Raw genomic sequence first — 72,089 nt, 5'->3', positions numbered from 1 at the left:
ATCAAACTACACACCTGATATCAAGATTGTACAACAGGCTCTCTGAGGACAATACCACTCTAGCACAAAAAGATATGACCAAATGGGAGGAGGATGTGCAGGAGACAATTGAAAGCGAAAAGTGGCAGATAATCTGGGAGAAGGCCAGTAAGACATCAGTCTGTACTATAATACTGGAGAAGGCCTATAAACTGATATTTAGATGGTACTATACCCCCCTCAAAACTGGCCCACCTCTCGAGAAACTCCCTCTCCCCACAATGCTTTGGAGGATGTGGAGAGCGGCGTACATTCTACCACATGTGGTGGACCTGTGAGATAGTTAAAGCTTTCTGGAGAATGGTAGCCTGTACCTTGTTAGCTATTTTCAAACACCACATTGAGCCAGAGCCCTTGTCATTTCTACTGGGTCTGAAAACCTCTGCATCAAATAAACTAGCGACATATGTAATTGCAGCAGCAAAAACATTAAGGGCTGCCAAGTGGAAGAGTACCTCTCTACCAAACCAGCAAGCTCTCCTCACTAAAGTAAAATGGATAAGAAATATGGAAACTATTAGAGCATACTTACAGGGCAAAGACTACCAAAACGGTCTATTATGGCTCCCCTGGGCAGAATTTGAGACATCCCAGTCGGAAATGAACTGATTCACGGACCTGGCTCCTCTGCATTCACCCTCTGACCCCCCCCCCCATTTACCTTTTTCCTCTCTTTTCTTCCCCCCTTTGGGAACTATAGAAAAGCACCGTTAACGGCTTAGGTAACACCGATTTACGTAACTCCGGTCAAATAAAGTAGATAACAACATGCTTACTTAATAAATATGAAGGTTTATTTGTTGCATAGAGTTATATATTCAGAATGCCTACAATTTTGACATGTCTATCTGTGATAATGTAACCGGATTCTCAACTTACATGATCATATGTATTCTTATGATATGCTTATAAAAGTTTTACAGAAAATAAAAATCTTTAAATAAAAAAAAAAAAAAATTGTGTGGGGGGTTAGTTTTTTAGCGCTAATGTCTATGTGGGCTTTTTACTGTGATGTGGGCTTGGCAGAATCTGGGGTGGGCCTTGGGCACTGGGCCCAGGTTCTATAACCATATAAAGGCACAAGGCTGCAGGTTGAGTTATACAGGGATCTCTCTGTACAGGCTTTGAGCAAACTTACGGACTGTTCCAGCTAAACTGTACAGGGGAATACATATGCTGCCATAGTTTTATGGGATCTCTCTGTATAGGCTATGGGCAAAATAGCAAACAGGGACAGTTCTTGCTGAATTGTGCTTAGTACAGGGGAATACCTATGCTGCCATTGCTGAAGCATTGTTCCTGGCGTGGTGTTCTCTTCTTCCCGCGAAAGGGAATGTGCCGCTATATTGTGGAGCAGTCCGGGCATAGTGTTTCAGTCTGGCGGCTGCATCTGAGCATGCTCTCTGGGTCTTGTTGCCACCCATAGTGTGTAGTGGTGTCGGAGTATTTGGGATTTGGCCAAATCCCAGAATCCTTCATTAAAGATTCGGTTGAATACCATATTGAATCGGAATCTTAATTTGCATATGAACAGTGACGGGAATGTAAAAAGTGGAAAAAACATTTTTACTTCCTTGTTTTGTGACAAATAGTTACGTGATTTCCCTTCCCACCCCTAATTTGAATATGCAAATCCTAGATTCAGTTCATAAAGCTTAGTACAAAGGAATACCTATGATTTTTAAAAATGACTGCCTTTTTCTCTAATAATAAAACAGTGTCTTGTACTTGATGGTAATTAAGTTAAAGTTTATATGTTTTTATCAGAATTAAGAGATGGAGATCAAAATCCCTTCTAGGGCTGGACAAGATTATACAGAAAATTGAATTTATGAAAATCTCTCTCAAAATGTTTTCCCTGCTGGTAATAAAAAGTTCCTTAAGTTCCCCGAAGTTGCATTTTGGGAACAAAGTGCAGAGTATGTTTTCCGACTGGCGATTTACTTTATTGCCGGTGGCAGAACAACCCGGATGCACCCAAAGAAGGAGAGAGCAATGGAGGGGAGGAGAATGCAACGAAAGGGCGGGAAGAGAAAGCAACGGATGGGAGGGTGACGAGGGAGGGGAGAGCAAAGGGAGTAAGGGGTGCGAACCCGGCTAGGGGAAGGCAGAAGACATTTTTAAAGGTAGCTTCCAGCGCCCCCCTTTCATTGCGTCGTAGGACCTGCCTCTTCTGCCTGCTCCTAGTTCTGGCCCTGGCCAGTGGAAAAACATTTCAGGGATATGTTTCACCCATGGTAGCACAAATTGAAACGTGGGGATCATATCTCCCAGTGTGCCATTAGTCTTTAAAGGCATTCACAAGGTATTGCAGTGTAATTACCAACTTCTGCTCCTAGATGGCAGTGTAGAGTTGGGTTGGATTTATGTTACCTGTATATATAGTGTTTGGCCACTAGGGGGAGTAGTGAAACACATAGAAAGGGGTGGAGTTTAGAAGAGAATTGGAGACAAAAAACACAGGGACAGATGTGCATCACAGGATGAACATCTACTGAAGAAGCCACCTTGCAGGAGAACCACAACCAGGACCCAAGTGAGTAGGAAGTGTGAGGCTCAGTTAGCATAGGTTTAGTTTTCTTATAGTGCACTGTAGCAGTGTTATGAGTCAGGTCAGGACAGTGAACCAGAGGTTTTTGTGTGGGCTAAAGGGTTATGGGCTCATATTGGTGGTTGTGTGCATTTTGCAAAAAAAGTCTATGGTTCTGTGGGGTGAACCTACAGTTAGTGGGAGTTTTGGACTTGGAACCTAAAGTATGTTGGTTTCTAAAGTGACCTTCAATTTGATCTTTTTCCCCTTCATTTTTTTAGTCTATATCTTGTTACAGAAATGGAATTGTACAAAAATTACGCCAGATTTGAAAAGTTTATGTTGTCCAAAAAAACCCATAATATAGGTTTTTAATGGATTTTATTTACATACATTTGTCTTTATCAGAATATGCAAGTGAGAAGCTGAAGAAAAGAGAAGGATATAGCAGAAGGGATAGAAGAGAGATCAGAAGACAGAGGAAGACGTTTGCCTGGGACACTCTCATGGTAAGTATTATGGCTTTGGTCGGTACAGAACATGTTTGTATTTAGTCCAGCATTGCTGTGGGAGATATTGGGGGTTGATATTGTGGGTTATTCTTTGCATAGAGCCCATTTTTTAGTTTTTAGTGTGATGTGGTTGGTGTAAAATTCTACAGAACGTTGTTTTCATGTTATATACAGTATATATTGTGGTAGTTCTAGGATCACTTGCTTAAATTTTGCTTTACAGGTATGGGATCTGTTATCTGGAAACCTGTAATCCAGAAAGCTCTGAATGTCAAGAAGGCTTTCTCCCATAGACTCCATTTTATTCCAAATTATCCAAAATTTTAAAAGCAGTTTTCTTTTTCTCTGTAATAATTAACAGTACCTTGTACTTGATCCAAACTAAGTGATAATGAATCCCTTATTTGAACCAAAATCAGCCTATTGGGTTTATTTTATTGTTTTAAATGAATTTCTAGTAGACTAAAGGTATGAAGATCCAAATTATGGAAAGAGACCTCATTTTGTGTGATTATTTGCAGAGGGTTGTGAGTATTATCTTTTGAGCGGCTGGGAGGATTATGTTCAAATCGGCTTGGTGGATTATCTTCAGAACGGCTGGGAGGATTATTTTAAGAGTGCCTGGATTATTTTTGGAGCCCTTTGAGGATTATCTTCAGAGCACCTGGGAGGATTATTTTCAGAGCATCTGGGAGGATTATCTTCAGAGTGGCTGTAGAGGTAGGCAATTTTGGTGCTTTTTTTTTAAAATTGGCACTTCCGAAGGGCCCAGCGCACAACCCAGCCTCCCTTTAAAGAGGTGGTTCACCTTCAAACAACTAGTTGTTTTCCGATAGATCACCAGAAATAATGACATTTTCCAATGACTTTCTATTTTCTATGTGTCACAGTTTTTCTAATATTGAAGTGTAAAGTGTCATTTTTCACATTCTGAAGCAGCCCTGGGGGTCGCCGACCCTGTAAACTGTTCTAAATGGATACATTAGTTGATACATTTCTTATCTTTGTCCCTGCTGAGCAGAATCTCTGGGTTTCATTACAGGCAGCTGTTAGAATTTATACAATAGTTGCTAATACTCCAGAGTGCTGCTGAGAAATGTATCAACTTAATGTTCCAAAACTGTAACAGTTCAGAGTCTGCACCTGATTTACTGAGCTGCTAGAATCAAACACCAGAGACAGGAACATTCAACTTTCAACATTCAACAGTAAAAAATAAATAATGGAAAGTAATTGAAAAAAGTCTTCATTTCCGGGGAACAATCTAAAAACAACTGAATTGAAAAAAGTGTTTGGAAGGTGAACAACCCCTTTACAGAGGGTCCAGTATATCCATTTAGCTGTAAATTTAGTGACATATTCAGGGGCTGTAGCTGAGATTTCCTCAGAATGGTATAATTCACTCATTTTGTTTATCCAGTCCTGGATTATTGGGGGCTGCAGCGATTTCTATCATGTGGGGATCAGCAGTTTTGACACATTGAATAGATGAGGTGCTATAGTAGAGAGGGACGGTGAAACATTTCTGGGACCATATAAAGGAACAAGGAAACAGGCTGAGTTATACAGGGAACAATGAGTATATTTTGTGTATTATAATGCATAATGTACCCCTACTGTAAATTATAAGGATTTGAGAATCCATATAAAGGCACACGGCTGCTGGTGAGTTATACAGGGAACTATCGTTTAACTCATGTGTTATGTATTATAACAGAGACTGTGCACCCTATACTGTCTGTCATTCATAAGGATATTAGAAGTGATTGAGGGGTTCTGTGACAATATAAATGCACAAGACTGCAGGTTGAGTTACACTGGGAACTGTTACAAATGTATTATAGGGCATAATAAACCCCCATTGTAAATTATAAGGCTATAGACATCACATATAAATGCACAAGGCTACAGGCTGAGTTATACAGGGAACTCTGAGTATTGTGTATTATAAGGGATATTGTACCCCCACTGTAGATGATAAGGATATTTGTAGTAGGGCCCCTTGCCACAATTGTTTTTTGCTCTTTATGCCCCAGGTCACCAATGTTTTTACTTTTTAGGGCCCCTTTGTCACCATTGTTTTTAACTCTTGGGGCCGCTTTGTCACCAATGTTTTTAATTTTTAGGGCCCCTTGCCGCCAATGTTTTTAACTCTCAGGGCCCCAGGCGACCAATGTCTTCAACTCTTATGGTCCCAGGCTATCAAAGTTTTTAACTCTTAGGGCCCCTTGCGACCAATGTTTTTAATCTTACGGCCCCTTGTCACCAATGTTTTTAACTCTTAGGGCCCCAGGTGACCAATGTTTTCAACTCTTAATGCCCTTAGGCCACCAATGTCTTCAACTCTTATGGTCCCAAGCTATCAAAGTTTTTACCCTTAGGGCCCCAGGCCACCAATGTTTTAACTCTTATGACCCCGGGTCACCAATGTTTATAACTCTTAGGGCGCTAGGCCACCAATGTTTTTTAGCTCTTAGGGCCACATGCCACCAATGTTTTAACTCTTAGGGCCCCGGGCCACCAATGTTTTTAACTCTTAAGGCCTAGGCCACCAATGTTTTTTTTAACATTTAAGATTTAAAGGAGGGGAAAGTATTTTCATGAGAATTGTCACCTGATCGTAAGCACAGATTTTCCATAGGCAACACATTTCCTCGTTTACCATTGCCTTTATTCGGACCGTCGAGTGTTTGACCAAAGTATTTAACCCACTGCCTCATATTTACACATCAGAAATGCGGAAAAGTTCTACTAATAAATTTGATTTAGGTTGAGTTAGGTAACTGTTTAAAGAGTCTACCTCGACCAAAAGTTACTGTTCCAGGTTCATGTCCATGTGAACTTTGGTACTTGAGTGGGGGGGGGGGGGTTTCGTGGATCCAGGGGCAGGGTTGGCCCAACTTGCCCCAATCCTTCCTTATTACCTCATCAAAGGGCTTCCTCGCCTAGCAAACAATGGAGTGTGTCATTGTGGGGGCAGGAGAAATATTAATACTCCTCCATCGCTTTAGGCAGGAATCCCCCACCCCAAAAAGATGCTCATAACCTGGAGAGAGTGGTAACCAAAAAAACAAATCCAGCAACAGGCATCCCCAAATCGAAGCACCTTCATATACTAAAATGTTCTGGTAAAGTATAAATAGGCTGGTGGGAAGTGGATGGAATTCCAATATTAAGAGGAGCAATGGACTGAATGGAAATGCCTTACTTGTGGCCTATGGAGTAAGAAACTTTTGTAGTTCTTGCAATTCATTTGAGATCAACATGTTGTCCCTATGTTTTCATCCCCATCAATGTACATATGAAGCAAATAACCCTGCATGAGATATTAACCCATTCCCTTCATCAAATAAACCACTGTTATCAGCACCAACAACCAGTTTTACCCTTAACTGGCCAATTTTGAGCAGCTCCCAGCAATAATTAAAATTGCCCCGTCACACAACCGGTTCAGTCATCTTACAAGAATGAGGCACAGGAGGCCCTTCCCTCAATATTCACCATAGGGATAAAGAAAAAACACAGAGACTTTTTTAATGGGAACCCTGTGGAGAGCACAGGATTTATTAAAATGAACAAGCTAATTTATATTTGGGCCATCCCTAACGACCAATGATCCAGAGGAAGTCGAAAAAAACCCTAAGTATCTATGGGTACCAAATCTGACTGTAGGTAAAAATTCCTTCCCTGACTCCAGAAACGGCAAGTGGTTTTAACACCCTGGATCATTTAAGGATTCAAAGGCCATGGTGTTGGGTCGGCGGCGGCAGCAGCAGCAGCAGCAGGTGAGTCTTTGGGTGGAATGCTGAAAAAGAAAAGGATATAGAAAGGTGTTTGACAAAAGAATAAAACATAACTTGTGTTCCTTATGATAATAAAGGCTAATAGGTCTTGATTTAATGAACGCACTAATTCGTTGGCCTGTGGGGGGACTGTTTGGGTCTCTCTACACATGGAAATGCTTGGCCTAATTATGAATCTCCAGTCTGAGCCTGTGCTCATTTATTCTTTTATACGCTTTGATCACCTGGCGCCCAAAGTCCATTATCCAGTAGCAACCCCATTTCCAAAGGTGGATATCTAAGCAGATGTCCAGCAGCCCTATAAGCGTTACCTACCTCCCCTGTATTGGCCTATTCTATAGAATGCTACACTTTATCTCAAGACCTTTTATCTCTGTCATGCAACCTCTTACAAACCAAAAGACAACCAACATTGGTCTATGGGGGTGCCCCTCAAAGTAATCAGCCTGGCGGCCTCAACAGCAGTGTATGATTTTTACCTTTTATTGTTCTGATGAAAAATGCTCCAGAACGCAAGGAGTAAAGTGGAGCTTGCATTGGACAACCGAGGCATCTCACTAGATAATGGGGTAATTGTCAGTAAATTGATACATTACCCAAACTCTCCGGAGCATCTTCCATGATGGCGCTTCGAACTGTTTTCGAGGGTCGGCCCTTCCAGTAGGGTCTTTGATGATTTCTTCCACCTCAGGAGCTTCTTCTCTCCATCAACTCCCTCCTTTTTCTCCTCCCACTGCAGAGATTGCTCTGTCCGTTGTCTTCTCCTCCACTCTAGGGGTTTTGATTTTCCATACTGCAGAACCTCCTTACTTCTTGCTCCTCTTCCTTTCTCCTCCTCTTCAGGATTGCTGTTTGTTTCAGCGGGAGGAGCTGTTTCTTCATTTGTTGGAGCACCTCCTCTTCTTTATCTCAGCTCCTTCTTCTTTCCTCCTGAGAGGTGCAAGAGCTTCCTCTTCTGCTGCTCACCAGGAGCTGCTTCTTCCTCGCTAATGCTCCTCCATCAATCTTCTCCTTCCACTGCAGGGTCTTCATGCGGGAGCTCCTTTCGCTTTCCTCTTCCTTGGTCCTCTGTATAAAGGGCTTTCCGTCATCCTCTTTTGCTGCATGGGGCTCCATCCTCCTCTCTTCCAGCTGCAGGACTGTGTGCCTTGTTTGCTTCCTTACTAGGTTTAAAGGGAAGAAAATGAAAAAAATGGGTCATTATTGTAATTTGTTTCCAAAGTTTTGCAACTACATTCTGATGACTGGAAGATTTAAAATAAGCCTTGTACCTAAGAAATATCATTATACCCTGCTAGCATACCTGTTCCCTACGTAACACATTGGGGCAGTTACTGAGCTGAGAAGTTCCATGCTAGACTCACCCAGTGATACATGCTGTGAGATACATGCTTATGGTTGTAGGGACCTAAAAAGTTCAACAAGTTTCTCTGTGCTATTTACTATTAGTATGGCCAAAGCAACCGCAGAGGTACGAGAAAACATCTAATTTTTTTTTTTTAATATGTTATGTGCCAGTAAGTGTAATTGAAAGTGGTTATTGCAGAATACATACCCCAGCCGCTTTCTTTAGTTCAAGCTCCCTCAGGAACTCATGGTGAAGCTGGGTCAGATGTTTTTGGTTGATAGTTCGTGAAGCGCAGGGGAGGCACAAGATTTAGGAGCAAAGGGGCAAAGAAAGGAGACATTAGGATTATGCTGTATATGTGCTGCTAATAGTACCTTTATATGCTTGAGGGCAGTGAGGGTGTGGGATTCCTGCCGGCAGCTTGATGTTGTGAATATAATATGAGCATCAAGCCTTTCTCATCATAGGGAGAAAAACGCAAAATTAACCCCTTGTGCCGGGTGTCGCTCCCCGATGCAATAGATCAAAAGTTCATTAATCTAGGCGGTTAACACCTCGCAAGAAAGCAATCAGGGACAAGTGATCCCAGGTGAACTACATTCCCGCCGCAGAATACTTCAAGCTGCTTCCTGCGGTTTTGCATCGAAGTTGGATGATCCTGTGGAAAGAAGAGAGTAATGTTAAGCGTTCTTTGTACCAATGCATTATTGTGGCCAATGTGAACGCTTGTGATAAAACCATTTTTGTTTCTGGTAAAAATGGCACTTGATGGGAGACTTTAGATGCCCCAGGGGGAGCAGGAGATACAAATTGAATTGATAATGTTCTAGATTAATTATAGAGACCGTCTCAGTGAATAATAACCTCTCCTATAAATAATAATTATACAGTGAACACTTAACAGAGGCAGCTCGGCAGATTTCCTGAGGGCGGCATATTCCCTTTAACACTCCTGTAACATAGAAAAAAGAAAGAAGCAAAGTGTGAGAATAAGAGCTGGCAATCCTAATATCATTTGTTCCCTAATTCATTCTAAAATCCTACTGTATTCCGCATTACATACCAGTGGAGTTTGAGCATTTTCCAGAAATGCATGATGTTTCTCTTGTTGGCCCCATCCCGGTCCAACATCACATGTTAGAAGGAAGTGCTTTCTGAAAAAAGAAAGATCACTGAATGTTAATAAAACATTTTCCAAGCTGTATGCCCTTGCAGTTATCCCCCCCTGGGGCATAGCAAATGATTCCCAACATGTAACAAGTCCATTTTATGTTTTACTTACAGGACGATGTTCTCTGCCGATTCGACCCGGTAAGTGATGTTTCTGCGGGAAAAACACATTCAGTAAATTACTGAGCTAAAGGGGAAAGGAATTCACAATATAAAACAATGGCAACAGACTTAGGAACTGATAAAATAATAGAGGATTTTTACCATAAATAAGAAGCGAGGGCCTCAAAGTCCGTGGTGTTCCCCCTGGAAGTCCTCAGGAGCGGAGTACACGTCTGTAAGTAAAAAGAAAAGCATTAGGGACAGAAAATACTAAGTGGCTCTGGCTCTGAGGAGAAAGAGAGCAGAAAGGGGTTTTGGGGTTTTTAATGGGGCAGACATGCCAGGAATAAGGGGCATTTAATTCTGAAAATTTAATAGTAGAGATTGGATTCCTGGATCAGTTCTAGCCTGCACAGAGAAAAATTGTTTGGCAGCTCCAACCATATCTATATCTATATCTATATATATATATAATATCATATTATATATTATCTATATATATATATATATCTACTATCTATCTATCTATCTATCTATTATCTATCTATCTATATATATATATATTATAATATATATAAATATAGAGTTGCTTTTGGGTGTCCACACTCGATCTCCAATAAGAGAGAGGTGACGATAATGTTCATAATATGCGTAGATAATGGATTCAGCACACTCATTTTTAAGAAAGGATAAAGTGTCTTTAAATGTACACAGATTGTTATCCGACCGTTTCGGTCCCACGCTGGGACCTTGAGAAAGTCCCCAGGTGGACCGAAACGTCGGAATAACAATGCTGTGTTACCATAATAAAGGAAAAAAACCCCCAAACTTTTTAAAAATTCCCCACTTCCCTAAAATGAGTTGTGCTGATCCATTAACTACTATATATATATATATATATTATATATTAATATATATATATATATATAATATATAATATAATTATATAGTAATATATATAATATGAACAAACAAAGCCGCACTCCTCAGGACTATTCATTTTGAAAAATAAAGGTGAAGTTTTTCAATTTCAACGTTTTGGCTCCTTATCTGGGGCCGTCTTCAAGGAGAATCTCCTGAAGACGGGCCCCACTTTAAGGCCAGCCGAAGTTGTTGAAGAATAAAACTTCACCTTTATTTTCAAAATGAAGAACCTTGGAGTGTGGCTTGTTTGTTCAATGCATACTATGTGTTGAACCAGCACCCAGGCAGCGGTGGATTGTTAGCGTGCAATAATATAATATATATATATATATATAATATATATATAATATAATATAATATATATATATATTATAATATATAACAAAATGAACTGGCAGTATTTGGAAGAGTTTATGTTTATGTCAAAAAAAGAAACCGCATAACTATAGGTTTTTTTAAGATATTTTTTAGCATACAGTTGTGTCTGTTATCAGGAATATGCAAATAAGAAGGCCGAAGAAAAGAGAAGGATATTATGCAGAAGGGATGAAGAGAGATCAGAAGATCAAGAGAAGACGTCGTGCCTGGTGACACTTTCTCGAATTGGTAGTAGGTTAGTGGCTTTGTCGTACTGAAACATTGATTGGTATTTATGGTCCAGCATTGCTTGTGGGGAGTATGGGGGGTATGATATTGTGGGTTATTTTTAGCATAGAGCCAATTTTTAGGTTTTTTAGTGTGATGTGGTTGGTGTACAAATCGTACAGAAGGTATTTTTTCATGTGTATATAGTTGTGGTAGGTTGCTAAGGAATCATGTCTTAATGTTGTTTTACCAGGGTATGGGATCGGTTATCATGGAAACCTGTATCAGAAAGCTCTGAAGTCAAGAAGGCTTTCTCCATAGAACGCCATGTTATTCAAAATTATCCAAAATTAGTTAAAAACAGTTTCCTTTTTCTCTCTGTTAATGGAATCAAACAGGTCCATTGTACTTGATCCAAAGTAGCTAATGGGTTTTATTTATTGTTTAAATGAATTTCTAGTTTAGACTAAAGTAGTGAGGGATCCAAATTTAACGGAAAGGTTTACCAGAAAACCCTGAGCATTCTGGATAACAGGTACCATAGGCTGTATGGAATTTTTACCAAGTTGGGAGCTAGGAGTGTTGCCTGGATCTAATCTGGATAAATATGTAATGAGTTTTTTGTTCTTTTTAGAAAGGGCAATTTGGAATTTGGCCTAATAAAGGCAATTAGAACTTTTGAGACCTCATTTTCGGATTATTGCAGAGGTTTGGGAGTATTAGATCTTTGAGGGCTGGGAGATTATCTTCAGATCGGCTTGGTGGATTATGTTCAGAACAGGCTGGAGGATTATCTTTCAGAGCAGCTGATTATCTTCAGAGCGGGGCTGTGAGGATTGTTTTGCAGAGTGGCTTGATATCTTCTGAGAGGTTGGATTTATGCTTCAGGTCGGATGGGGTAGGATATATTCAGGTCGGATGGGAGGGATTTTCCTTCATGGGACTGAGAGGAATACTTCATAATGGACTGAGTGATATCGCAGTGCAGATGGATCTTCAGAGCGATTGAGAGAAACTGAGAGGATTAACTTCAAAGCTTCTGGGAGATTATCTTCAGGTTGGATGGGATGATTTTCTTTGTTGTGATTGAGCGGATGATCTTCATATGGATTGAGTGAATTATCCGCAGTGCAGATGGGAGGATTATTTCTAGACGGTTGTGCGGATTATCTTCATAGCGGCTGGGAGGATTATCTGCAAAGTGTCTAGAAGGATTAATTTAGGAGCGGCTGGAGGATTATCTTCAGAGTGGCTGTAGAGGTAGGCAATTTGGGTGCTTTTTTTAAATTGGCACTTCCGAGGGGCCCAGCGCACAACCCAGCCTCCCTTTAAAGGGGTGGTTCACCTTCAAACAACTAGTTGTTTTCCGATAGATCACCAGAGATAATGACTTTTTCCAATGGACTTTCTATTTTCTATGTGTCACAGTTTTTCTAATATTGAAGTGTAAAGTGTCATTTTTCACCTTCTGAAGCAGCCCTGGGGGTCGCTGACCCTGTAAACTGTTCTAAATGGATACATTTAGTTGATACATTTCTTATCTTTGTCCCTGCTGAGCAGAATCTCTGGGTTTCATTACAGGCAGCTGTTAGAATTGATACAATAGTTGCTAATACTCCAGAGATGCGGCTGAGAAATGTATCAACTTAATGTTGCAAAATTGTAACAGTTCAGAGTCTGCACCTGATTTACTGAGCTGCTAGAATCAAACACCAGAGACAGGAACATTCAACTTTCAACATTCAACAGTAAGAAATAAATAATGGAAAGTAATTGAAAAAAGTTTTCAATCTGAAAACAACTGAATTGAAAAAAGTGTTTGGAAGGTGAACAACCCCTTTACAGAGGGTCCAGTATATCCATTTAGCTGTAAATTTAGTGACATATTCAGGGGCTGTAGCTGAGATTTCCTCAGAATGGTATAATTCACTCATTTTGTTTATCCAGTCCTGGATTATTGGGGGCTGCAGCGATTTCTATCATGTGGGGATCAGCAGTTTTGCCACATTGAATAGATGAGGTGCTATAGTAGAGAGGGACGGTGAAACATTTCTGGGACCATATAAAGGAACAAGGATACAGGCTGAGTTATACAGGGAACAATGAGTATATTTTGTGTATTATAATGCATAATGTACCCCTACTGTAAATTATAAGGATTTTAGAATCCATATAAAGGCACACGGCTGCGGTGAGTTATACAGGGAACTATCACTGTATAACTCATGTATTATGTATTATAACAGAGACTGTGCACCCTATACTGTCATTCATAAGGATATTAGAAGTCACTTAGGGGTTATTTGACAATTTAAAGGCACAAGGCTGCAGGCTGAGTTATACAGGGAACTATCCCTTATGTATTATAACAGATTCAGAAAGTATAATATCCCAAAAACGCTCTGCCCGCTTGGTTCAGGAAAAGGGTCCTCGATCAGGTCACCGGTATCCTGATATCTGTAACTCGATTCGTAAAGAAATGAGGAGAGCACTCTGCAAGCAATTAATGCTGTGGTTATCTTTTTATTACTTGACTACTTGTACAAGTAGTCAAGTAATAAAAAGATAACCACAGCATTAATTGCTTGCAGAGTGCTCTCCTCATTTCTTTACGAATCGTATTATAACAGATTCTGTGCCCTATACTGTAATTGATATGGACATTAGAAGTCACTGAGGGGTTCTTTGACCATATAAAGGCACAAGGTTGCAAGCTGACTTATACAGGGAACTCGGAGCATTAGTCATGTATTATAAGGGATAATGTACCCCCTACATTAAATAATAAGCAGATTTGAAGTCATTGAGGGGTTCTGTGACAATATAAATGCACAAGACTGCAGGTTGAGTTACACTGGGGACTGTTACAGAAGTATTATAGGGGATAATAAACTCCCATTGTAAATTATAAGGCTATAGACATCACATATAAATGCACACGGCTACAGGCTGAGTTATACAGGGAACTCTGAGTATTGTGTATTATAAGGGATATTGTACCCCCACTGTAGATGATAAGGATATTTGTAGTAGGGCCCCTTGCCACAATTGTTTTTAGCTCTTTATGCCCCAGGTCACCAATGTTTTTAATTTTTAGGGCCCCTTTGTCACCATTGTTTTTAACTCTTGGGGCCCCTTGCCGCCAATGTTTTGAACTCTTAGGGCCCCTTGCCACCAATGTTTTTAACTCTTGGGGCCCCATTGCCACCAATGTTTTTACCTCTTAGGGCCCCAGGCGACCAATGTCTTCAACTCTTATGGTCCCAAGCTATCAAAGTTTTTACCTCTTAGGGCCCCTTGCAACCAATGTTTTAACTCTTATGACCCCGGGTCACCAATGTTTTAACTCTTATGACCCCGGGTCACCAATGTTTTAACTCTTAGGGCGCTAGGCCACCAATGTTTTCAGCTCTTAGGGCCACATGCCACCAATGTTTTTAACTCTTAGGGCCCCGGGCCACCAATATTTTAACTCTTATGACCCCAGGTCACCAATGTTTTTAACTCTTAGGGCGCTAGGCCACCAATGTTTTCAGCTCTTAGGGCCACATGCCACCAATGTTTTTAACTCTTAGGGCCCCGGGCCACCAATGTTTTTAACTCTTAAGGCCCTAGGCCACCAATGTTTTTTTAAGATTTAAATGAGGGGAAGGTATTTTCATGAGAATTGTCACCTGACAGTAGCACAGATTTTCCATAGGCAATACATTTCCTCGTTTACCATTGCCTTTATTAGGACCGGCGAGTGTTTGACCAAAGTATTTAACCTACTGCCTCATATTTACCGAAATCAGAAATGCAGGGAAGTTCTACTAATAAATTTGATTTAGGTTGAGTTAGGTAACTGTTTAAAGAGTCTACCTTGACTAAAAGTTACTGTGCAGGATTGGCCCAACTTGCCCCTACCTTCCTTATTACCCCTCAAAGGGCTTCCTCGCCTAGCAAACAATGGAGTTTTTTTTTTGTAGTTCCTTGCAATCATTTGAGATCAATATGTGTCCCTATGTCTTTCATCCCCATCAATGTACATATTAAGCAAATAACCCTGCAGAGATATTAACCCATTCCCTTCTTCAAATAAACCTCTGTATCAGCACCACAACCCAGTTTTACCCTTACGCTGCCATTTTGAGCAGCTCCCAGCAGTATTAATTGCCTTGTCACCCAACCGGTAGAATGAGGCACAGGAGCCCCTTCCCTCAATATTCACCATAGGGATTAAAGAAAAACAGAGACTTTTTTATGGGGAAACCTGTCGGAGAGCACAGGATTTATTAAAATTAACAGCTAATTTATATTTGGGCATCCCTAACGACCAATGATCCAGAGGAAGGCGAAAAACCCTAGAGTACTATGGGAACCAATCTGCACTGTAGGTAAAAATTCCTTCCTGACTCCTAGAAACGGCAGTCGGTTTTACACCCTGGATCATTTAGGATTTAGGCCATGGTGTTGGGTCGGCGGCAGCAGCAGCAGCAGAAGGCGGCGAGTCTTTGGGTGGAATGCTGAAAAGAAAAGATATAGAAAGTGTTGACATAAGAATAAAGACATACTTGTTTCCTTATGATATTAAAGGCTATAGGTCTTGCTTTAAGAACGCACTATTCGTTGGGCCTGTGGGGACTGTTTGGGTCTCTCTACACATGGAATGCCTTGGCTTATTATGAATCTCAGTCTGAGCCTGTGCCATTTATTCTTTTATACGCTTTGATCACCTGGCGCCAGTCCATTACCCAGTAGCAACCCATTTCCATAGGTGGATATCTAAGCCAGATGTCCAGCAGCCCTATAAGCGTTACCTACCTCCCCTGTTATTGGCCTACTATAGAATCGACACTTTATCTGCAGACTTATCTCTGTCAGCACCCTCTTACAACCTAAAGGCAGCCAAACATTGGTCTATGGGGTGCCCTCAAAGTAATCAGCCTGCGGCATCAACAGACAGTGTATGATTTCCTTTTATTGTTCTGATTGAAAATGCTCAGAACAGCAGGAAGTAAAGTGGAGCTGCATTGGACAACGGCATCTCTAGATAATGGGTAATTGTCAGTAAATTGATACATTACCCAAACTCTCCGGAGCCTCTTCATGATGGCCTTCCTAAACTGTTTTCGGAGGGTCGGCCTCTCCTCCACCAGAGGATCTTTGATGATCTCTTCTTCACCATCAGCTCCCTCCTCTTTCTCCTCCACTGCAGGAGATTGCTCCTCCGTCGTCTTCTCCTCCATTCCAGGGACTTGATGTTCTTCTGCAGAACCTCCTACTTCTGCTCCCTCTTCTTTCTCCTCCTCTTCAGGGACTTGCTGTTCTTCAGCGGGAGGAGCTGTTTCTTCATTTGTTGGAGCTTCATCGTTATCTTCAGCTCCTTTCTCTTTCTCCTGAGAGGCAAGAGCTTCCTCTTCTGCTGCTCCAGGAGCTTCTTCTTCCTTTTCTTCCTCTGCAGGAGCTTTCTCCTCCATCATCTTCTCCACTGCAGGGTCTTCAGCGGGAGCTCCTTCCTCTTCCTTGTCTTCTGTATGAAGGGCTTCCTCATCTGCTGCTGCGGGGGCTCCATCCTCCTCTTCTTCAGCTGCAGGACTGTGTGCTTTTTTGCTACTAGGTTTAAAGGGAAGAAAATGAAAAAAATGGGTCATTATTGTAATTTGTTTCCAAAGTATTGCAACTACAATTCTGATCACTGGATGATTAAAATAGCCAGATAGCCTTGTACCTAAGAAATATCATTATACCTGCTACACACCTGTCCCTACTGTAACACATTGGGCAGTTACTGAGCTGAGTAAGTTCCATGCTAGACTTCACCCAGTGATACATGCTGAGATACATGCTATGGTTGTAGGGACCTAAAAAAGTTTAACAAGTTTCTGTGCTATCAGTATGGCCAAAAGCACCAAGAGGTACGAGAAAACATCTAGTTTTTTTGAATACGTTATGTGCCAGTAAGTGTAATTGAAAGTGTTAATTGTAAAATACATACCTAGCTGCTTTCTGTAGCTTCAGCTCCCTCAGGAACTCATGGTGAAGCTGGGTCAGATGTTGGTTGATGGTCTGTGAGCGCAGGGCAGGCACAAGGATAGGAGCAAAGGGGAAAGAAAGGAGACAATTAGGATTATGCCTGTATATGTGCTGCTAATAGTACCTTTATATGCTGAGGGCAGTCAGGGTGTGGGATTCCCTGCCGGCAGCTGATGTTGTGAAATTATAATTGAGCATCAGCCTTTTCTCATCATAGGGAGAAAAAAAACCAAATTACCCCTTGTGCCGTTGTCCAGATTGCAATAGACCAATCAAAGTTCATTATCTAGCGGTTAAACACCCAAGAAAAGCATCAGGGACAGTGATCCCAGGTGAACTTACATTCTCCAGCCGCAAATACTCAAGCTGCTTCCTCCGGTTTCGCACTCGAGTTGGATGATCCTGTGGAAGAAAAAAAACAAAGTTAAGCGCTTCTTTGTACCAATGCCATTATTGTGGCCATGTGAACACTTGTAATAAAACCATTTTTGTTTCTGGTGAAAATGGCACTTGGATGGGAGACTTTAGATGCCCCCAGGGGAGCAGGAGATACAATGAATGATAATGTTCTAGATTATTATAGAGACACACAGTGAATAATAACCTCTCCTATAATATTATACTAGTGACACTTACAGGAGGCAGCTTGGCGGATTTCCGGAGGGCGGCATATTCCCTCTTGATCACTTCCTGTAACATAAAGAAAGAAGCAGCGTGAGATAAGAGCTGGCAATCTAATATCATTTGTTCCCTATTCATCTAAACATCTATTCTGCATTACATACCAGAGAGTTGAGCATTTTCCAGTAATGCATGATGTTCTCTTTGGCCCTCATCCTCGGGTCCACGTCGCATGTAAGAAGAAAGTGCTTTCTGAAAAAGAAAGATATCACTGAATGTTAATAAAACATTTTCCAGCAGTATTGCCCTTGCAGTTACCCCTGGGGCAATAGCAAATGATTCCCAACATGTAACAAGTCCATTTATGTTTTACTTACAGGACGATGTTCTCGCCGAATTCGACCCGGTAGTGATGTTCTGCGGGAAAAACACAATTCAGTTAAATACGGAGCTAAAGGGGGAAAGGAATTCACAAATAATAAAACAATGGCACAACCTTAGGAACTGATAAATAATATAGGATTTTACCATAATAAGAAGCGAGGGCCTCAAAGTCCGTGTGTTCCCCCCTGAAGTCCTTCAGGACGGAGTACAGCGTCTATAAGTAAAAAGACAAAGCATTAGGGACAGAATACTAAGTGGCTCTGGCTCTGAGGAGAATAGAGACAGAAAGGGGTTTGGGTTTTTATGGGGCAAACATGCCAGGAATAAGGGCATTTTATTTTGAAAATTTAATAAACGTAGTGATTGGATTCCCTGGATTTCAGTTCTACTTGAGTCACATTGTTTGGCAGCTCCAACACGTATCTATATATATATATATATACATATATATATATATATATATATATATATATATATATATATATATATATATATATATATATATATATATATACAGTGAACAAACAAGCCGCACTCCAAGGACTTAATTTTGAAAAATAAAGGTGAAGTTTTATTTCAACGTTTTGGCTCCTTAACTGGGGCCGTCTTCAGGAGCCGAAACGTTGAGAATAAAACTTCACCTTTATTTTTCAAAATAAAGTCCTTGGAGTGTGGCTTGTTTGTTCACTGCATACTAATGTGTTCACCAGCACCCAGGCAGCTGTGGATTGTTAAGAGTGCAATATATATATATATATATATATATATATATATATATATATATATATATATATATATATATATACGTATATATATATATACGTATATATATATAAAAGGAAGCAGACAGACAGACAGCTGCTTAAGGAGAGCTTATATAGAAGAGTGAAAGGGAAACACCAGTTCAGATGAGAGAGGATTTGTTTTACACTGAGGCATTACCAGAAGAGATGGATTTCTCTGCTTCTTGTCCATCGTTGAAACCTACAGGGACAAATAGACATAATCAGCCAAAATGAAGTCAAGAGTTGTTCCCCTTTAAATGAACTCTTAGTATGATGCAGAGAATGATATCCTAAGACAATTTGCACTTGGTTTGCCTTTTTTATTATATGTGGGTTTTGAGTTATTGAGCTTTTTCTTCAGCAGCTCTCCAGTTTGCAATTAAAGCTATCTGGTTGCTAGGGTCCAAATTACTCTAGCAACCATGTGCTGAAGAAAAGTAGCAATAACAATAAATGTGTAGCCTTACAGACCATTTGTCTTTTGATGGGGTCAGTGACCCCCATTTGAAAGCTGGAAAGAGTCAGAAAACTATCGAAAACATTTAATGAAGACCAGTGGAAAAGTTGCTTAGAAGTAGCCATCCTGTAATATACTAAAATATACATTAAAGGTGAACAACCCATTTAATTATTTCCTTATCTATATTCTCCCATTTGTATGAAACATTGTTCCAGTCAATGATTAAAGCCCATTATTAATGCTGTTGATGGATTGGCTTCTTATAAATACAATATACAGTAACCGTATGGGCTCATATACACAAAGCCACGTGGGACCCCCCAAGTGAATTGATGACAGACTCTCTGAAGAAGAAATCATGTGCTGAATCAGTTGAATTTGCAAGATTACCTCTTAAAGAAGATTCTCCGATGGGGAAAAAATATAGGGGGCGGCACAAGGCCGGGCCACCCCAAGGGGGGTCTCCCTAAGGAACCCCTGGCTCTCTTACACTGTTCAGATAAAGATGTAATTATATGAACAATGGAGAAGCCAAAAAAAAACTCCCAGGTGTTAATGGGCAGGTGTGAATCACCGAAGTCGCGGTCCAAAAATGCAGGAAAGGCACTGTAGCAATCTGTATAGAAAAGAGAATATAAAGGCAAGTTAAGGAATTTAGCGCTTAATATTTCCTATTTAATACAGAGGAAAGCAGAAATGTATTTCCCCTAAAGTTTGAGCTTTGTATCAGTTCCAGCAGGTACTGAGCCTCAGTCTCTAGAATGCTGGAAGTTTCCTCACACAGTCAATTAGCAGAGAGCCCTAAATAACTGCCAAAGTCTGTGTCTCCCAACCAGCACTAACATTAAAGGCTTCTCCCAAGCACATTTTAGGGGAAAAATCTCCAAATTCACTAAAATCAGGGAGAGGAGCAACATCTGCTTGGGGGCGTCACCTAACCTTTTCCCCCTCTTGTTTTTACTATAGTAAAGGTTATTTGGCAAAATATCTCTTAGAGGGAATATACACTTAACCAACCAACGGACTAAACCAACTGTCAAACCCTAGGTGTAAAGTCTCCTCTCTTCTATGGGACCTGCTGTATGTCCCCCACTCATCACCCCCAACTGTCCCCATGGCACGTGCCTCTGCTTGCCACCCCTAGTTCCTTATGGTGTGCTACAGGGTCCCCAAAAGTTTCCTTCTGTAGATAATGTGAATATTTGCTGGCAGCATAATGCCAAATGCACAAAAAGTCTGTGTCCCCCCAACCAGCACTAAGATTAAAGGCATCTCCCAAGCACATTTTAGGGGAAAAATATCCAAATTCACTAAAATCAGGCAGAGGCACACCACCTGCTAGTCTGTGGGGGACATTGCCCAAATTCCCTCCTCTTTTTTCACTAAAATAAAGGTTTTTTGGCAAAAAATCTCCCAGAGGGAAAGTACTCTTACCTCTCACCACAGGGCCAACCAACGGACTGAACCAACTGTCACATTTCCAGGTGGAGGTCACCTCTGTCCCCTGCTCTTAAAGGGGAAGTGTCCCCTGTTGATGAGTGAGGTTTATATGACATTTATTTCTAATTAGATGTGCAGCACATACACAGACTATTAAGTACACAGAGCATTGCTTTGTATGTGTGGCCTATTGAGTCAGTGCAGTTAGTGCGCTGCCATATCTGTTGGGTCCATTCATTCATCTGCCATGGTTCCAATCAGTGCTGCTGCTGTTGCTCAGTCTGGTAGATCCGGGGGTCCTTGGCTTGTAGGGGGTCCCTTCCTTAGCCTAAATAGTGGGTAGAGATGGTGGATCTCATTGTTCTTGTTATTTATTGCTTACTGAGCATTTTGTGATTATTTGGAATATGTCCAGCCAACCTTGCTCAGGGATTGAGGTCAAAGTCTGTTTCCCAAGACTTAGTATAGTCCGGTAAATTGGGGTGTTTGTGTTCCAGCATGACCTCGTACGTTAGAGAGAGTCCGTGTCGGTGTATTTATAGAGCTTTATGTTTCAAAGCTGGTTAGTGGTCTACACACAGTATTTCCTATTGATATAGACGTCATGTAATGTTTCAGCTGTCTGTACCTCCACTTGTCCCCAACTCACCGCTTTTCTTTGTTTTTTAGGAGCATGGGGATCTGGTCTTTTTCCATGCCTAGAAGGTGCCTCGATTGAAGATTCTGGAGCCCAAAAGCAGTTTCGTATCCCTTATGTTCAATCCCAGGTAAGTAGTCAGTGTTGTTTCTTATTGGGGTCAGTGGTGATGGATATGGAGCCAGTGAACAGTTTTTGTTTAGCTGGTGCCATATACTTAAAGGGGTTGTTTACCTTCCAGATTTTCAGTTCAATTGTTTTCAGATTGTTCCCCAGAAATAAAGACTTTTTTTCAATTACTTTCCACATTATATGAAGAGCATATGTCAGATTAAAAGCCATCTACATGTTCTTCTCTTCAGCTACCACCTAGCATCTGCAGTGGTCTCTGCAAATATTGGGGTCCTTGCAACACATTTGGGAAGGGAGTGTGGCTTTGGGATAGCAGCTATAGTAGGTAGAGATGGTGCCATAGTTTTATGGGATCTCTCTGTACAGGCTATGAGCAAACATAGGGGCTGTTCCTGCTGAATTTTGCCAAGTACACTGGAATACCTTTAATAATTGAATAATCAGCCAGTTGATTGGGTCAGTTGCTTAGGTGGCTATCAGTCGGTCTCCGTTTCATTAGGATGAGGGCCTTTGCAGTATCAACTGGAAGGAATCATTTTCTGTACAGGCTAGCAGACAGGGAGGAATCATTGTGACTGTGATTGAAGTGTCCGGGATATCTGTATCAGTAATTCCCTTGTAGTTGTCTAAGTCTAGGTGAGGAGAGAAAGTAGGATTGCCAAAGACTGGGATATGGAGAGCGGGGGCGTTAATCCACTTCCCAGTTTTAGAAAGGGTGTCCAGTATTTTTAAGTAGTTAAGGGGCAGCCCAACATGTCAGTCTGAGTAGTTTTCGGAATGCCTGGATTTTCATATGTGGTATAATGGAGCATCCTGAGGAGGAGGATAATTTTCATACATTTGTCTTTATCAGAGCACTTTCTTAATTGTGGTACAGGTATGGGATCTGTTATCTGGAAACCTGATATCCAGAAAGCTCTGAATGACCGGAAGGCTGTTTCCCATAGACAAAAAAGTGAAAATTGTACTCACCACTAATTTTTAAAACATTAAGAGGGGGGGGGAGGTGCAATGAGGTGACCACAAAATTCACATAGAAACATAGAAGAAATCCTCTGCACTTAACCCATTATCAATATATAAAGGACATTGAAACATTATGTGCCTTAAGCTACTAAAAATGCCTTACCCTTTAAACAAAACAGGGATTGTTTTTTTTATTCATTAAGCATTCAATTGCTTCATTATACAATTTACAAAGGGACTAAAGTAAAACTCTTATATGGACATTCATTAAAAATCGTAGTTGCGCTGGCGTCCGCTTCGCTGCACTTCGCCAGGCGTATTTATTCCAGCGCTTCGCAAATTCACTAAAATCCGAAGTTGCGCTCACGGGTAGCGTAAGGTTGCGAAGTTGCGCTAGCGTTCATTCGCCAAGCAAAGCAAAGTTACGTTAGCGATGGTTAATTGGCATACGGCGCCAAATTGAAGTAACAATGGAGGTATATGTAGCAGAACTACACAAGCCTGGGAAACCTTCAAAACAGCAAATAAAATTTTTATTTTGCCCTACACATGTGCCCACTGTATAGTTAAATTGCCATGAGTTAGGAAATGTAGGGGGGAAGGAGGGGAGCCCCAAAAAAAAATTTGATCGTTTTCAGCCTATCACCCATAATAAAGAAAAAACGCCAGCGTTTTTTGGGATTTAGAAATTTTTTTAACTTTTTTTGAAGCAATCCCTATCTACTCTATTGCGCTTCGCCTGGTCTGAGGTGGCGAAGGAAGTCTAGCGTAAAAGGTAGCGTTCAGAACAATGCGTGTGTTAGTGAATTTGCGTAGTTACGTCCGTTGCGCAAATTCACCAGGCGTAAGGGTGCGAAGTAACACTAGCGAAGTTACGCCAGCGTTCGGTGCTTAGTGAATTTGCCCCTTAAACTGCAGGCTGAGTGATACAGGTAACTCAGAGGATCACTCATGTATTATGAGAGAGAATGTACCCCCTACTGTAAATGATAAGGATATTAGATGTCCCTGAGGGGTTATTGGACTATATAAAGGCACAATGCTTCAGGCTGAGTTATACAAGTTTTTCTGAATATTTCTCATGTTTTATATACAGGTATAGGATCCCTTATCCGGAAACCCGATATCCAGAAAGCTCAAAATTACAGAATGGCTGTCTCCCATAGACTCCATTTCATCCAAATAATCCAAATTTTAAAAAATGATTTCCTTTTTCTCTATAATAATAAAACAGTAGCTTGTACTTGATCCCAACTAAGATATAAGTAATCCTTATTGGAAGCAAAACCAGTCTATTGGGTTTATTTCATGTTTAAATGAGTTTCTAGTAAACCCCAGCATTCTGGATAACAGGTCCCATACCTGTACTATACCTGCTGTAAATCGTAGTGATATTAAAACTCACTAAGGGGTTCTGTGACCATATAAAGAGGGAGTCCTCAACCTTTTTTACCCACGAGCCACATTCAAATGTAGAAGGATCAGCGAGTAACAAATACATAAAAATTGTTCCAGGGGTGCAAAATAAGGGCTGTGGATGGCTATTTGGTAGCCTTTATGTGGACTGTCAGCCCACAGAAGCTTCTATTTGGCAGTACACCTAGTTTTTATGCAACTTAAACTTGCTTCCAAGCTAAGATTTCAAAAATTCGTACCTGCATTGAGGACACTGGGAGCAACATCCAAGGGATTGGTGAGCCACATTTTGCTCACGAGCCACTGGTTGGGGACCACTGATATAAAGGCACAGGGCTACAGACTGAGCTGTACAGGAAACCCTGAGTGTCACTCATGTATTATTAGGGATTATAGAAATCTCTTAGGGGTTCTGTTACCATTTCAAGGCACAAGGCTGCAGAATGAGTTAGTCAGGGGACTCTGAGAACCACTCATGTATTATAAGGGATAATATACCCTCTACTGTAAAATATAAGGACATTTTAAAGTCACTGAGGGGTTTGGGAATCATAAAGGTACATAGGCTGCATGCTGAGTTAGTCAGGTGACTATCACTCATGTACTATTAAGGATACTGTACCCCCTACTGTAAATTGTAAGGATGTTAGAAGGCATTGAGGCATTATGAGACCATATAAAGGCAGAAGGCTGCATGCTGTGTTATACAGGGGAATAGAACTAATGTATTATAACGGATACTGTACCCCCTAGTTTGTGACATGGATTTTTTAAAGTTATTGAGGGTTTTCTTTTTTGTTTTTTGTATAATGATTTTTATGGTTTTCCAAAAAGGAGATGATGGGGGGGGGGGATACAGAAGGAAAAAGGAGGGGGAGTAGGGAAAGTGAGCAGGGGGGAAACAACAAAATTAACAAAAAAGCATCACGACTCAGGCATCGTTTTTAAACAAAGGATTACACAAAGGCAATACAGCAAGAATTACAGTCCCCTCAAGGTTATATGGGTAGAAGGGATATAGCATGTTAACAACGTGTAGTAATGCTCAGAGTACAGATTGAAGAAACCCCTAATAACGATCTGTGTTATGTGAGTTTTGGAGTTCAGAAGTTGTCTATATTCCGCAGAGTCCCTGTATAAATACCACCTCAGCCATGTAGCCCTAAAGCTAGAGTGTTGTTTTTCTGTGACTGTAGATAATTCCTCAAATTTTGCTAATTCGTTAACCTTCCCTATCCATTCTTTACTGGTTGGTGGTATAGTGGATTTCCAGAGTCTAGGGATTAGGATTTTGGCTGAGTTAAGAAGATGATACTCCAGAGTAGTATCGGGGATCCCCTCCTTATTTTCTGTGTCCCAAAATAGAAGTATGCGGGCTGGTGATAAGGATAGATCTCTTCCTAGCACCTGGGAACAGGCTTTCAGAACTACCTGCCAGTAGTTTGTGAAAGCTGGGCAGTCCCAGAATATGTGTAGTAACGTGCCTATATCTGCTTTACACCTCCAGCAGGGGTTACTCGTGGTTGGATAAATCTTATGTAATTTTTCTGGGGTGTAATACCATCTACTTAAGATTTTATAATTTAACTCCTGGATCTTGCAACATCTAGAGCTGTAAATTAGACTGGGAATCCATTTCTGGATGAGTTCTTCTGAGACGTCCAGTCCTAGGTCCCACTCCCATGCCTGGACAAAAGGCAGCTGCTTTCTCTCACACTCACTTGATAGCATATCATAAATTGAAGAGATTCTATGTTTAGGGGGGTTTCCCTAGTGCATAGAGTCTCAAAGGGCGTAAGGGGTTGTCCTAATTTGTTTGTTTTGTTAGCTCCACCTAAATACCCCAAAAAATGCTTAAACTGGCAGTATTGATAATCTTGCAAATTTACCGTCGGCCTGGCCCGTCTAAGAAGATTTAAATCTGCTAATTGTCCCTGTTCCATTATATGGGCAATTTGTAGATGTCCATCTACCAGCCATTCTCGGAAGGCGGTAGGCTTGAGTGCAGATGGAAATGCTGGGTTATTTGTAACTGGTATGAGCGGAGATGGGTATGCCGATATTTGGGTTTTGCCACTAACCCGGTCCCAAGTATTTAGCGTGCTTTTCAATAGGGGGTGGGAATTGTGTAATATCCTTCTATGGATCTTGTCAAACCATGGCAGGTGGATCAAATGTGTGGCTTGTTGCTCAATCTCCACCCAGTCCTTACTATGTAGGTGGTGCGACCAGTCAATTATACGAGCAAGTGCTGCTGCTTTTAGGTATCTGGCACAGTCCGGGAGGGGCAAGACCTCCTTCCGAATTTTTCTTATGTAAGATGGCAGCTTTAAGTCGTGGTGGGTGGTCCTGCCAGATGAATTTGGTGCTTTCAGATTGAAAAGATTTTAGCCAATTGGTTGAATATAGTAGAGGTACTCCCTGGAATAGGTAAAGTAGCCGTGGCTTTATGTTCATCTTGACCACATTGATTCTACCTATCCAGGACAGGGGTTGTTTGGTCCAATTCCGTCGATCTTTATGAATGTTTGCGTATAGCAGTTTACAGTTGGTATCAGTCCATTCTTCATAGTCTTTAGCAATAGTTAGTCGTAGGTAAGTGATCTGCTGGTTTGCCCAGCTGTATGAGAAGTTGTTTGAGAGTCGTTGAATTGTGTTGTCGCTGAGGCGATACGTTTAATGCTTGCGATTTAAGAAAATTAATTTTGAAGTTGCTAAGCTTGCCAAATATCTCAGAGATTGTTGAGGCTTGTGATTGAGGTTAGCGGTTTTGTCAGGAAAAAAAGAAGGTCGTCGGCGTATCGCTGCTACTTTATATTGTTTTGTCTTTTATGGAAATCCCTGATATATCTGCATTCAATCTAATAGATATGAGCAGGGGTTCCAAAGCCAGGGCAAAAAGGGTACGTGAGAGGGGGCACCCTTGTCGTGTGCCGTTTTTGATGGGTAAGCGCTGAGAGTGGATTTAATCCACTGGCACAGGCGGTCCCCAAAGCCGAACCTGGAGAGGCAGGAGAACATATAAGCCCATTCGACCCTGTCAATGCTTTTTCAGCATCGGTGGACAGAAGCATGAGAGGGATTTTTTTGTGCTTTGCATGGTGGAGTATGTTGATCAATTTATTGGTGTTATTTCTCGACTCTCTTCCAGGTATAAAGCCGGCTTTGATCCAGATCTATAAGATAACTTAAGGATGTTTGTATTCTAGATGCCACTATCTTCGCTAATATCTTCAAAATCTGCATTGATTAGTGATATTGGTCTGTAGTTACCTGGATCTTCTGAATTTTTATTCGTTTTCAGAAGAAGAGTGATATGAGCTTGCAAGGAGTCAGAGGAAAGCAGAGTGTTATTTTGGAGAGCATAAAGGTTCTTGTCAGGTGTGGTATAAGCAGGTCTGAGCACTCTTTATAATACCCCACGGGGTAGCCGTCTGGTCCGGGGCTTTTGCCATTTGGAGATCTCTTAATCGCCTGAAAGACTTCCTCCGCTGTGATATCGGCTCCATAAGCGATTTCTGCGAGTCTGATAATCGTGGTATAGGTAACTTGTCTAGGAAAGCTTCTATAGCCTCTGCTCTTGGAAGGCCGTCAACAGTTGTGGGAGAGTCAATTTGGTACAGCTCTGAGTAGTATTTCTGAAATTCTTGAGCTATGTTGAAGTTTTATCACCTTGTTTGTTCCGTAAGCAGTGTATATGATTTTTAATGACTCTCGCTTTCAGCAATCGGGGCCAGTAGCTTGCCACTCTTGTCCCCGTGCTCATAGAAACGGTGTCTCATTCTGGAGATGACCTTTTCTGTAAAAAGTTTATGGTGTTCCGCTAGGGCTTGCCGTGATGCGGTAAGTCTGGTGTATATAGTTCCGTAGTTGGTGCTTTTTTATGTGCCATTTCGAGATTCCTGACCTCAGCCAAGAGTGAGTTCTGTTTAGCTTGATGCACTTTCTTCCTTTTGGAACATAATTGGATCAACGTCCCTCTAATGCAGCATTATGGGCCTCCCATATGGTCACCGGGTTGACATCTTGCCATGGCATTCTCCCTGAAATAGTTTGCAATAGCTGTTTTAACCTCATTCAGGACACTATTATCTTTCAGTATTGACTCATTTAATTTCCAGTTACTCCATTTTGAGATATTTGTTTTAAGGGAGAGTTGCATGGATATGGGGGCGTGATCCGACCATGTGCAAGTGTGAATGTCCTGCGCCTCCTATCGCACTCAGATGGTGTGAGATAGAAAAAAATGATCTATTCTAGGTGTATAGGCTGTGCCTAGCAGAATAAAAAGTATAGTCTCTTTCCTTTAGGCCTTGACTAGTCGCCAGGGCATCTACTACCTGTAGTTGATGTAAATCTTTTGTGATATAGTGAATAATGCGGTGGGGAATGCTGGATTTTCCGGCAGGACAGTCATTTGGGGATCCATAAGGGATGTTGAAATCTCCCCCTAGTATGAGGATTTCTTCGGACAATCTGAGTAAGTCTCTGCAATTGGTGTGAAAAGTTTTGTCCTGTCGCTTTTGGCAAAAGTAATCTTTTGGGTATCTAGGGTGCCCCTCACAAAAATATATCGTCCAGCTGGGTCTTTTTTGGTAGCCGAAACATTGAAGTTAAAGTGTTTCTCAAACAGAATCGCTGTGCCCTTTGTCTTATTGGTCTGGGATACTGCTGTACATTTCTGGGAAGTATTTATTAGTCCATCGGAAGGATGAGGACACCTTAAATGAGTCTCTTGTACGAAGGCAACTTGTGCTTTTAGTCGTCTCAATTCTGAACTTAATAAGATCGTTTCTGAGGTGAGTTAAGTCCATTAGCATTTATGCTTACTATGTTTACCTTTGTGTGAGCTTCATGACTGTGAGAGCTCTGTGGAGGATGTAAGTCATGGACTGCCATGAGTGTGGTGATAAAGTTGTGTACTATAGGTGTGAGGATCAGAAAGAGGGTCACAAGACGGCATTAGCGGGGAGAAGTGTAGCAAACTCAGGGGTTAAAGTGGAGGATAAGAGGGTAAAGGAGGAGAAACTAAGGAAATGAGAGAGGAGAAGAGAAGAAGAAAAAAAAAGGAGGGATAGAAAGAGGTAGAAAGGGGATGAAGTAGTGGAAGAGAGTAAAGTGGGGGGTGAGGGCGAAGGTTAGGACTTAGAGTGTGGGGAGGAATGGGGAGGAGAAGTCAGTGGTAAAGAAAGGGGTGGGGTAGATGAGTTCAAGAGGAGATGTAGAAGGGGTGTGTGGCAAGGGATAGTTCCCCTTTGCTAAGATTATAATAGTAGCGCGCTCGTACCACCGGATAGTATGTTAAAACATTAGTTCTGTATAGTTAAAATATATAAAGAGCGTAGGAATGGTTGTGAACCTGAGGACAAACCATCTGGGGAGGAGCTCTAGAGAAAGTATATGTGTAACAACATGTGCTGTCCTAATCGTGGGATTATAGAACTGGGCCGAATGCATAAGAATAACATGGTACTTAACATCTTTATATAGTGACAAATATGAATCTAGCGTGTCTGAGTTGATGCGACCGAGCCGTAGGCCGGCAAATGCTGGCAATGAAAACATAACGGCTAGCATGTACATATAGAAAAGTAGGAGACAAAGGTTAAGATGCAAATTGTTTCCCTGTGCACCATGGTCATCACCAGTAGCTCATATATACCTGTTGACCGGTGAATCCAGTCGCCATTCAAGGCCAGACAAAATACACAAACAAATGTCCCGGCTGGTAAACAAAAATGTTATTGTATGAATGGCATTAAATTAACAGTTTTTAGCATTGAACACTTGAAACAGAGGTAGTCAGACCTGATCCTAGAATAACCATTGTAATGCGAAAAACGATATATGGATTGCGTAGTAGATGGAAATTTCCATACTGGCATTGTATAGTTCTACCTAAAATAGCGTAAAGGGAAGGTACAACCTAGTCGGCGCTAAACCCCCACCCCCCCTCCCGTTTGTTGCCCACCCTCCCTCCTCCCCCCTGCCTACCCGTCCCGCTGGTTGCAAATGCCCCTAACTTGTTCTTACCCTTCTGTGCATGTCAGTCCACGAGTTCAGCGACGGAACATCTTCTTCCACGCGCATTCTTCTTCCTGTAGGAACGGCGCATGCGCAGTACGGATCCTTTCACCTGGTACGATCTACTGCGCATTCGCTGAACTTTTGGCTCATGCGCAGTAGAATCCCGTTACCGGACGAAATATCCTACTGCGCAATGCGCCAAAACGCCGTTCACAGCAGGTAAGAAGATCGCCACTGGAAGAAGATGTCATCGAGTTGATACTCCCTGGGCGGATCCTGCGCAGAAAAGGGTACAGTAAACAAGTTAGGGGGGCATTTGCCCAGCGGGACGGGTAGGCCAGGGGGGAGGAGGCGGGGTGGGCAACAAACGGGAGGGGGGGTGGGGGCTTTTGCGTGCCGACCTAGGTTTCCTTCCCCTTGAAGTAGCTCTGGTTCCTTTATAAACTATGGCTGCTATGCACTTCAAAAGGGGAACCTTGCCAGGATAAGCAGATAGGGTGGATTCATATGACGGTCCATAGATATGCTGCCATGTGTCTCTTCATAGAAGGGGAGTCCTATGGTGCGGTAACACCAACAGTTATTGGATCATAAATGCGACGGGGTACTTGGCTCTTGAGACGTGCGCGTCCCAAAGCGGTGGTAAAGTGTCGTCAGTAACTGCCAAAGTTATAGATATTTGCAATAAAGAGTGGCACCCTTATCAGTGTCCTTGCTAGTCTCATGTGGCCAAAACCTGCGTGAACAAGGCCAATTAAGCTCTTAGGTAGTCTATGTTAATTGGTAAAGTCAAAGTCAACCAAAACTAAAAAAAACTAACATGGCCGATAACTTGCAGGTGGCAACTAATTTTTGAAGTCTGCTTGTAATATCGTTAAGTGCTGCCAGATTGTCTTGGTATAGTTGATTCTTGAACCCTTCCATTTTTAAGATCTTGTGTGGGGTTTCTCGCTGCCTTGCGAAGGATTTCTTTCTTTCTGGTAAAGTGATGGAGACAGCATAGTACGTCTCTCAGCGTTTTTCCCTTGCCTGACCTGACATTACACCCTATGAAACCTTCAATGCGTAGAGGGGCGTCCTTTTCACAGGCCTAGTAGCTTCCGAAAAAGAGACTGTTAGTTGGCGGCGTCCGGCAGATCTACTTCTTCCTGGCGATGCCTCGGAATTCGGATATTACGATGTTCTGTTCCTCTTCTCGGAATTCTTCCATGGCTCTACGTAGAAAGAATATCTGTCGTCTTGTTACTGACTCTAGTGGACAGATGCGCTTGTTTTGTTGTGCCGCGCCTGCCTGCGATGCTTCTAATGTCGTCATCCCTATCGCTAAGACTTTACATAGCTCCGTTCTGCAGCACTGTGACTTCTTGTGTTAATCGACGCATTTGAATGTCGGTAAGCAGCTGGGCGAGGTTCACAATTTGCTTAGGCAGGCTCTGCCTACGCAAGACGCGTGTATGGCAGTAAGGTCCTAGGTGTAGCTTGCAGGCCGGGGCTTCGGGTCTTTGAGGCCCTGCGTATCTCCTCTCCACATCCTCCGCCCATATGGATGAATATGAGTCGTACCGACCTGCATCTCTACTTCTTCTGCTGGTTTCCCAAAAGAATTTCTCGATGTCCCGGTTGTTTTTTCCACTCCCCGCTGGTTTCGGCAGAAGGCTAGAGTTTGTGCCTTTTGATTGCTTCTCATGACAGCGGTTATGCGACTTTAAAACAGGCTAAAAGAGCGGTAGTAAAGCCGGAGCTCCAGGAAATGCCGTCCCTGTGACTAGTTGTGGCATCAGGACACGCCCCCCACTGAGGTTTTCTTGACTTTATGAAAGGCACAAAGGCTACTAGTCTGGTTTATACGGTTTTACTCTGAGTTACCACGCCACTTCCTGTATTATTAAGAGGACAATGTAACCCCCTTCTTTAACCGATAACTTATATCCAATGTCTCTAATAGGATCTGTGGCCAATAAAGGAAATGGCTTCAGGGCTGTGTATACCGATGAGTAGGACTTGAGTAGTTATAGTAGATAATACCCCCGACTTTAAATGATTAAGAATATTAGATGTTGTGTGTTGGGTAGGGCTTCTTTGATCTTCTAAAGACACAGGGTAGCAGGCTGAGACTATACAGCAGTTCCACTCATGTATCAAAGAAGATATTTACCTCCACAGTAAGTCACTGAGGTTTTTGTCAATATAAATGCACAAAGTTGCAGGCTGTAATTCTTACAGGGAACGCCAGGTCACTTTGTTTCTAGTTCTTCGTTTTATCATTTTTGCTTTTTTCCCCCCCTAAAACTGTTGATTTCATAGTGTTGACTTTGCATTTTGGTATTCTGGACCACTAACCCCACGCTGTCAGCTAGCATTTATTTGTATTATTATCGATTTGCCTAATTGTATTTTTGTGATTTTATTGGCAGTTGTATCCTTGGCTTTGTTGTTAGTTATGTTTATTTTAGCAGTGCTTTGCAGTTTCATAGTTGAGTGGAAATAACATAATCCCCCATTTTGGATTCATTCCATAATGTGTAGTTTACAAAATCATTATGGTTTTCAGCGTCACCCTAATTATTTTGTAAACTTTATCCACATAAAACTGCCAATGTTTATAAATGAGTGTAAGACATCAAAAGAATGCAACAAGGTAGATTTGGGGTCTTTACATGTTATAGTACTTCATTTAAATCTATTGTATTTTGCGGTATCCAAACTTTTCCAGGGGGAACCCAGGCCTTTCGCTATTTAGGGTGTTTTATCTGTTAACCTAATAGTATTATGTGGCAGGTAAAAATGCTTGCCGGTAAGAAGTTATGAGGTGATTTTCATAACTAATCCTCCAAAATCACCCAAATTTAGGAAAGCTCGCAAGCTGAGGGCTTCAGAGTAGAAAGACATGCACACCCAATTTGGATTCAGGGAATGTCTACTTCTCGAAAAATAGATGTTTTTTTGCGGTGACTGTACATTTTTCTATCTTTGCCCCACAAAATTAATCTGTTAAACTGGTTGATTTTAAAGTACCTGAAATGACAGACCATGTGGAGGGGCTTCAAAAAGCTGCCGAAAACAAAAAGACCCGAAGTTGAAGTCTGAAGCCTCGGAAAGGGACCCAAAGCCAGGTAAGAAGTACGGTCCACTGCAACAATGTGTTTTTTATTTTACAGTTAAACCCCTGGGCTACATGTCATTACATATTTCCCAAACTGTCCCATTTTTAGAGGGACAGTCTCTCTTTTGCTCAACCCGCAGTCCCTCGTTTGGACTGGAAAGTCAAGTTTTTCTGTGCACTGAACAGAAGAAAAAGAAACAAAGTTTCTAACTTAATTGGCTTTTGCAGATGAGCCCCAGAATCAGCCAGGAGCAGCAGATAGTACTTTTGTAACAATTTCGAGCATACGCAAATAAGTATTTGGAACAATATAAAGATAACAGCGTCCCTTGGGACTCACAGCTTTAAAGGGAAATTCACCTTCATTCAGGCAAAACTCGGAATAACTTAAAAAAAAACAGGAAATATGTTCAAACTGTTATAACCCGACAAATTTGTAAATGAACATGGAATAGGGGGAGTTGTGGCACAAAAATGAGCGTGGTCAAAAATATTATGCACCAACTTTTTGCCCTCGTTTATTTCCACCCAATGTAGGAGGTTTATGGTATTATCGTTAATTACTATATAGGCCCCAGGCCACCAATGTTTTTCTAAAAATATTCTATGGGCCCCTTGTCCCTACCATGTTTTTTTTTTTATTTTTTTTTTAAATATTCTACATGGCGGCCCCTGATCACCAATGTTCTTAACTTTTTAAGACGGGGGCCATGGCCACCAATGTTTTTTTGGGGATCCTGGTGCAAAGCGTTTTTGTTATTTTTTAATGTTATAGCGCGAGGGGCTGGCCACCAATGATTTTTTTTAACTTGTAGGGTGTCCTGACCACAGTGGCTTTTATAAATTATGTAATGTGGGGCGGTTAGTTTTTAGCGCTGATGTCTAGTGGCTTTTCACTGTGCGTGTGGGCTTGGCGCAGATCTGGGCGTGGGCCTGCACTGGGCCAGGGTTCTTATAATCATATAAAGGCACAAGGCTGCAGGGTTGAGTTATACAGGGATCTCTCTGTACACGGCCCTTCTGTTCGAGCAAACTGTACGGACTGTTCCAGCTAAACTGTAATTAGTTACAGGGGGAATACATTTATGCTTGCCCATAGTTTATGGGATTCTCGATGTACAGGCTATGAGGAAACTAGAGACTGTTTCTGCTGAATGGGCTTCTTAGTATAGCGGGAATACTATGCTGTCCACACACTTTAATGCCCGAATCTCCCTGTACAGTCTGATGAGCAAACTTAGTGGTCTAGTTCCTGCTGAATTGTGATTAAGGGATACGTCATGGGAAAACATGTTGTTCCACAAAACAACATCAGTTAATAGGTTGTCCAACAGAATTCCTGCGCTAAAATCCATTTTCAAAGAGCAAACATCTTTTTTTACTCATTTAATTTTGAAATCTGACATGTGGCTAGACATATTGTCAATTTCCCACTGCCCCCAGGTCATATTGACTTGATGCCTGATAAAACTTCAGTCCACTCTTTACTGCTGTACTGCAAGCACCAGCAGCCTAACAATTTTTTTGTGCTTTGCATGGTGGAGTATGTTGATCAATTTATTGGTGTTATTTCTCGACTCTCTTCCAGGTATAAAGCCGGCTTGATCCAGATCTATAAGATAACTTAAGGATGTTTGTATTCTAGATGCCACTATCTTCGCTAATATCTTCAAATCTGCATTGATTAGTGATATTGGTCTGTAGTTACCTGGATCTTCTGAATTTTTATTCGTTTTCAGAAGAAGAGTGATATGAGCTTGCAAGGAGTCAGAGGAAAGCGAGTGTTATTTTGGAGAGCATTAAAGGTTCTTGTCAGGTGTGGTATAAGCAGGTCTGAGCACTCTTTATAATACCCCGCGGGGTAGCCGTCTGGTCCGGGGCTTTTGCCATTTGGAGATGTCTTAATCGCCTGAAAGACTTCCTCCGCTGTGATATCGGCTTCCATAAGCGATTTCTGCGAGTCTGATAATCGTGTGGTATAGGTAACTTGTCTAGGAAAGCTTCTATAGCCTCTGCTCTTGGAAGGCCGTCAACAGTTGTGGGAGAGTCAATTTGGTACAGCTCTGAGTAGTATTTCTGAAATTCTTGAGCTATGTTGAAGTTTTATCACCTTGTTTGTTCCGTAAGCAGTGTATATGATTTTTAATGACTCTCGCTTTCAGCAATCGGGCCAGTAGCTTGCCACTCTTGTCCCCGTGCTCATAGAAACGGTGTCTCATTCTGGAGATGACCTTTTCTGTAAAAAGTTTATGGTGTTCCGCTAGGGCTTGCCGTGATGCGGTAAGTCTGGTGTATATAGTTCCGTAGTTGGTGCTTTTTTATGTGCCATTTCGAGATTCCTGACCTCAGCCAAGAGTGAGTTCTGTTTAGCTTGATGCACTTTCTTCCTTTTGGAACATAATTGGATCAACGTCCCTCCATGGCATTCTCCCTGAAATAGTTTGCAATAGCTGTTTTAACCTCATTCAGGACACTATTATCTTTCAGTATTGACTCATTTAATTTCCAGTTACTCCATTTTGAGATATTTGTTTTAAGGGAGAGTTGCATGGATATGGGGGCGTGATCCGACCATGTGCAAGTGTGAATGTCTGCGCCTCCTATCGCACTCAGATGGTGCTGAGATAGAAAAAAATGATCTATTCTGGTGTATAGGCTGTGCCTAGCAGAATAAAAAGTATAGTCTCTTTCCTTAGGCTTGACTAGTCGCCAGGCATCTACTACCTGTAGTTGATGTAAATCTTTTGTGATATAGTGAATAATGCGGTGGGGAATGCTGGATTTTCCGGCAGGACAGTCAATTTGGGGATCCATAGGGATGTTGAAATCTCCCCCTAGTATGAGGATTTCTTCGGACAATCTGAGTAAGATCTCTGAAATTGTGTGAAAAGTTTTGTCCTGTCGCTTTTGGCAAAAGTAATCTTTTGGGTATCTAGGGTGCCCCTCACAAAAATATATCGTCCAGCTGGGTCTTTTTTGGTAGCCGAAACATTGAAGTTAAAGTGTTTCTCAAACAGAATCACTGTGCCCTTTGTCTTATTGGTCTGGGGATACTGCTGTACATTTCTGGGAAGTATTTATTAGTCCATCGGAAGGATGAGGACACCTTAAAATGAGTCTCTTGTACGAAGGCAACTTGTGCTTTTAGTCGTCTCAATTCTGAACTTAATAAGATCCGTTTCTGAGGTGAGTTAAGTCCATTAGCATTTATGCTTACTATGTTTACCTTTGTGTGAGCTTCATGACTGTGAGAGCTCTGTGGAGGATGTAAGTCATGGACTGCCATGAGTGTGGTGATAAAGTTGTGTACTATAGGTAAAATGCTGCAAGGTAGAAGTTATGAGGTGATTTTCATAACTATCTCCAAAATCACCAAATTTAGGAAAGGCTCGCAGCTTGGTGCTTCAGAGTAGAAAGACATGCACACCCAATTTGGATTCAGGGGAATGTCTACTTTCTGAAAATAGATGTTTTTTTGGGTGACTGTACATTTTTCTATCTTTGCCCCACAAATTAATGCTGTAAATGTGTTGATTTTAAAGTACCTGAAATGACAGACCATGTGGGGGGTCTTCAAAGCTGCGAAAACAAAAAGACCCGAAGTTGAAGTCCTGAAGCCTCGAAAGGACCCAAAGCCAGGTAAGAAGTACGGTCCACTGAACAATGTGTTTTTTTATTTTATTAAACCCCTGGCTAATGTATTACATATTTCCCAACTGTCCCATTTTTAGAGGGACAGTCTCTCTTTTGCTCAACCCGCAGTCCCTCGTTTGGACTGGAAAGTCAAGTTTTTCTGTGCACTGAACAGGAAGAAAAAGAAACAAAGTTGCTAACTTAATTGGCTTTTGGCAGAGAGCCCAGAACAGCCAGAGCAGCAGATAAGATACTTTTGGTAACAATTTCGAGATACGCAAATAAGTATTTGTAACAATATAAGATAACAGGTCCCTTGGGACTCACAGCTTAAAGGGAAATTCACCTTCATTAGCAAAACTGGAATAACTAAAAAAAACAGAAATATGTTCAAACTTTTATAACCCGACAAATTTTGTAAAATGAACATGGTAATTAGGAGGTGTGGCCACCAAAAATGAAGCGTGGTCCAAAAAAATATTTGGCACCAACTTTTGCCCCTCTTTTATTTCCAAAATTGTTATGGGAGGTATGGTATTATTGTTAATACTATATAGGGCCCCAGGCCACCAATGTTTTTTTAAAAATATTCTATGGGGCCCCTTGCTACCAATGTTTTTTTTTAGTTTTTTTAAATATCTATGGGGCCCCTGATCACCAATGTTTCTTAACTTTTAAGAGCGGGGCCATGGCCACCAATGTTTTTGGGGATCCTGGTGCAAAGGTTTTTGTATTTTTTAATTTATAGGGGGAGGGGTGGCTGGCCACCAATGATTTTTTTAACTTGTAGGGTGGTCCTGACCACCAGTGGCTTTTATAAATTATGTGTGGGGGTTAGGTTTTTAGCGCTGATGTCTATGTGGGCTTTTTACTGTGTGTGGGGCTTGGCAGAATCTGGGGTGGGCCTTGGGCACTGGGCCAGGGTTCTATAACCATATAAAAGGCACAAGGCTGCAGTTGAGTTATACAGGGATCTCTCTGTACAGGCTTTGAGCAAACTTACGGACTGTTCCAGCTAAACTGTAATTAGTACAGGGGAATACATATGCTGCCATAGTTTTATGGGATCTCGATGTACAGCTATGAGGAAACTTAGAGACTGTTTCTGCTGAATTGGGCTTAGTATAGGGGAATACCTATGCTGTCACAACTTTATGCGATCTCCCTGTACAGTCTATGAGCAAACTTAGTGGTCTGTTCCTGCTGAATTGTGATTAAGGGATACGGTCATGGGAAACATGTTTGTTTCAAAACACATCAGTTAATAGTGTTGTGCCAACAGAATTCTGCCGCTAAAATCCGTTTTCAAAGAGCAAACTGATTTTTTTTTATATTTAATTTTGAAATCTGACATGGGGCTAGACATATTGTCAATTTCCCAAGTGCCCCCAGTCATATGACTTGTGCTCTGATAAACTTCAGTCACTTCTTTACTGCTGTACTGCAAGCACCAGCAGCCCTAACAAAAGAACAATAGGAAGGTTACCAGATAGCAGCTCCCTAGCCCAAGATAACGGCTCCTGGTAGATCTAAAGAACAACACTCATAATAAAACCAAGTCCCACTGAGACAAATTCAGTTACATTTAGGAGAAATAGCCTGCCAGAAAGCAGTTCCATCCTAAAATGCTGGCACAAGTCACATGACTGGGCACCTGGGAAACTGACAATATGTCTAGCCCTATGTCAAGATTTAAAAACTAAATAATAAAAAAAATCTGTTTGCCTCTTTTGAGGAATGAATTTCAGAGGAGCACTATAACTGATGTGTTTGAAAAAAACATGTTTTCCCATGACAGTATCCATTTAATACAGCGGGGGAACACCTATGCAGCAAGATTCATCGGGAATCTCTCTGTACAGGCTATGAAGCAATCTTAGGGCCTGTTCCTCCTGAATTGTGCTTAGTAAGGAGGAATATTTATGCTGCCATAGGTTTATGCGATCTCTCTGTAGATTCTATGAGCAAACTAGCAAACGTAGTGGATTGTTCCTGCTGAATTGTGCTTAGTACAGGGGAAATCCTATGCTGCCATTGCTGAAGCATTGTTGCTGGCGTGGTGGTTTCTCTTCTTCCGGCGAAAGGGATACGCCACTATATTGAGGAGAGCAGTCCGGGCATAGTGTTCCAGTCTGGTGGCTGCATCTGGGCTTTCTCTCTGGGTCTTGGTTGCCACCCATAGTGTGAAGTGGTGTCGGGTATGCCATACTTATAGGATTTGAGCTTCTCGCCAGTTGCCACCTGGGGTATTCAGGATAGTTGTCACGGAGCTCCAGAACACACATCTGCTCAGCGCCCCGTACAGACCACACACACGAGTAGTTTATTTTTAGTTTTATTATGCAAGTAATAAGAATATGTTTTCTCAGCCTGGTGTAAAGCTGCAGGGTAGTAGGGGGAGGGATGTTTGCACATGAGAGCTAAGATTGTCAGCTTGTAAAACTGTAGAATGATGGAGCAGGCACTCATGGAACTATCTTTAAGACAGACATGTAAAAAGAATGTACCTTTGAGTTCTGAATAAACTACATTCTTTTTACACATCTGTCGAAGATTGTTCCATGAGTGCCTGCTCCAGCATAATACCGTTTTCATCTGTTCCCCTAGCTGAAGGTTCAGGGTGGTGCACCTGGACCTCCTCTATTTCTTGGTGAGTTAATACTTTTGATACCTCATTTTGTGTTATTTGCAGAGCAGCTGGGAGGATTATCTGCAAAGCAGCTGGATAATATTTGGAGCAGCTGGATTATCTTCAGAGCAGTTTTGAGGATTATCTACTGAGCGGTAGGGAGGATTATCTTCAGAGCGGCTGGAAAGATTATATTCAGAAGGACTGAGTTTTCTCTGCAGAGCGTCTGGAAGATTCTCTGCAGAGTTCCTGGGAGGAGCAGCTGGAATATCTTCAGATAGGCTCGATAATCTTTAGAGCGGCTGGATTATCTTCAGAGGGTCTTGGAAGATTACCTTCAGAGCGGCCGGAGTATCTTCAGAGCGGTTGGGAGCATTATCTGCAGAAAGAGCGCCACTCCCAACATGCTGTTGTGACTGTAGAGGTAGGAAAGTGCGTCACTGTGTTGTCTACATCTAATTACATTTTAAATATGCCATGGAACAGGCCCATTGCTACTTCGGGCCTGTTACTCACTGCTTATGCTTTAAATTAGAAGATTGTCTTTATTAGATCACAACCAATCTTAAGGAGAAGGAAAACTAGGTGACCCATATATATCCATATATCTATCTATATATCTACTGTATATATCTATCTATATATGTATCTATATATCTATATATCTATCTATATATATATATATATATATATATATATATATATATATATATATATATATATATATATATATATATATATATATGTATGTACAAAATTGGGACTTAATCCCTTAGCCACAACGCCCCATAATACTGTATTGTAATAAGTAAACACATTTCAAAATATCAATACAAGGCCATATTTATTTATCTCCATGCCATGTCGTACTGGTTAAAAACAAATTAAAAAACAAGCAGCGCTGTATGTAGGAAGAGGGATCCCTCTATGAGATATGTCACCCCACATTCCTTAGATAATGTTCCTGCTGAATTATGCTTAGTACAGGGGAATATCTATGCTGCCATCATTTTATGGGATCTTTCTGTGCAGGCTATGAGCAAAAGTAGGGGACTGTTCCTGCTGATTGTACTTAGTTCAAGGGAATACCTTGCTTCCATAGTTGAATGGGATCTCTCTGTACAGTATATTAGCTAATTTAGGGGAATGTTCCTGCTGAATTGTGCTTAGTACAGGGGAATACATATGCTACCATCGTTTTTTGGGATCTCTCTGTAGAGTTTATGAGCAAACTTAGGGACTGCTCCTGCTGAATTGTGCTTAGTACAGCGGAATACATATGCTGCAATCGTTTTATGCGCTCTCTCTGTAGAGGGCAGTGATCGGAGTTCCCTCTGACCCATGCAATTTGACCCATGACTTTCAACCCATGATCTTTGACCCGTGAACATTGACCACCATCATTGTGGTTGCTGATCTTAGCCTTGGGGGCTCTTGCAACCATCTGCTTTGTCAGAATTCCCTCATTTGACCCAATACCTTTGACCCATGACCTTTGACCACCATAATGGTTGTCACTTGTCTGCCTTGGTGGCTCTTGCAGCCACCTGCTTTGACAGACTTCCCTCTGACCCATGACCTTTGACTCATGCCACTTTAAAACATGACCATTGACCGTTATGAGGTACGCTTATCTGCCCTGTGGGCTCTTGCAGCCATCTGCTTTGGCAGAGTGCTATCTGACCCATGGCCTTTGACCCATGACCTTTGATCACCACAATGGTTGTCACTTGTCTGCCTTGGTGGCTCTTGCCACCGCCTGCTTAGTCAGAGACCCATGACCTTTGACGCATGACCTTTGAGCACCATCATTAGGTTCGCTTATCTGCCTTGGGGACTGTTGCAGTCATGTTCTTTGGTGGCGTGCCCTTTGACCCATGTCATTAAACCAAATATCTTTAAACCATGAACTTTGACCAACATTTGCTCTTGTGGGGTCCCCTTTGCCCCATGCTCCCTTAACTCTGCTCACTTCAATTCCCCTTTCTTTTTAATCAAAAGCTCAACTATCTAACCCAAGCATCTTCCTTTATGGATAATTTCAGCCTTCTGCTTTGATGGAGTACCTTTTAACCCATGCCCTTTGACCCATGCAATTTACCTATGACCTTGAACCCAAGCCCTTTGACCGCCATAATGAGGTTCACTAATTCATGTGCTAGGTTACCCTGCATGACCCCTTACTCTGCTCGTACTCACTTCACCCTCTCTTCCTGGTTAACCTAACCCTCAAATTTTGCACATGACCTTTGACTCATGACCATTGACCGTCATCATGAGGTATACTCATCTGCCATGTGGGCTCTTGCAGCCATCTGCTTTGGCAGAGTGGTATCTGACCTATGACCTTTGATCACCACAATAGTTGTCACGTGTCTGCCTTGGTGGCTCTTGCGACCACCTGCTTAGTCAGAGTTGTCTTTGACCCATAACCTTTGATCACCACAATGGTTGTTACTTGTCTGCCTTGGTGGCTCTTGCAGCCATCTGCTTTGTTAGAGTGCCCTATGACCCATGCCATTTTACACATGACCTTTGACCCATGACAGTTGACTTTTATCATGAGGTATGCTCATCTGCCCTGTGGGCTCTTGCAGCATCTGCTTTGGCGGAGTGCCTGCTGACCCATTACCTTTGACCCATACAATTTGACCACCACAATGGTTGTCACTTGTCTGCCTTAGTGGCTGTTGCCACCATCTGCTTTGAGGGAGTTCCCTCTGATCCATGCAATTTGGTCTCCATCATGGGGTTTGCTTATTCCTCTGCTAGGCCATCCAGTCAGACCCCTAGCTGTGCCCTTATTCTAACAGAGGTCTTTTTTCGTAAACACCAATTTATATTCTTTGTATCTTATGCGTGACCTTTAACCCATGCTCTTTATTGCTACAGGTGATACCAGCCTGCCTTCACCCTGCTAGTAAGCACCAAGTTAAAATCTGAGTATGGAAGTCAAACAAAAATGTAACAATATCCCTCCAGTTTCTTCGTGTGATCAGCACAACATAATTTGCAGCTGTACCTTTACTTGGACGGCCTTCAATGCCATTAGACCTTCGACTTTTGACACGTGACCTTCATGACAGCCATCATGGGGTTTTCCTATCAGCTGTGGGGGCTCTTGCAGCCATCTGCTTTGGTGGAGTGCCCTCTGACCTATGACCTTTGACCCATGACCATTGACCGTCATCATGAGGCACACTCATCTGCCATGTGGGTTCTTGCAGCCTTCTGCTTTGGCGGAGTTGCTTACGTTTCTTCAAGGGCACTCTTGCAGCCATCTGCTTTGGCGGAGTACACTCTTTTGACCCATGCCATTTGACCTTTGACCATTGACCGCCATAATGGTTGTCATTTGTCTGCCTTGGTGTGGCTCTTGCAGCCTTCTGCTTTGTCAGAGTCCCCTCTGACCCATGACCTTGCCGCCATCTGCTTTGAGGGAGTTACCCCTGATTCATGACCTTTGAACCATGACCTTTGACCACCATCATAGGGTTCGATATGTGCAGCCATATGCTTTGGAGGATTTCCCTCTGACCCAAACATTTGACCAATGCCATTTGACCCGTGACCTTTGTCCCATGCCATTTGACACATGATCTTTGACCCATGAACATTGACCATCATCACGGTGATCGGCTGCCATTGTTTTATGGGAACTCTCTATACAGGTGATGAGTAAACTTAGGCACTGTTCCTGCTGAATTGTGCTTAGTACAGGGGAATTCCTATGCTGCCATATTTTTTGAGATCTCTCTGACAGGCTATGAGCAAAGTTTGGGAATGTTCCTGCTGAATTGTGCTTATTACAGGAGATTGCCTTTGCTGCCATAGTTATGGGAACTCTGTTCAGGCTGTGAGCAAACTTATGGACTGTTCCTGCTGAATTGTGCTTCCCTATTTTTTGAGATCTCTCTGTACAGTCTATAAGCAAACGTAGGAATACCTGAGCTGCCTGTTTTCATTGTTGTCCAGTTTGGATGCAAGGGTTGGGTTTTGGCTTTGTAGAGTGTGCACTTGTACCCCCAGGGGGTTGCACATGTCCTCTAATCTTTAGATCCTTCTCTCCGCTCCAGTTGTCCTCTTTATCAGTGTCTGGAGGTAAGCTTGTGGGAGGGAGAGGTCGGTCTTAACCACCTCCTATTTTTACAGATAGGGCTGCCCAGCAATTGTTTATTGCGGTGCATAGCAGCCTGGTCTTAAAGCATTGTGCCGCCATCTTGTGGAGCAGTCCAGTCATAGAGTTCCAGCCTGGCGGCTGCATCTGAGCATGCTCTCTGGGTCTTGTTGCCACACATAGTGTGTAGTGGTGTCGTGGTATTTGGGATTCGGCCAAATCCCAGAATCCTTAATTAAAGATTCGGCCGAATACCATGTCGAATCGGAATCTTAATTTGCATATGAATAGTGACAGGAATGTAAAAAGTGGAAAAAATATTTTTAATTCCTTGTTTTGTGACAAATATTTACATGATTTCCCTTCCCACCCCTAATTTGAATATACAAATCCTAGATTCAGTGCATAAAGCATAGTACAAAGGAATACCTATACTTTTTAAAAATTACTACCTTTTTCTCTAATAATAAAACAGTGTCTTGTACTTGATGGTAACTAAGTTAAAGTTTATATGTTTTTAGCAGAATTAAGAGATGGAGATCAAAATCCCTTCTAGGGCTGGACAAGATTATACAGAAAATAAAATGTATGCAAATCTCTGTCAAAATGTTTTCCTTGCTGGTAATAAAAAGTTCCTTAAGTTACCTGAAGTTGCATTTTCGGAAAAAAGTGCCGAGTATGTTTTCCGACTGGCGATTTACTTTATTGTCGGTGGCAGATCAACCCGGATGCACCCAAAGAAGGAGAGAGCAATGGAGGGGAGGAGAATGCGACGAAGGGTGGGTAAAGAAAGCAACGGAGGGGAGGGTGACGAGGGAGGGGAGAGCAAAGGGCAGTAAGGGGTGCAAACCCGGCTTGGGGAAGGTAGAAGACTTTTTTAATGGTAGCTCCCAGCGCCCCCCTTTCATTGAGTCGTAGGACCTGCCTCTTCTGCCTGCTCCTAGTTCTGGCCCTGGCCAGTGGAAAAACATTTCAGGGATATGTTTCACCCATGGTAGCACAAATCGAAATGTGGGCATCATATCACCCAGTGTGCCATTAGTCTTTAAAGGCATTCACAAGTTATTGCATTGTAATTACCAACTTCTGCTCCTAGATGGCAGTGTAGAGTTGGGTTGGATCTATGTTACCTGTATATATAGTGTTTGGCCACTAGGGGGAGTAGTGAAACACATAGAAAGGGGTAGAGTTTAGAAGAGAATTGGAGACAAGCCACAGGGACAGATGTGCATCACAGGATGAACATCTACTGAAGAAGCCACCTTGCAGGAGAACCACAACCAGGACCCAAGTGAGTAGGAAGTGTGAGGCTCAGTTAGCATAGGTCAGGTCAGGACAGTGAGCCAGAGGTTTTTGTGTGGGCTAAAGGGTTATGGGCTCATATTGGTGATTGTGTGTATTTTGCAAAAAAAAAAGTCTATGATTCTGTGGGGTGAACCTACAGTTAGTGGGAGTTTTGGACTTGGAACCTAAAGTATGTTGGTTTATAAAGTGACTTTCAATTTGATATTTTCTCCATTTTTTTAGTCTATATCTTGTTACAGAAATGGAATTGTACAAAAATTATGGCAGATTTGAAAAGTTTATGTTGTCAAAAAAAAACATAATATAGTTTTTTTAATGGATTTTTTTACATTTGTCTTTATCAGGAATATGCAAGTGAGAAGCTGAAGAAAAGAGAAGGATATAGCAGAAGGGATAGAAGAGAGATCAGAAGACAGAGGAAGACGTTTGCCTGGGACACTCTCATGGTAAGTATTATGGCTTTGGTCGGTACAGAACATGTTTGTATTTAGTCCAGCATTGCTGTGGGAGATATTGGGGGGTTGATATTGTGGGTTATTTTTTGCATAGAGCCCATTTTTTTAGGTTTTTAGTGTGATGTGGTTGGTGTAAAATTCTACAGAAGGTTTTTTTCATGTTGTATATTTTGTGGTAGTTCTAGGACCACTTGCTTAATTTGTTTTACAGGTATGGGATCTGTTATCTGGAAACCTGTAATCCAGAAAGCCCTGAATGTCAAGAAGGCTTTCTCCCATAGACTCCATTTTATTCAAATTATCCAAAATTTTAAAAACAGTTTTCTTTTTTCTCTGTAATAATTAAACTGTACCTTGTACTTGATCCAAACTAAGTGATAATGAATCCTTATTTGAAGCAAAATCAGCCTATTGGGTTTATTTATTGTTTAAATGAATTTCTAGTAGTCTAAATGTATGAGGATTCAAATTACGGAAAGGTTTACCAGAAAACCCTGAGCATTCTGGATAACAGGTCCCATACCTGTACTGAAGATTTCTACCAGTTGGGGAGCTAGGATTGCCTGGATGCTAATCTGGATAAATAGGATAATGATTTTTTGTTCTTTAAGAAAGGAATTTGGAAGTTGGCCCAATAAAGCAATTACTTTTGAGACCTCATTTTGTGTGATTATTTGCAGAGGGTTGGGAGTATTATCTTTGGAGCGGCTGGGAGGATTATCTTCAAAGTGCCTGGTTTTATTTTTGGAGCCCTTTGAGGATTATCTTCAGAGCATCTGGGAGGATTATCTTCAAAGCAGATGGATTATCTTCAGAGCGGCTTGATTATCTTCCGAGAGGTTGGATTATCTTCAGGTCGGATGGGAGGATTACCGTCAGAACGGCTGGGAGGTGTATCTTCAGGCTATTGACACATGTGGATTTTCACAGAGGTTCGCAACGCGGTTTTTATGCAGAGGTCGGCTTTTTAAAAACTGCACTGAAACTGCGCCGAACATCCGCACGTGTATCCATAGCCTCAGAGCTGCTGGGAGAATAATATTCGAAACGGCTGTGAGGATTATTTTCAGATTGGATGGGAGGATTATCTCCAGAGCGGTTTTGAGGATTATCTTCAGAGCGGCTGGGAGGATTATATTCAGGTCGGATGGGAGGATTTTCTTCATTGCGACTGAGAGGATTATTTTCATATGGACTAAGTGAATTATCCGCAGTGCAGATGGGAGGATTATCTTCAGAGCAGCTGGGAGGATCATCTTCAGAGCGATTGAGAGGAAACTGAGAGGATTAATTTAAAAGCTTTTGGGAGGATTTTCTTTGTTGTGATTGAGCAGATGATCTTAATATGGATTGAGTGAATTATCCGCAGTGCAGATGGGAGGATTATTTCCAGAGCGGTTGTGTGGATTATCTTCATAGCGGCTGGGAGGATTATCTGCAAAGTGTCTAGAACGATTCATTTAGGAGCGGCTGGGAGGATTATCTTCAGAGTGGCTGTAGAGGTAGGCAATTTGGGTGCTTTTTTTTAAATTGGCACTTCCGAGGGGCCCAGCGCACAACCCAGCCTCTCATTAAAGGGATGGTTCACCTTCAGACAACTAGTTGTTTTCCGATAGATCACCAGAAATAATGACATTTTCCAATGACTTTCTATTTTCTATGTGTCACAGTTTTTCAAATATTGAAGTGTAAAGTGTCATTTTTACCTTCTGCAGCAGCCCTGGGGGTCGCCGACCCTGTAAACTGTTCTAAATGGATACATTTAGTTGATACATTTCTTATCTTTGTCCCTGCTGAGCAGAATCTCTGGGTTTCATTACAGGCAGCTGTTAGAATTGATACAATAGTTGCTAATACTCCAGAGAAGCTGCTGAGAAATGTATCAACTTAATGTTCCAAAATTGTAACAGTTCAGAGTCTGCACCTGATTTACTGAGCTGCTAGAATCAAACACCAGAGACAGGAACATTCAACTTTCAACATTCAACCGTAAAAAATAAATAATGGAAAGTAATTGAAAAAAGTTTTCATTTCCGGGGAACAATCTAAAAACAACTGAATTGAAAAAAGTGTTTGGAAGGTGAACAACCCCTTTACAGAGGGTCCAGTCCATTTAGCTGTAAATTTAGTGACATATTCAGGGGCTGTAGCTGAGATTTCCTCAGAATGGTATAATTCACTCATTTTGTTTATCCAGTCCTGGATTATTGGGGGCTGCAGCGATTTCTATCATGTGGGGATCAGCAGTTTTGCCACATTGAATAGATGAGGTGCTATAGTAGAGAGGGACGGTGAAACATTTCTGGGACCATATAAAGGAACAAGGATACAGGCTGAGTTATACAGGGAACAATGAGTATATTTTGTGTATTAGAATGCATAATGTACCCCTACTGTAAATTATAAGGATTTTACAAGTTAGTGGTCCTCTGGCCATATAAAGGCACAAGGCTGCAGGTTTAGTTATACAGGGATCTCTCTGTACAGGCTTTGAGCAAACTTACGGACTGTTCCAGCTAAACTGTACTTAGTACAGGGGAATAGATATGCTGCCATAGTTTTATGGGATCTCGATGTACAGTCTATGAGCAAATTTAGTGGTCGGTTGCTGCTGGATTGTGCTTAAGGGATACGGTCATGGGAAAACATTTTTGTTTCAAAACACATCAGTTAATAGTGTTGTGCCAACAGAATTCTGCACTGAAATCCATTTTTCAAAAGAGCAAACCTTAGTACAAGGGAAATCCTATGCTGCCATAGTTTTATGGGATCTTTCTGTATAGGCTATGAGCAAACTTAGGGACTGTTCCTGCTGAATTGTGCTTAGTACAAGGGAAATCCTATGCTGCCATAGTTTTATGGGATCTCTCTGTATAGGCTATGAGCAAAATAGCAAACAGGGACAGTTCTTGCTGAATTGTGCTTAGTACAGGGGAATACCTATGCTGCCATTGCTGAAGCATTGTTGCTGGCGTGGTGTTTCAGGGGCTCAAAAGTAATTGGACAAATTAAAAAACTGAAAATAAAATGTTCATTTCTAATACTTGGTTGAAAACCCTTTTCTGGCAATGACAAGCCGACATCTTGAACTCATGGACATCACCAGATTCTGGGTTTGCTCCTTTTTAATGCTCTGCCAGGCCTTTACTGTAGCAGCTTTCAGTTGTTTTTTAGAGGTTTTTTTTAGCAAAGTCCAATCTAGCCTTTCTATTCTTGATGCTTAGGATTGGCTTGCACCTTGCAGTGCACCCTCTGTATTTACTTTCACGCAGTCTTCTCTTTATGGTTGACTTGGATATCGATACGCCTACCTCCTGGAGAGTGTTGTTCACTTGTTTGGCTGTTGTGAATCGGTTTCTCTTCACCATGGAAATGATTCTGCGATCATCCACCACTGTTGTCTTCTGTGGACGTCCAGGTCTTTTTGCGTTGCTGAGCTCACCAGTGATTTCTTTGTTTCTCGGGATGAACCAAACTGTAGATTTTGCCACTCCTAATATTGTAGCAATTTCTCGGATGGGTTTTTTCTGGTTTTGCAGCTTAAGAATGGCTTGTTTCACCTGCATGGAGAGCTCCGTTGACTGCATGTTGTCTGTTCACAACAAAATCTTCCAAGTACAAGTACCCCCCTCATATCAGCTACAGGGATTTTACCTGCTTCATTGATAATGACATAACAAAGGAATTGCCCACACCTGCCCATAAAATATCCAATTGTCCAATTACCTTTGAGCCCCTGAAATGAAGTGATTACATTTTTATGCAATCTTTTTGTTCAACCTCTGCAGTTCAACTGCATCTGAGTTGTTTTATTTAAAATTCATTGTGGTAATGTACAGAACCAAAATTAGAAAAAAGTTGTCTGTCCAAAGATTTATGGACCTAACTGTATACTGCCAATGGTAATATGTAGCATCCATAGAATATCACTAGGGGGAGATTCTTCCAAGCTATAAATAGGAGTCGTAGCTTAATACTGAATACAGAACATCCTTATACTTGGACCTTCAGGAAAAACACACACTATGAATAGGTTGCCTGCAAAAAGGAGAGAATGAGATTGTTGCTATACCCATGTTTACACTGTAAATGTTGTGCCTTGTTTGCATCACTTACGGTAGAGGAATGGTAATGACAACGTCATTCAGCTCCAGCCTTTCTTCTTGAAGCTCATATTCTATGTTAACATCACAGCCATTCCCACTTTCTGATGGCCAACAGTTAACTAAGGTAAGAAAAAGACATTTGCACACATATTAAATGTTTTGTTAGCAATTTTATTTCATCCTTTTTACAAACAGTTAAGGCATTTCTGGCCCCCCGGTGTAGTTCTATGCTAGATGGTAACCTTTAGATTTCATCAATTGATAAATACGATTCTAAATCTCATAGGCTCCGCCATTACCACGCTAAGGTTTGACGTATTGTAAATTTGAAAACAGGCCGCAATTGGTCCGCAGACTTTGGACCTGCCTGGTGTATTTGTTTCAGAAAGACAACTGTAGTTTATATAAACAAACTGCTGTGTAGACTTCGGGCAGCCATTCAAGCCCAGGATACACAGTAGATAAATTCTGAAGAATCCCATTGTATACTACAGAGCTTATCAGCTATGAGTTCTGTGCCTTTACTCCCTTTTCAGCTTTGAATGGCTGCCCCTGTGGCTACACAGCAGCTTGCAGCTTTTCTGTATCTAACAACTCAGTTTACCAGTGCAGGGCAAACAGTACATCATTGTCATTCCTTTAAACATTTTCATTTTTGGTGTTCCTGTTCCTTTAATAAAAACATATAAGTGTCAATAAGTGAAGGAGAAAAGACTAGTACAGAAGATTTGGTATATAAAATATAGTATTTTAATTCATTATTTAGGCTCAAGTCAGTATTGCTTGAAACAATTAGCTATTTTTCACTTTACCTGGTTTTCATTCTTATCTCATATGCTGTGTGTGGCGATCTTTTTAAATAAGGCTTGTCCATATATTAATGTGTAATATCAACTTTAATATGGATTTGGGCGTCCTGTTTGTAACCAAGTTAACTCAGTACTTACTGGTGAGGGGAATAAAAGACTCCTCTGTGGTCTGTAGTCTCCACTTCAAGACGCCCACATCACTATTCACGGGGAAGGATTTTTCCGGGTTTTTCAGCCCAATTACCGAATCCAAAGTGAAACGTTTTTTTGTCTACATTAGGATGAGTCTGAGACAAGAAAACAAAATAATATATGGCATCCATTGATAATCAGACTGAATGTCTATAAAAAGATTTCACTTAATTTTTCAGCCTTTCCACCACTGTACCACTGTAAATGAGTGTACAAAGCATGGTATACAAAGACATTGTTAAAAAGGTCTACTTGTTTGTGTATTTTAAAATTAATATTAATCCATTTTGATTCCTTACCTGCCAGCTGTACTCCTTTTTTATCTTCATTATCAATGTGGACACGAATCCTGCCAAACTTGTCATCCAACACCCTGAGCATGATAAGTCCATGGACCTCCATATTCTGAAGGCCTCCATCACGACTGCAGGTAAGGGAGATTTTTTCTTCAACTCTTAAGTGAACACTGTGGATAAAAATAAAGATTTAGTCTATAAAATGTCAAGGGTTGTTTTTCTACAAAATAAAAAAAAGTATCAGAAATCTGTTCACATTTCACTGAAAAAATATTCCCATGGCCCCGTTGGGAGATGCAAAGCAGACATAGGGATTATAGCATGAAAGGAAAGCGATTTGGCACAAAGCTTGTTTTGTTTAAACCAACAAATTGTTACAGATATAAAAAAATAACTTTTCTATTGATACCGCACAGAAAATACCGGTTAAAACAGATTGAAGCCTATTTTACCACAACTGAAAATATCAGACTGTCATTGTAAATTCTCAACACTCAACACTGACCTCTCCATGTTCACAGGGGGAGCAAGCACTTTGGCCACTTTCTGACGGTCTCTTGCCAGATGAAGGGGTGACGATAGTTTCTCCTTCAGATTTCAGTTTGTCCACAAAATGATCCACCTCCTTTCCTTTTGCTCCAAGTTTCAGGGCTTTGCCAGAACCAGAAGGCCTACAGGTGGCAAGAAAATAAGCTTCATCTAAACACTTTTTGATAACCATAATTCTACACTTCCCACTAAATAATAATAATAATATGCAGTTAAATGAGAAGGAAAGGCTAAAACTAAGTAATCTTTATCAGAAAGGTCTACTTTATATAAATACACTAGTAAACCCCTCAACATAATGTTGCTCTGAGTCCTCTATCAAAAGAAACACAGCATTTCTTTCCTTCTAGTGTGTATACATGGGCTTCTGTATCAGACTTCCTGTTTTCAGTTTAAACCTTCAGGCTAGGACTTGAGCATGCTCAGTTTGCTCCTCTCTCCCTCCTCCCCTCTCTGCTGTAATCTGAGCCCAGAGCTATGAGGGAGCAGGGAGAGACTCGGCAGGAAATGATGTCACACCAAGCTAATATGGCAGCTGCTTTCCTAAACAAACAGAGTTTCTAGAGCTGTTTACTCGGGTATGGTAAAGAATTCTGCAGAAATAAATAGTTTTATAGCTTGCACTATTGTGGCTAATCTATTGGCAATAAACTGCTAAGGTAGATTTGCTTCTATTTTAATCTGGTTTGCAGTTACATTTCTTAAATGTATTCTCCCTTGTATACCTTGATGGAACAGGAGCACTCTTTGTTTTCTCTGGTTCAATAATAGTCTCTGAAATCAGCGACACTGCATTGTTAGACATGGAGGAGCCACCTGAACTTCCAAATCCGCCAAATCCAGGGGCCTTCTTTCCCTGCCGCTCTGCATCCCTTCTGGCCTGCTGAAGCTCCTTGGCCTTACGTCTCATCTCTGCCTTGGCTTCTCTTTCCTGTGTCTGTAAAGAATGTAGAAAGAAAATTACATAAACACAAATCAGAAACTTTTTTTTTTTTTAAATGTTTTGGGGAAAGCAATTCGGATTTAACTATTTTGCACACATGCAAGTTTAATGTGGACAATACCCTTAAAAATAATATTATATACGTATTTACATATATGGGTGGGAGTGCCCCAAGGCAGTCCTTTTCTGGATACGAATATACACGATGATTACAAATGTGACAGGACTTTCACTTAAAAAGGATCCAGGGGAAGCATTGATCAACAAGCGAATCCCAGGAATTAACAAATTCACCAGGAAATTAATAACGCATATTTTCTCTGCCTCCAAACAGGTCATTGCAGCAGCCTGGAAGTCTCCCATCTTGGACTTTCCTGAGGTTAAACGGAGGCTGGATAATGATCTCATTCTGGAGAAACTAACTAGCTACACAAATGGTGCGCAGAAATCTTTCCACAAAGTCTGGTCCCCCTGGTTATCATACCGAAATATCTCTTTAACCTAAATGCTCTTAGTTGCCCTCCCACTCTGACTCAAGGGATACCCTAAATTTTCTTGACCCAATGCTGAACCTGTAAGTGCAGAAATGGACGACAGTACTCGCACGTGTTTAAAGGCAAATGTTTGTTTGGTTTATCTGTTTCCCTTTTGATCATTTCTTTTCTTCATTTTCATTCTTCCTTTTTCTTTTTCTTTTTTGTATTAATTTCCTTGCCTGCTACTTAGGCTACTCTATTTACACAACTCAGGAATGTACTTTATGTACCAATGCGACACAATACTGCTGCAGCCTGGGAATTGTCCAGTGCCTGCAGATTCTGAGTTTTACTATGTACCCATTTTTTGCTACATGCTGATCTTTGAAAATAAAAATTTTAAATAAAAAAAAAAAATATTATATAAATATATATGATTATTATTAAATGTGAATGGGGGGGGCACTAATTCTGATCGATAGCCATGTGCTATGTATCCAGGTCTGTTCAGAAATTGGGCTGATGCACTACATTGACTAAGCAATGCATCAGCAGGTGAGGAAGTTGAAGACATTCAGCTCCTCCTCACTTTCTGCTGTTCTGATCTGTTTGCCCCCATGAGCTGAGTGAACAGGCAGAGAATGCATACCAGCCTTAAAGAAAAGGCTAAAATGAAGTAAGAAAGGTCTATATAAATACAACCAGTCAACCCTCAAAGTAATGCTGCTCTGAGTCCTCTGTCAAAAAAGCACAGCATTTCTTTCCTCTATTGTGTACACATGGGCTTCTGTATCAGAACTTCCTGTTTTCAGCATAAACCTCCAGGGCTAGGGCTTGAGCATGCTCAGTTTGCTCCTCTCTCCCTCTCTTGCTGTAATCAGAGCCCAGAGCTATGAGGCAGGCAGGAAGTGATGTCACACCAAGCTGATATGGCAGCTGCTATCCTAAACAAACAGAGAGAGCTTCTAGAGTTTACTCAGGTATGGTAAAGCATTCTGCGGAATAAATATAGTGTTGTAGCTTGCATTATTATTGCTAATCTATTGGCAATAAACTGCTTTGGTGGCTTTCCTTCTCCTTTAAAGTTAAAGCGGGAGCTAAAAGAGGTGATTTTGGGTGCTTCTCTGCTGACCGAAACATGCGTCAGAAATGGTGCAGAAAGGTGCACTGCATTAAGGTTCTGATAAAAATCCCAATAGTAATTATTTTGACATCCCACAAACGTATTGATAAAAAGTGCAGAGGGTTCAGAATACCCTTGGTAAAATATAAGAACTCAAATTCTCTAAACTAATCGATGGTACCATCAAGGTCAATAGAAACGAAGGTTAGGAAAAAGTGCCTGTGGCTATATAGTTACTTCCATAACTTTCTTTAATGGATCATTAAATATCCATTACTACAGCTAATTAAAGGACAAACCAGTTATACACTGAAAAGAAATAAGAGCTAAGATCAGAAAGTGTAACGAGATTCAGACTGATTCTTAAGTTACAGATTAAAGAGAACATTCTCCATAAGTATGATATGCCATACCTCCTGCATAAGTCCTTATTGTGGCTTCCCATAAAACAAAGATAACTTACAAACTCGTCCCTCATGAACTTCATATGGCAGTGTCCCTCACTGTAACCTACACATTTAATATCCCACCTATTTGTGTCTGTAAGTTACCCTTCCATTTAGATTGTAAGTTATATGGGGCAGGGACCTTCCATCCTCTTGTCTGACACTAAGCTCTAAATCTTTATTGTACATGTAATGTAGCCTTACCTCTCTGACTGCCCGGAACACCTTTTCCTCATGTGAGTCCATCTCTGTGAAAGTTCTTATTTGAGCCAAATTCACATTCTCCTCTGTATCCAAGAGCTACAATCTCATCAAATGCAAAGATCAGGTCAAAGCAGTGGTCTGAATCTCGGTCTCTTCCAGAGCTCTGCAGTACTCCGGAATCTAGATTAGGAGCATACAACAACATATATTATGAAATATGCATGGATCATCTATATATTAAAAAAATTACCACCCTTGTCGAGCTGGCAAATTGTAAGGACGGCAAAGGTTAATTTACATTAATGAGCAAACCTACACTATGCTACACTCTGCATCCATTCCAAAACATATTAAACACATTTTGAAATATAGAGTATGGAGGCTCAGTTACCATTTATAGTCATCGGGGGAGAAGACATTTAGCTTTATATATTAGTATTATCACATATCTATCTATCTATCTATCTATCTATCCTATCTATCTATCTATATATAATATAGATATATAGATATGTTCTAATACTAATACTAGTATATAAAGGCTAAATGTCTTCTCCCCCCGATGACTGGTATTTATGGGAACAGAGACTCTCTGTAAACATGTATTCAACATTGATAAGCATCTCAAGCTTGACAATATATGATGTGGTGTGTGTGTGTGTGTGTGTATATCATATACACACACACATACATAACATCATATATTGTAAACCTTGAGATGCTTATCAATGTTGAATACATGTTACAGAGATTCTCTGTTCCATAATATACCAGTCATGTATACATAGCGTGCTTGTGCTATGTCCATCATTTACTTTAAAGTGTACACTCCTGAAGTGTGTCAGCTGTAGAAAGGGGAACTGGGGAGAGACAGAAGCAGATAAGCATACATCATTGAGTGTGGAAGGAGCTGAAGTAGTCACCACACATTTTCAGCACAGGATTGCAACTAAGACAAACAAGGAATTTAAAAAAAAAACAAAAAACCCTTTAAGGTTAGATTTATTATGGTTTGACTTGTAAATTCGAATTTAAATTCAACTGGAATTCGAGATTTATCATACCTTGACCTTGGAACACCTCAAATTCGATAGTACGCCACGCAAAACCTGGCGAGTTCATGTAGAGGTCAATGGCAGAGGTCCAGTGACCCATTTGAAGATGTTAATAGTTTTCCTGAATATTCAATTTATTTTTTTTTGGAGAAAAAAAACTCTATTCGAGTTTAGTCAAATTCAATTTCCGGTCAGTATATTCTTTTGAGTTTTTTCTTAAATAAGATACTATTCAGTTTTCGAGGTCATTTGAGTTCATTCCAAGGTAAAGAAAAACTCTATAACTAGCGCTTTGATAAATATGCTCCTTAATGGCCTTCCATTTTAAATCTAGGGTCTGGCCACACAGGCCCATTCGGGGAAATTAGTCGCCAAGGGCACAATCCCCTCTTCTTTCGCTGCGATTAATCTCCCCGATCTGCCTGTCACCGCTAAAATAAAAATCGCTTGGAGGCAGATATTCAGAGCACTTTGTTTTCCGTAGTCGCCCGAAGTTTCCTTCATGAGCATTAACCGCAGACTTCACAAAACGAAGCGCTCCGAGTGCCTACCTCCCAGGTGGATTTTCATTTTAGCCGGCAGCAGGCAGATGCGGGAAGATTTAGTCCGCGAAGAAAGAAGGAGATGTCGCCTGGTGACTAATCCTCGACGAATCTGCCCGTTGTGGCAGACCCTAATTGTACAGGTGTCCCGAGCAGAAACACTCTGTGTAAACTGTACCACCACTCGAGAACAGTCCTTGGAGTGTTTCAAGGTCCTGCCAGGAAGTGCTGTTTTGTAGTGATTAAGAACCATGTAGAGCTTCTCCATGTTTGGTAAAAAACCATACCGAACACTTTCAGTCTCAACAAACGTTGTTGCTTTTCCCTGTGTTCAAGAAGCTTTGGAAAAGCGGCCAAAAGTACCATTCGATAGCGTGTGGCGGGTCCATCTCAACAAATTGGGCCTCGATACAATGGCCCTTACCAGCCTTGGTGCACACTGCTGCCGCCAGCAACACCTGAGTAAAACAATATAAAAAGCCATCCTAGCACTGGAATTTTAAAAAGCAGTCATAAGTTATAATTTATTTAAAAGCAACAGAAGAAAAACTATTATCCGCACACTTTGCCGTTGTTAACGATTTATACACATACTCTGCCTCGGGCAAATGCTAAAGATATGGGTTTTGTAGGTCTCCTGCTTTTTCAGTTTATATTTAAAAAAAAAGTGGTCATCTATGCATGTAATATGGGCGCCAGAGATACGTGAGATTGAAACAGAAGAGAGCTAAACCAAAATTCTTCATACTAGGTGGCGTCAGAAAGCTGAGTTCAGAGTAAAAACTATAAAGACTAAAGTAAGGACACCCCAATTCCTGGAGATGTTTGTTTTGCAGCTGCAGTCTGCCTGTCACAGTTCTGTGCGCATGTTCAATAGGTGTTTGTCCTTGACAGTATAAACTACCATAGTAAAAATCAAAGAATGAATGACAAACAGCGCGCGCATCTATTGCGGTTTCATCAAAGTCAGTGGAACAAAGGAATGCCCATCGCCGTGGCCTAAAAGCCCACGTTCCCAACAGTGGCTCACAAAGCAACATGTTGTTTCACTGACCCCTTGGATGTTGTTCCCAGTGGCCCTCAAACCAGGTTCTTATTTGTAAAATTGTTGGCCTGAAGGCAAACTATTAGTTGTATAAAACAGGGTACTGTCAAATCAAAACCTCCTGTATGCTGACCAGTCCCACATGGAAACTACTTAATAGCCAATCACAAGTCCCAAATCTGGCACATCCAGGAAATTCTTTTCAATGCTTGTGTGCTCGTCAACTTCTCTTTACGCATTTGAATTGAGGCCTTAACGGACACAAAAGGTTGGGTACCCCAGCTCTAAGGTAATCCAAACTGCAGTAGTATACTTACAATGTAAGTAGGTAAATTTGAATAGATGTTTTAGAGACCAATGTTATGTAATAAAAGGCACTAAAGTTTGCCCAGTACGTGGCAACAACCCCATAAGCAACCATCAGCAGGTGCATGTATTGTGCACCTGTTTAAATGAAAGAATCTTATTGGTTGTCATGGTACTACATCTGCAAACTTAGTGCCTTATGATTACATATGGGGAATATATCTTATTTTCTTTTTGGGGCAGGGAGCGACAACAGGGCAAGATTCGGCAGAGGATTTAGTCACCTGGCACTAATCGCCTCTTTCTGTGGGCGACAATTACTCCTGACTGCCTTCCCCCTGCTTAAATTAACAATTACGAAGAAATACACTCCCTCTTTCATTTACCTTAAGGATACTGTCATGGGGAAACATGTTTTTTTTTTCAAAAAATGTCATCAGATAATAGTGCTGCTGCCAGCAGAATTCTGCACTGAAATCTCTGTTTCATAAAGAGCAAACTGGCAAGTTTGAGTTGATATCACCCCCTCCCTTCCCCCAGCAGCCTAACAATAGAACAATGGGAAAGTAACCAGATATGCAGCTCCCTAACACAAGATAACAGCTGGCCTGGTAGAATCCAAAAACAGCACTCAGTAGTAAAAATCCAAGTCCCAGTGTGAACACATTCATTAACATTGAGTATGAAGAAACAATAGCCTAGTTCCATAGTTTAGCAACAGGCTCTTTCTGAAAGCACATGACAGGGGCAAAATGACTGAGATGCACCTACACACCAATATTACAAGTAAAAAATACACTTACTGTTCAGGAATGAAATTTTAATGCGGTGGATGAATTATTTGTAGGTAAACAGTGTAATTTAGAAAATAAAAACGACACATAACAATCAATGAAAGAATCCCTTTAATTGGCCTAATTTTAAGCACTGAGCTGACTCAATGAAGCATTAAATCGATACACAGATTTTGCAGTGGGTAACAAAAAAAAACATATTTTTTGCCTGTTTAAGAGTAAAAAGAGCAGTAACACAAGAAATGAAAGTGTATTAAATTCATAAAATATAATGCACTTTGGCCTGCACTGGTAAAAACTGGTTTTGTTTAATTCAGCAACTCGACTAAGTTTATATAAACAAGCTGCTGTGTAGCCCAATGGGGTCAGCCATTCAAGCTGGAAAAAAGGAGAAAAGGCACAGGAATAAACATATCTAACACTTGTGCTGAACAGTTGAGAGATTTGTAAGCCAGTATGGAATTAAAGATTTTGAAATATTGGATTTATACAAAAAATATGAAAAAGTGGATATATTCACAGCTCTACAGAAAAAGGAGAACTGCTACAAACATGAGCATGGAATTAAAGATTTTCACAAACCATTTACAGGGCTAGTATAGACAATAATGCTTTAACATGAGAAAAGTAACAATACAAAATCAAAAAACGTGCTGGAAAATGTTATTCTGCGTAATTCTTTTAATAATAAAAACAATCCATATAGTCAAAATTTTCTAATTATGAAATTGGAAAATTGGGTTGTTAACCATATAACACACCCCTCCCTTTCCTAAACTGCAGACTATAGTAGCTTTGAGATAAGGAGCAGCACGAGACACCGTAAGTGGATAGTCAAACATGCTTATTTTTGTTTGATTGTTTTCTTTGACTATTATTACTGCAACTCATGGACAATAGCCATATAACAAACGCAGCAAATGACCATGTCAACTACAAATAAATGCCAGATAATAATTTAGTGCTAAGAGAATAACTAAATATTTACTAACGGTATACCAGTTAAGTAATAAACAAAAATAAACATAATTATACAGTTTGGTAATGGTCAAAATATCCATAGAATACACCATAATCCAAATAGACTAGGATGGCCATAAGTAGATGAAAACACCAAAAAAAAACAAGCCATAAAATAAGGAAAGATGAACACAAAGTCCAGAGGTAAACAAGATGAAACTTGAACAAAAATGAATTTGTTAGAGAAATGTCACATAGGCACAGATAAGTGGATTTAGATGGAAGCGCAGCATTGTGGCCAATTTTCCTGCACCATTATTTGTGAGGTCTATCATTGTTTCCCGCAGTCTCCTACCCCATATAATAACACATGTCTTTGCTCCACGCAGTCTTTCTCTGTAATCCACATCCTAAAATAATGCCTGTTTACGTCTCTCCGCAGCACTCTCTGTATTCTATATAACAGAAGTCTGCTCCCAATTGGTCCTCATGCAAGCCCATTGCAATATGCCTGCGGTCAACCTGTCTTTAGTAAACGCATCATAACCATATAAATCATTCTGACACTGTCCCATTCAGTCTATGTAACCCATATAAATAATGTCACTGCTTCCATCCAGTCCCTGCCTCTGCATCCGCATATAAATAATAACTTGCTGTCAATTTTCCATAGTCTGTTCCCTGTATCTCATATCACACAGAATGGCTGTCAACTGCCCCCCCCCCCCCATATGTCTATTTATCTTCAAACGAAGAGGATGGCTGTCACTGCTCCCGCGGGTCTGCTCTGCATACCCATAATAAAAATAATAAATCATCAGAATAACCCCCCGCCCCCCCCCCCCCCCCGCCCCCCCCCCCCCCCCCCCCCCCCCCCCCCCCCACACTGAGAGCTTGTTTCATCCTGCCCCCGCTGTGCTTATGTCTCCCTGTTACTTTTACCTTCCCTGTCCTGTGCACGGTAGCTGCTAAGTTCCAAGTTGCTAACAGGCGTGGGTGACGTCACACACACGCGATGTCTCGGGGAACGTCTCCGTCACGTTGACATTCAGCGCATATTCGGCGCCTTCTTCAATGGTTGGTCAATCGGGGATTAGCCTGGGCTTGGAAGAAGAACCCTGCCACAGTGCAGCACTAAATGAGTATGGGGCTGAGCTGGGTAGCATTAGGTTTTTTTTCTTGGGCAGGATTTTACTGCGGTCTTCTTTACTGTAATATGGGTGGCGTTTGCTATTCGCTCCCGAGGCTTGCTAATGCTTTTACATACTCACATTTGCTGTTGCCTGAACGTGTCTCTGTATGGTGTGTGCCCTTAAATTTAAGAGCTTATTGGAGCCTACTTATTTTGAAATTTTTTTTAAGCCTGCCTGCCCTCCTGCCCCCTTCTGTGTTCCATGCCCTCATTGCCCCCTCTGTGTTCAATCCCTGCCTTCCCCTATGCTCCATATGAAAACTAGAAAGCGCCGAAGTGAAGGGTCCTGGAGAGGAGAGCAAGCGATCCTCAAGTGAGTAACAAAGCAAGCCTTACCAACTCCAGTCATGTGGGTTCACTACAGCAACAATTCAGAAAGCACCACCAGACAGGCTGCCAGAACACTGGATCCATGGGCCAACACGGTTAAAAAAATTTCAATTTTATTCAGAATGTTGCATTAAAAGCATTGTGCAATACGTAAATTGAATTGCAGGCAGAGTGAGAGCATGGCTTGACATGTTTCGTGACTCAAACTAGTCACTTCCTCAAGAAGCCAATGCGCTCTCTGCCAGATACCCGTATATGTAGCTAACCCCCCTGCTGTTCACTTAGGGAAATAGATAAAACAACATAGTAATTAAGTTATAAATTAAATGCTACAAAGACAGATATATAAAACACACAGTCACTACTATCGCCCATCATAAATGAATATGAATAGTATAAATATGGCCCTTAAAGAATTAATCACTTTACACCCTAATAGTATAAAAATTATTCTGAGTTAAATATAGATTGAATAATATAATATAATAAGGACCGTCTACATACAATATATACTCGTGTGTGCTTATTGTATAATTTAGCAGAATGCAATTTGGAGGAGATTGTAACATTGGGGGATACATATTGGTAAACGATTTATAATATACAGAATGCAGTGTAATTGCTCATAATACATAAAAACAATTAAATATATATATAACTATACTAATGTATCCACATCTAGAATTACAATTCTCGCAAGAGAAAAGAGGGGGAAGATGTAGCCACAAAAATAGAAAGCTGTCAAATCATGTAATGTAACTCAGTCAATCTACAAAGAGACTAACTTCCCAATCCCTATTCAGGCCGCTGGGCATAATGGTATCTAGAGTGTAAATCCAAAGGCCTCCCTCTTGAGGAGTCGCTTTTCCATATCTCCTTTTCTGACACCTGGGTTTACTAGATCAATAATTGAAAAGAGATGCATGTACTACCGTCGTGTTTCTCTAATAGATGTTTTGCCACTGCTGAACTCTTATCGTACTTAGAAACACATCTTAAGTGCTCAGAGATCCGTTTCCTGACGGTCTAATGGTCTTACCAATATACTGTACACCACACCTACATGAAATGAGATAGACCACGTATTTGGTGCCACAATTAGCAAAAAAGTTAATCTTTAAGACTGGGTGCCTGTCCTGGAGGTGAATTCCTTTGAGGGCCCTCATAAAACCACATGCAGGGGCGTAACTACAGAGGAAGCAGACCCTGCGGCTGCAGGGGGGCCCAGGAGGTACAGGGGGCCCCATGAGGCTCTCATTGATGAGCAATTTGAACATATGTTGGTAAAACAGGACAGACACTGGATATGTTGGGGGCCCTAAAATTAATTTGCTGTGGGGCCCCAGCAACATCTAGTTACGCCACTGACCACATGAATGACATCGTGGCCTCCCGCACTTATAACATCCCTTGATACTCAGCCAATTGGACTTGGCCGTGTTACTAGCCTCTGAGTAGAGGCTGGGTGATAATTGTGAACCTAGGCTTTTTCCTTTCCTAAATGTAAAACCTGGTTGGGAAGGTATAAGTTTATTCAAAACTGGATCTTGCCTCAAAACATTTGCGTATAATCTTTTGGAGGCGGGGGGTATCAGATGTATACGTAGTAATTACACGGGGATATCGTGATCCAGTATGAATCGTTGTATATTGTCCTGTATGGGTATTGGAACTAGTACAACTGGATTTGTTATTCAATAAATTATTACGGTTTGCACCGATCGCCCTGTCATATGCCTTTTTAATGTCTGTTAGGGCATAACCCCTCGCCAAGAAACGATCCCACAGGGACATCGCCTCCTTATTGAAGGAGTCCCAAGTGGTACAGATCCGTCTCAGACGTAAAAACTGACCAGTGGGTATCCCTCTTTTCACATGCTTAGGATGACTACTACTAGCATGTAAAAGGGTGTTCCTGGTAATGGGTTTACGATATAACTCAGTATGTATATAGTCCCTTTCACAGTAAAGACAATATCCAAACAGGGGATCGACAGTAAATCCATCTCCATGGTAAAATTGATGCCCCAGCCGGTGTCATTACAGTAACTAACAAAGGCGTGCACTGTACTAGGATCCCCATCCCATATCAAGATCAAATCGTCAATATATCTAAAATATTTGACGATATGTGTGCGAAAAGGATTTTTAACATCGTATATGTACATGCGCTGCCATAAGCCCATAAAGAGGTTGGCATATGACGGTGCAAACCGTGCCCCCATAGCCGCACCCAGCTTCTGTAAGTAAAAGAAGGAATTAAACATGAAGTAGTTAGTACTTAACAAATATTCCAACGCTTGGACCAGGAACTCATTCTGTAAGTCACCATACAAACGGGATTGTTTAAGCCAAAAATGAATGGCCGACAAACCCTTGTCATGGAGGAATATAATGCGGTAACATCTAAGGTAACCCAAATATAGGTGCTATGCCAAATTGTCCCCTGAATTTTGTTGATACAGTCTATGCTATCTCTCAGATAGCTGGGTAATGAGGTCACAATGGGTAATAATAAACGATCCACATATTCCGAAAGAGGTTCATTGAGAGATCCAATACCTGAAACAATTGGTCTGCCCTGTACGTCAACTAGACTTTTGTGGACCTTAGGTAGCCAATGAAAAATCGGTATGCGGGGACTCAATCTGTTAATGTATATAAACTCATTCTCATCAATGATATGATTAAATCTGGCCCAATCTAACAAATGTGTAAGTCTGCTCTGGAACTCCCTAATGGGGTCACGGTTCAAAACCCGATAAGTAGTCTCATCGTGAAGTTGTCGTAGGGATTCTGACAGGTAATAATCCGCATTCAAAACCACCACAGAACCCCCCTTGTCTGCATTCTTAATTACTATAGACTTATTAGCAGCCAAATCAGACAGCGCCTGTCGTTCCTGGTTACTGAGGTTATTGCCAGCCCTATCCCTATGACCAGAGGTTTTCAGTCTACATAAATCTGCAGTGACTAATTTTTGGAATAACTCTATGTGTGGACCTCTGCTTTCTATGGGATAGAAATCAGATTTATCTTTTAGACCTGTATGTTTGATAGGTCTAAACAATTCGTCTCCACTAAAATGTTCATCTTGTAGATCCTGTAACATAGTAATGGCGCATAAATCCTCAAAAGTAAACATAGATGAATCATGTGCAGGAGGTAATGTACCCCCTTCCTCATGCTCAATGGTGTTTAAATCATACTCATTGTGGGAATCAGAAGCATAGTTACTGCCATCAATATCTACATTCGTATTGGTCTCATGGGACCGAGATTCAAAATGTCTCAAAAGGGTAAGCCTGCGGATAAATTTGTAAATGTCCACAATAGTGTCAAAAGTTGGCATGCCCTTACAGGAACAAAGTTCAAGCCCAGGTTCAGTACTCTGGATTCCGCCTCCGTAAGTTGATAACTAGATAGATTGATAACGTTGTTCACATCTAGTAGTCCCTCATTAGCCACTGCCCCTGATCCATCAGAGACTAGACCCGTCTGGTGTTCTCCTTGTTCACATTTTCTCTCCGTACCCACTCCACATCTCGTGGATCGTCGATGTCCAATTGGCTCCTCGTCTTCATTCGTTTTCTGTTGAATTGGGCGCGTTTCTGGGTTTTCCCACCTATGGCACCCTCAGTCTCGCCTTGGGATAAAAAAGACGAAGATGACGCCTCACTATCTGATGTCTGCGGGTCAGTATCCTTGAAACGCACTTTCTTCTCTGACTTTTTATTGGTGCGTGTGACATTCCTTGGACGATATTTGCTATGGGAGGATTGATAGGTGCTACGGTAATTCCAGTCATAAATTCGATTGAGCTCATAATCCTTCTTGTCTCGAAGGAACTTCTCTCTCTTTGTGTATTTTAACTCAGTTTCTAACTTGTTCACATGCTTGGTTATACTCTCCAAACGGCTAGCTGTTTCAACATTGGCCTCTCGTTGGAGTAAATTTGATTGTATCTCCTTGATGTTCATTTGAACTAGCTTATGTTGTTTGGAATGAAAATCTACAATTAGTTCCATCAATTTACATGAGCATGAAGATAATACATTATTCCACGACTCAACAAACTGACGAGATACATCGGAGAAAGCTTGAAATTTCTTAATGTGGAGGCCCCTAGGTATACGGCCGACTTTTAAATAGTTTTCTAATGTGGATATATCCCACCACAGACGCATTTCCTTTATCATATTACGTTCCAGCTGTTTGCATAAATCTAATGAATCCTCAGAAGCCAAAAAACACGGAAAAATGCCCTCATTGGTATCCGAAAATATATCGGCAGCCTGCCTCTCTCTCAAATCCATATTGCTTAAAACAGCGCTCATGCAATCCACCCTGCCCGCCTGTGTAGAAGAAGCATGGTCCTCCATTCTGCAAATATCTGTATAAATATGACTATATTGGCACTCTCATAATCACAGCAGCGGAAAAAATATATGCGTGTAGAACAGCACGGGATAAAGACACTAAAAATCCATTCTGATGAGAGCAGGTTAAAACATCCTGCCCGTGAAACAGGAATGTGTATTCAGAAATCAGCGTGTGTGTTCAGTATATTAACCTAATGTGTTCCTACAATAGACTGCAACAAAGTATACCGATGGCATAGAAAGAAGAAGAAAAAGTATGACCCATATGGTTGCACCTTCCCACCTTCATTAGCTGAGTTCCCAAAGCAAAAAAGTAAAGCGTAACTTTTATTGATCACATTCTAAAATGAATATGAAACGAAATAAACATAAAGTGTGTATTAAAATCAAGGTTAGGTGAGGAAGCTGAAATAGACTCGTGGTCAATAGCTTGTAAACAGTGTTTGAAAGTGGGAATAGTGTGGGTTTTTAAACACCAATAATGGCAATTTGCCCACACCTATCCCCACAGTATTGGAATGCTGGCGGTCCACTGTGTATATATGGAGCGGGTGTAATACAGGGTAAGGTTGGTACTGAAAATATGAGCCAGAAATGATTTATGGGCCCAAGTCACACAACATACGTCTGATTGGGGCAGTCTGTAGTCACTTAAACGCTATTAGGGACGAGTGTCGTGAGCAATAGTCTATGTGAAGACAGAGGAAATCGTCATGCTTAAACTCACACAGCGTCCTTAAGAGCTAATACATAGATTTTATGACTGAACTAACCCAGTTTTGTCTAAACCACAACTTTTTCGTCTTTAATGACAAGTTCTATTTACAAGTAAGAGGGGTCGCCATGGGTGCTGCATTTGCACCTACTTATGCCAACCTTTTCATGGGTTGGTGGGAAGCTTCCTGGGTATTTGGTGACCAGATGTCCCAATTCACCCAATATATAGCCACTTGGTATCGTTACATTGATGATTTGGTTTTTTTATGGACTGGCAGTCGTGAATGTCTTGAGGAGTTCTTGCTGGTACTGAATAATAACGATCTTAATATCAGACTGACACACACAATCAGCAACCAGAAGCTGGACTTCCTGGACATCACATTAACTCTGGATCAAGATGGTACAATTTCCACAGATCTATATCGTAAATCCACTGCCATCAATTCCATACTACACTTTCAGAGCCATCACCCAATCTCGACCAAAAGGGGAATTCCAGTTGGCGAATTCTTGAGATTACGACGGAATTGTTCGGATATGGCTACCTTCAAACTGCGAGCGTGTGAACTTACTGAGAGACTCAGAGCAAGAGGCTACTCTAACTCCATAATTCAAAAAGCCTACTTCAGGGCAGTTAATACGCAAAGAATTGATTTACTAACCAAGACTAAAAACTCTGCTAACCCAACTGAGCAACCAACCAGATTCATCGGTACCTTTTGCAGACAATGGCCAGAGATTAATTCCATTCTGACAAAACACTGGCATATATTACTTACAGATCCTGTCTTGGCTACATCAATAGACTCCCGTCCACAAGTATGTAGCCGTAGAGCACCAAATTTACGGGATCGTCTGGTTAGAAGTCATCTTTCTAAACATAAGACAAAACCTGTGAGAACAGGCACATTTCCATGTGGGAAATGCAAAGCGTGTAAGTACATACACAACACAACAAAGGTAATGGATAGATTTGGTAAACCATATAAGGTGACACATTACTTTTCCTGTAACACGACCAATGTGATTTACTTGCTAATCTGCCCATGCAATAAAATGTACATAGGTAAGACCAATCGAGCTTTCAAGAGGAGAATCCTTGAACACGTGACAAGTATTGACAATGCCTCAGATTGGGTCAAAGCTAACAAGAAACTTCCACCGGTTAGCAGGCATTTCATGGAATATCATAATAGCATAAGTAAGGGATTACAAGCGGTTGGTCTATTTAACATTAATTTAGGGATCCGAGGAGGTGACTTAGAGACATCGCTTCTCTCCAAGGAAAGTGAATTAATTTTCCTACTAAACACCTTAAGTCCGCAAGGTCTCAACGAAAGCATTACCATGAATATTTTCATTTGACTATACTATGTGCCATGTTATGCTTACACCTGCATCTCCATATATATTTAATTTCTAATTACAATTGAATTATAATGAGGGGACTTTTCCCTATGGATTGTTGCTTTTTGTAACATATGTTCAGCTGTTTCCACAAATGTTGCTAAAACAACTTCAAGATTCCACAGTATGATACTTTTTTATTTTAATATACTTGTACTATTGTTGCCAATGACACTAACTACAGTTGCCCTGTGGAGGTATTGGGCTGATGCATTGGGTAATGTATAGCTCCACCTCTTGTGTCGTGATTGGCTCATTCAAATTTTGAGAGGTATTCACCTCCCTATTTAAACCTGCACTGATTCAGCGCCAAAAATTAGCCTTTGACAAAGCTTGCAGCTCAGCAAGCGAAACGCGCGTCAGGCGCTCCTTGAATTTCTTTTTTAATTGTTAGGCAGGGACGGTGCACTGGAAAACTGGTGGCTAAAACGGAAGGGTGGAAGGGTGGTCTGGGCTGTACCGGTACGCTAACACGGCGCATAGCGCTCCGTGTGTTGGACACTTTCTGTCTAGCAGTCTTATAGAATCACTAAGGAAGGGCGGTGCGGGGTTAAGCCGGCAGTTAAGTTTAATACAGAGACCTGCTCTTCCCTCGCCGACGATGGCAGGCGTATTGAACGGGGAAAGTAGGCAACTGTCTAATCCGCACAAGCATCCATGTGTAGCTAATTCTGGCGGAATAATATAGCAGACAGCACATGCAATTTGGCAGATCTGCTCGCCTTCCAGCTAGAAATGGTATTAGCTCTTAAGGACGCTGTGTGAGTTTAAGCATGACGATTTCCTCTGTCTTCACATAGACTATTGCTCACGACACTCGTCCCTAATAGCGTTTAAGTGATTACAGACTGCCCCAATCAGACGTATGTTGTGTGACTTGGGCCCATAAATCATTTCTGGCTCATATTTTCAGTATACACAGTGGACCGCCAGCATTCCAATATTGTGGGGATAGGTGTGGGCAAATTGCCATTATTGGTGTTTAAAAACCCACACTATTCCCACTTTCAAACACTGTTTACAAGCTATTGACCACGAGTCTATTTCAGCTTCCTCACCTAACCTTGATTTTAATACACACTTTATGTTTATTTCGTTTCATATTAATTGTAGAATGTGATCAATAAAAGTTACACTTTACTTTTTTGCTTTGGGAACTCAGCTAATGAAGGTGAGAAGGTGCAACCATATGGGTCATACTTTTTCTTCTTCTATCTATGCTATTAATTACTATCATTGACCTTGCACACCACCTTTTTGTTTCAAATCTCTACCAATGGATGGTGCTACCTACCAAACCAATATATCTAAAGTATACCGATGGTTGCAGATTAGTGTCAAAATATGTCCAGGCGTTGAAAAACACAGTTCCGCTTACTTATCGTATATAAACCGGTTCATCCGGTACAAATATATGAAATGCCATAGTTCCACTCACCAAACACCAGTCCTCCTCGATGCAGTCAGACCAGAAAGTGCGCCATATGAAAACTAGAAGCGCCGAAGTGAAGGTCCTGGGAGAGGAGAGCAGCGATCCTCAAGTGAGTAACAAGCAGCCTTACCACTCCGGTCATGTGGTGGAAGACGTAGCCACAAAAATAGAAAGTTGTTAAATCATGTAATGTAACTCAGTCAATCTACAGAGACTAATTTCCCAATCCCTATTCAGGCCGCTTCCCTATGCTCCCACTGTGTGTCCTGCCTGCCCTCTGCCCCCTCTGTGTCACCTGCCTGCCCCCTACTCCCTCTGTGTTCCATGCCTGCCCTATGCCCCCTCTGTGTTCCATGCCTGCCCTATGCTCCCACTGTGTTCCATGCCTGCCCTATGCTCCCACTGTGTTCCATGCCTGCCCTATGCCCCCTCTGTGTTCCATGCCTGCCCTATGCTCCCACTGTGTTCCATGCCTGCCCTATGCCCCCACTGTGTTCCATGCCTGCCCTATGCCCCCTCTGTGTTCCATGCCTGCCCTATGCTCCCACTGTGTTCCATGCCTGCCCTATGCTCCCACTGTGTTCCATGCCTGCCCTATGCCCCCACTGTGTTCCATGCCTGCCCTATGCCCCCTCTGTGTTCCATGCCTGCCCTATGCCCCCACTGTGTTCCATGCCTGCCTGCCCTTTGATCCCTCTGTGTTTCATGCCCTGCCTGCCCTCTGCCCCCTCTGTGTTCCATGCCCTGCCTACCCTTTGATCCCTCTGTGTTCCATACCCTGCCTGCCCTCTGCCCCCTCTGTGTTCCATGCCCTGCCTGCCCTTTGATCCCTCTGTGTTCCATGCCCTGCCTGCCCTTTGATCCCTCTGTGTTCCATGCCCTGCCTGCCCTCTGCCCCCTCTGTATCACCTGCCTGCCCTATGCTCCCTCTGTGTTCCATGCCCTGCCTGCCCTATGCCCCCTCTGTGTTCCATGCCCTGCCTGCCCTATGCCCCCTCTGTGTTCCATGCCCTGCCTGCCCTATGCCCCCTCTGTGTTCCATGCCCTGCCTGCCCTATGCTCCCTCTCTGTGTTCCCTGCCTGCCCTATGTCCCCTCTGTGTGCCACAGAAGGTGAATCGGCAGGGGAGAAAATTCATATGCACTGTTTTTATTTGGGGTCCACACATGCCAGCTGTTTGGTATATCTATGCACACTGGCCATCAAACTGTTCCATAGGCCCTTGGTGTCAATATTTAGGGTGTTGTACAATTGTTTGTAAAAAAAATTGGGTGAGATAAATGCAGCCAATTGCAATATTTTTAGGCGATTTTTCAGAAATTTTTTGCCTTTAGCGTTGCTTTGCAGTATGGTAATTTGAAGTAGAGAGACATAATTTCCTATTATTACATATATTTGGTATATTACAAATACCAAATCCGTTTGATTTTTGTTCATAACATAAAATTTGGTATAAATCCCTATTTTGTGAAATATGGTAATTCATTCCGGATCTTCCAAATTAAAGCAATGTATAGTTTTCCTAGGTAAACTAAATATCCCCCCCCCCCAGAGGTTCAAAAAAAACCTCTGGCACTGAGTACAATTGAAATATAAAATTCTACTGGCCCTTAAAAGGGATAAAACATACTTAGGTATTGCTGGTGCCAAGATTTGCCTAGTATAAGAAAATTTTCCTTTTAACACTTTAAGGCAGGGATCCCCAACCTTTTGAACCTGTGAGCAACATTCAAACTGTTCCTGGGGTGCCAGTAAGGGATGTGATTGGCCATTTTTAGCCTCTATGTGAATTGTCAACCTACATTGAGGCTCTGTGTGGCAGTGCACCTGTTTTTTTTACAACCAAAACTTGCCCCCAAGCCTGGAATTCAAAAATAGGCTCCTGCTTTGAGGCCACTGGGAGCAACATCCAAGGGATTGGAGAGTAACATGTTGCTCACGAGCTACTGGTTGGGGATCACTGCTTTAAGGCAATGGTGCACACACAATAGACAATTAGTGATAATTGGATTTGCTAAAATGCTGTGTGTTTTAGCAGAGGTAATTCTTAGTATTGTCTATGCCAGGGTATTTATTTGGTGTTTTGTAGCCACAACAAGTAGCTGCCTGTAGTATCTCAATGTGTTATTGCCCTAATGCTGATGGCACACAGGGAGATTAGTCGCCTGCAATTACAAGAACAGTAACATTTAAAAAAGCGATGTAAAGCAATGAAAATTGAATGCAGTGTTGTCCTGCACTGGTAAAACTGGCGTGTTTGCTTCAGAAACTACTATACACTACTATAGGTTTTATAAACAAGCTGCTGTGTAGCCATGAGGGCAGCCATTCAAGCACAGGATACACAGTAGATAACAGATAAGTACTACTATAGTTTATATAAACAAGCTGCTGTGTAGCCATGGGGGCAGCCATTCAAGCACAGGATACACAGTAGATAACAGATAAGTACTACTATAGTTTATATAAACAAGCTGCTGTGTAGCCATGGGGGCAGCCATTCAAGCACAGGATACACGGTAGATAACAGATAAGTACTACTATAGTTTATATAAACAAGCTGCTGTGTAGCCATGGGGGCAGCCATTCAAGCACAGGATACACAGTAGATAACAGATAAGTACTACTATAGGTTTATAAACAAGCTGCTGTGTAGCCATGAGCTTACATCTTATAGCTCAAAATTACCCATGTATTGCTGGTCTCATAGACACACTAATTCTGGCCACTTCTGCAGTTGATGGACTTAGTGACATTAAGGTTATTCAGATCCACCACTTAGGAAACCACTGGCTTGTCTCCCAGAGCAATGGAAAATGGGTGACCATTTATGACTCTTTGAGGTTTACAGGCTTTTCAGAAAAACTAAAAACACAGATTCTCAAGCTTTATGCCCCCTTGTTTGTAGGTGAACATCAAATTCTTGAGGTTTTCTTAAAGTGCACACAGAAACAACATGGACCAAATGATTGTGGACTGTTTGCTGTGGCTAATGCTGTTGCACTTGCAGAAGGTGTGGAGTTAGCCAACATAGGGGCAAATTCACTAAGCGCCGAAGCGCCGAACGCTAGCCTTAATTCGCTAGCGTTTGGCATTTTCGTTACTGCGCAAATTCACTAACGAACGCTGGCGTAGTTTCGCTAGTGTTACTTCGCACCCTTACGCCTGGCGAATTTTCGCTAGCGACGTAAATACGCAAATTCACTAACGCGCGCAGTGTACTGAACGCTACTTTTTACGCTAGACTTCCTTCGCCACCTCAGACCAGGCGAAGCGCAATAGAGTAGATAGGGATTGCTTCAAAAAAGTCAAAATTTTTTCTAAGTCCCAAAAAACGCTGGCATGTTTTCTACATGATGGGTGATAGCCTGAAATAGATCGAAAAAATTTTTGGGGCTCCCCTACTTCCCCCCTACATTTCCTGACTCATGGCAACTTACCTAGACAGTGGGCACATGTGTAGGGCAAAATAAAATTTTTATTTGATGTTTTGAAGGTTTTCTAGCCATTTGTAGTGCTGATACGTATTCCTCCATTGAAATTTTAATTTGGCGCCGTATGCAAATGAACCATCGCTTCGCTTGACGAATTAACACTAGCGCAACTTCGCAAACTTACGCTACCCGTGAGCGCAACTTCGGA

General features: G+C 41.5%; 1 long non-coding RNA gene and 1 pseudogene across 1 annotated transcript; both read right to left on the bottom strand.

Annotated features, from left to right (window-relative positions):
* Nucleotides 1-18,049: 18,049 nt before the first annotated feature.
* Nucleotides 18,050-19,009, bottom strand: LOC121396117. The gene is made up of 3 exons (XR_005962837.1): nt 18,976-19,009; nt 18,178-18,247; nt 18,050-18,066 (listed from the first exon to the last, which is right to left on the bottom strand). It is a non-coding gene; the product is annotated as an uncharacterized LOC121396117 (long non-coding RNA).
* A 20,493-nt stretch (nt 19,010-39,502) lies between these two features.
* On the bottom strand, nt 39,503-63,858 carry LOC121396019 (annotated as a pseudogene).
* Between the last annotated feature and the right edge of the window lie 8,231 nt (nt 63,859-72,089).

This window comes from Xenopus laevis, chromosome 7S (assembly GCF_017654675.1).
Source record: "Xenopus laevis strain J_2021 chromosome 7S, Xenopus_laevis_v10.1, whole genome shotgun sequence".
Classification (NCBI taxonomy): domain Eukaryota; kingdom Metazoa; phylum Chordata; class Amphibia; order Anura; family Pipidae; genus Xenopus; species Xenopus laevis.
The sequence above is the reverse complement of the archived record's forward strand: the minus strand, read 5'-3'. Positions and strand labels throughout refer to the sequence as shown.